This window comes from Acipenser ruthenus, chromosome 33 (genome assembly GCF_902713425.1).
Source record: "Acipenser ruthenus chromosome 33, fAciRut3.2 maternal haplotype, whole genome shotgun sequence".
Classification (NCBI taxonomy): domain Eukaryota; kingdom Metazoa; phylum Chordata; class Actinopteri; order Acipenseriformes; family Acipenseridae; genus Acipenser; species Acipenser ruthenus.
The window spans coordinates 11,768,416-11,840,504 of NC_081221.1; the positions used below are offsets into that span (position 1 = coordinate 11,768,416).

At 40.4% G+C, this 72,089-nt stretch overlaps 3 protein-coding genes across 4 annotated transcripts; all 3 read left to right on the forward strand.

Moving 5' to 3' along the window:
• The first annotated feature begins 5,580 nt into the window (after positions 1-5,580).
• Positions 5,581-23,258, forward strand: LOC117433231 (protein FAM117A-like). 2 transcript variants are annotated; one of them, XM_034055317.3, is made up of 8 exons: positions 5,581-6,195; positions 11,911-12,053; positions 16,748-16,843; positions 17,633-17,740; positions 21,133-21,264; positions 21,646-21,808; positions 22,546-22,666; positions 22,888-23,258. In XM_034055317.3, the coding sequence occupies exons 1-8, from the start codon at positions 6,072-6,074 to the stop codon at positions 23,105-23,107; spliced, it is 1,107 nt and encodes a 368-aa protein (XP_033911208.3). In that variant the 5' UTR covers positions 5,581-6,071; the 3' UTR covers positions 23,108-23,258. The 2 variants fall into 2 exon arrangements, with proteins under 2 accessions (XP_033911208.3, XP_033911207.3); XM_034055316.3 differs by having other exon boundaries at positions 11,908-12,053; positions 22,888-23,257.
• Positions 23,259-29,273: 6,015 nt separating this feature from the next.
• On the forward strand, positions 29,274-48,506 carry LOC117433501 (solute carrier family 35 member B1-like). The gene is made up of 9 exons (XM_059006622.1): positions 29,274-29,832; positions 36,943-37,046; positions 37,508-37,638; positions 38,402-38,432; positions 39,121-39,281; positions 41,620-41,746; positions 43,230-43,336; positions 46,643-46,796; positions 48,049-48,506. The coding sequence occupies exons 1-9, from the start codon at positions 29,651-29,653 to the stop codon at positions 48,099-48,101; spliced, it is 1,050 nt and encodes a 349-aa protein (XP_058862605.1). The 5' UTR covers positions 29,274-29,650; the 3' UTR covers positions 48,102-48,506.
• Positions 48,507-52,644: 4,138 nt separating this feature from the next.
• Positions 52,645-57,382, forward strand: LOC117433325 (cytochrome c oxidase subunit NDUFA4-like). Its single transcript, XM_034055468.3, has 4 exons — positions 52,645-52,811; positions 54,212-54,300; positions 56,076-56,136; positions 57,124-57,382. Exons 1-4 carry the CDS (start codon positions 52,770-52,772, stop codon positions 57,178-57,180), a joined length of 249 nt encoding a protein of 82 aa, XP_033911359.1. The 5' UTR covers positions 52,645-52,769; the 3' UTR covers positions 57,181-57,382.
• Positions 57,383-72,089: the final 14,707 nt, after the last annotated feature.

The following is a 72,089-nucleotide window of genomic DNA, read 5'->3' on the forward strand; positions in this document are numbered from 1 at the left end:
CCTGTGGAACTCGATACAGCTCTGACACCCAAGTATAGCAGAAATACATCAGTAAAAAATACCACGTAGCACAAGTTATTTTGTTGCATCTACCTAGGGTAACAGGATAGGTTAATGGTTCCAGGTTTTCCTTCGAGGTTAGACATGATTCTGAGAGCTCTGTTGAGGTGATTTATAGCTTTAAAGTTTTAAAGGCTGGTATAGAACTAGAACAGGTCCACAAAGAGAATTAAAAAAGCAGAATGCTTAGTAGTCAAAAGTGGAGAGAAAAACCAAAGACTATGATGCGGTTGCATACTGCACGCTTGGAATAATGTGTTCGGTTCTGATCACTTTACAAACAGGACATTGTGGCCTTGGGGTCCAAGGAAGAGCAAACAGACTAATCCCAGGGCTTGAAGGAAGGAGATATGAACATTGAGGGAACCTTAATCTATGTAGCTTTAAACAAAGAAGAATTAGAGGGGACTTGATTGAAGTCTTTAAAATATTCAAAGTAGTTGAAAAAGTGAACCCTGCCAAATAGTGCAGCAGAGAAACCAGGACCAGAACACACCATTGGAAATTAAGTAAAGGACAGAGACACTTCTTCACACAAAGAGGGGTGAGGGTATGGAATGGGTTACCTAGTCATGTTGATGCTGAATCACTGGGATCTGTCTAGCTACTAGGAACCGGACGAGCACTGATGGGCCGAATGGCCTCTCGTTTGTAAATGATTATTATTATTATTATTTATTTCTTAGCTGACGCGACTTATCCAGGGCGACTTACAGTTATTACAAGATATCACATTACAGTTGGGTTTTTACTGGAGCAATCTAGGTAAAGCACCTTGCTCAAGGGTACAGCAGCAGTGTCCCCACCAGGGATTGAACCCACAACCCTCCGGTCAAGAGTCCAGAGCCCTAACCACTACTCCACGCTGAACTCAGGAAGGCACCGTGGATCATTGCAGTGCAGAGAGTTTAGAGGGAGCAGCTAGCAGGATGTTATCTCAGGACCCAGGCTGACGTGGACTCCTCCCTGGAGTCTTTGAGAACTGTGCTTATCTGCTGACACTGGCGGTGACTCGGAGCAGCCTGAAGCAAGACAGGCGTGTAGCTCTGCAGGCAGACAGGCAGGTAGACAGGGCCACACACACAGGGTGACACTGTATGGTTTGAGTGAGATATGATAACACAGCTACTTTGCATGAAAACCACTCTGCTCAAAGCGAGACATAAAAATCCTTGTATATACCAACCCTTTACTGTCATTTCTGGGGTCTTCTGTAAAATGTTATCAAAGGTGCAATGCCTTCAAAGGTGTAACTTTGGAACCAAATTGATTTCATTTGATCAGCTATTTAATATTATTAGTTGCTGTTGCTCTTATTTGAACTTACAGCCATAGTGGTGTATGAAAGTCTTTATATTTAGAGAACTTTTAGAATCAATCCCTGTGCAGGATGTGCTCCTGTCTAAGAGTAGTGGATGGTCTGTTAGGTCTTATCTTAAAGGTGTGTTTGCTCATCCTGCCCTACGCAGTTTTTGGCGTCTTGCTCTATGCGAACATTCACGTAGTGGCTTACAGGAAACAGGCTGGGTTAGGTGTGGTCTGCATCTGAATCAAAGTGAAAAGAAAAGAGCAAAAACAATGTGGGTTTCATTTTTGAGGAATTAAAAAAAAAATAGTATTTTAAAAATCTAATTTTCTTAGGTTTTTTTTTTTAAAAACTGAACCAGTTCTAAAAAAATTTTTTATGATGTTTGCAACCACTTTGATTGGTTCTTACCGCTGTTACTCAAATTCAGTTTTTTTTCTCAGTGTTAAGGTCTGTCTCAGGAGTTGCTCCTCAATTAAATTGCCTGCCATAGACTGATGTAGCAAAGGCTTGGTCAGCCAAAGTGTCTTTTTAGAGGTAAAAGACAGCGCCATCTAGTGATCTGTCACTTTGGAGTTTCCTTTTGTTTTGCTGGCAATACACAGCTGTGCACTAGATGGCGCTGATGCTTACTAATATAAAGACACTTTGGCTAGTCTACACATATATCTATGGCAGACAACTAGAATAGAAGACAAGCTCTTGAACTCAAAACAGACATTAAAAACCCCACAGCACTTGATTCATTGCAATAAGAAGCACCCATTGCAAACATCACAAAGAGGTAAGGGGACAGTACAAAAAAGAAAGTTAACCACAGTCATCTGTACTTGTTGGCAGTTACTCTTGTTTTCTAACCTTTTTTCCGATATTCAGTGTGAAATAAAGAAAACCATAGTTTCCACCTTGCCTAGAAGCAACCCGACAGTAACGTGAGAGCCCTGTTGAACCTCTGCCTCTGAATTCATGTCTGTGTGGTGAGTCGTGTGACTAACTGTGGTTCCAATCCTCCAGATAAGTGTGCAGTTTGAAAGCAGAGAAATGAAACCTGGCCACTTCCTGCTAAGCTGCTGTCTCCCCCCAGCCTCTTGTGCCTGGGTGAATCTAGCTGCGAAACTGGAACAAGGAGCTCCAAACATTTACTGCAGATTCTGTTTATTTATTCATGTATCTAGAAAGTTATCTGAATAATAATGACTCTCTGAGACCGAGGTCTTGTCTCCAGTAAGTTGCTGCTATTTTACATTGTTCCATAGATATGAAAACCTCTTGTCCAATTGGGATGGAACTTAGAATTAACGTTCTTTAGCTCAGGTTATTGAGAGTATTGGATTCTGTCTGAAATACCACTTATCCAATTTTCATAACATACATACAGTTGATATATGATAGTTCATAAGGTCAAATTGCTGGCTCTGATTTTGAATTCATAGCTGATATACCTGCTCTGTATCCATGTGGTTTCACTGCACAGGCTGTGTGAATAATATCAGCACTTCAATGCACCCTGTGGGATCAGAAACTCAAATTCTTCATAACTTACTTTGCAATCTGTACACTACAAATGGTGCTGTATTCAGTACCATGAGAAGCTATTAAACTGATGCTGCATAGGAAAGATGAAAAGGTCCATGACACTGAGAAGAGGTGCCACAGGGTTCTTGCAACGGTCCTGTGGTGACACCATAACCAACCGACAAGACCAAAACTCCACCCACTCGGTGAATTAAACAGAACATCCAGGCTACTTGATCAGCGTGGTGTCTGCTGCTTGACCTTTGCTCTTTTCAAATAACGTCACCGTTCTTCATGCAAGCCCCAGTGCTATTGCCCACAGACGGAGTTCAGGTATCAAAGAAGCCCATTGACTCGACCCACATGCAGCTGTTTGAAGTTAAAATAGAGTTTCCTCTGGTAGCTTTCAAGCTGATCCGTGGAAATGTTTTGAGTGACGTGGGCCTGATCCAATCTGGCTGCGTGATCTGGAAGGAAGAGGAAAGAAAAAAACACCGGGTAGCTGTAGCATGGCTGGTTTGGGGTTTGTTATTTTGAAGAGTTTTTTAGTGTTTTGTTTAAAGTTTAAAATAAGAGGCTGTGTGGTTCGGTGGTTAAAGAAAAGAGCTTTTAACTAGGAGGTCCCCGGTTCAAATCCCAGCTCACTCACTGACTCACTGTGTGACCTGGGCTGGGTCCGGTGGGGTGATGTGTGGGCTGGGGTCGGGTTAGGTGGGTTGGGGTGATGGCTGGGCTGGGCTGGGCTGGGCTGGGCTGGGCTGGGGTGTGTGGGGGTGGGCTTTGAAATTGGGGGTGAAATTACAGGCATTATTGCAGAGGGAGTATTTTTAACATTAGGTAGATAGATTATGTTTACAATTAGGCATGCTTAAAATTCAAAGGTAGAGCACAGCACACAGTCACACTAAAGTATCAAGAAGCGCAGTTAACATATTTACTGACTGGTGAAATACAATTGAAAGCTGCTGCAGTATGGCCACTGTTTTGCCATTTCAAATCTTTTCACAAACATTACATTTTAAAGCTCCAGTGTCCAGTGCAGAACCACATCACGAAAAAACACATTTGTAGGTGAAAAACGCTAAAATCAAAAGTTGCTACATTTATATATATATATATATATATATATATATATATATATATATATATATATATATATATATATATATATATATATATATTAGTAAAAAAAGAAAGAAAAAGAAAAAATGGTGCCTGAGTTACAAGCTCTTGCAGTGTCTAAAAAACTAAAAATCAAAAATATGGTTGTAACAACAAGAAAGCGTAATCAATCAGACTGTGGAGTCTGTATCATCTGATCCCAAACCGTCGAACTCCACGTCTTCGTGTTCTGAACCGAAGATAAACCTAACCCTGAATCATTAATGCACACAACAACTCCTTCAGTCTCCGCGGTTTTTTTTTCTATTTTGATGTGAGCCGCGATATATCCCCTCGGGCATTATTTGCCCATGGTTATTAAAAACCGGAAATTAATGGTGACAATCTGATTTTCACTTAAAAGTTTCGGTGGGACTGTTGTTCAAACCGGGGCGTTGACTCGGCAAAATCCGATATATCGTTTTTACTTAAATTAACTAGCACAAGTACAGGTAGCAGATATTTAAACAGGAAAATGCTTGTTCTGGGCAGTCTCCAGTCTGCGTGAAGAGAGAGGTCCCGGTGAAGAGACCTGAATGGTTTGAACCTTTTTTGTTTGTGGTACATCGTGTATGTTTTGTAACTGGTAAACAACTTAGCTGTACAGTTGATTAGTTTAAGGACTGAAAAAAAGTGTAGTTAGTACTCCATGAGTGAGTTTTTCCCCCTATTATTTCTGTAATTAATACAATCCCACGTAAGTGCTTAAAAACTTTAATTTCTTGTGTTTGTGTCTAAAGGGAGACTACGAACCTTAACAATCAGTGAAATCTTTCACAATGTATATTAAATCAGTTTTTTAAAAATGGCTGTGTTAATTAAAACACAATAGCGACTTTCAAGACAAAAAGTTAAAATAGATTCTTTTAAAAAACAATTTTACTGTTTCTGACCGGTCATCTGGTAACCACTGCACAATAGCCATACAGTTAAGTAACTCAGAAATATGGATCTCTTAATAAGGTTAATTACTGAAGGAAACCAAGTATGACAGCTGAGCACTGCTGTCAAAGTAAAAGGTCTAGGTGCAAAGTAAAAACATGTTTTTAAAGCCTGTTACATCTTTGAACACCAGTTCTGTGCTGACAGCTCATTTGTGATGTGCACTGCAGAATCAAAACTAGAAAGGTAGGTTTATTCACGCCACCTAAAGGAATATGTGTGCATTGCATCTTATTGTGTTATATTGCTTTGACCCAATAAATTAATCCCATAATATTTATTCGTTTCTTTGATATACAAAATTATTGACTTAAAAGTTGCCCCCAAATTTCCTAATGTACCAGAACGTAATCAGTTATTTATCTGAGTGAAAAGTTAATCACCTGTTGCCATTTCCTTTAGACTGTTGGACAGAGAACGGCAACCTCTACGCCCAATTACTCAAAAGTGCTTATTAATATTAATAGCGGAGGCGGACCGTCCTTCTGGAGAGCGATGTTGTCTACACCAATAGCATTCAAGCAGTAATTTCCAGAAGCCAATAATGGGACAGAGTTTATCCGAGTTCCTCCCATTGTGGTTAAATTGGAGCACGAGCATATAGCTGTTGTTAGTTTTGTGAATATTGAGGAAGAGCGTAGTGGCGATGGAGAGTATAGTTATTAGTAGTGTGTGTATACAGGATTAATTAGTGAATTTATAAGTTAATATTTAAACTGACCGCACTGTACTCCGTCCGTGCGATTTTGAAAGTGTAAGCTGAACCCCGGGCCGGAATAAAATATTAAAATTACCATTATCTTCACAAAAGAATTACTTTGTTAAGCGTACTGTACTGAAGTGTGTGTGACGTATCGGTTAATCGACACTAACTACTTAGCTTTTTACAGTTTGAAGTTTGTTTTTTTTTTTACTTTTCAAACACTAGTTTCTCGAGAAGTTAGAGAAAAATCAAATGTCTTTTGGTTAGTTCCAAGGGACTTTTCTTTTGTTAGAATCTTTTTTTTTTTGTTTGTTTGTTTTATTTTTAAACCACCTACAAAGGTGGCTGAGGATAAAGTGTGTTTTGGCGACGCTAGTCGATTACATGTCGGGCCGAAGCGGTCTTGGGGTGGTCCGCGGTGGAGGTTCGGGGTTACAGCCGCTGAGGGCCACAGTCCCCTTCCAGCTCCACAAACAGACTAACAGGGAATCCAGCCGGGCAAGTACTGGTGAGTATTAACTGTGCGACTGTGCGTTCTGACTTGTTACTTATTCTATCGCATACTAATATATCACCAAGTTATTAAGAACTGTATTTAGAAGTCCCCCTCTCCTCAGTCTTCTAAAAAATGCCAACAATTTTATATTAAGTATGCATTGCTACAAAATCTGAATAATTTTTAGTCCCCTAAATTGTAAGAGGGGTTGTAGTTTCTTCATGCATAATTGCATACTATATATTTGTGTGCATGTTTTATTGCAATAAGTAGTGTACTGGTGTGTGATGCAGAGTGGATTGGGTGCCTTTCTTGTATGCATGATATTAGCTTTTAGCTTAGTGCTTAATTTTTAAAGTCCACAGTTTAAAAAAACAAACCAGGCAGGTCTTGGTTTCTAATCACTTCCTGTGAGGTAACTCAGGTGACCTATTTGCAGCTAGATCATTGGTGTGGAACTGAACTACACCACAGGAAGTCATTTTGTACCAGGAAGTAGCATCAACATTCACTTCTGTAGTGTTGTCTTTTGAAATGTGTGCATATTTCAATTTGAAGTATAAAATACAATCAAATGCAAAAACAGGCCTTCAGCAGAAGGAAATGGGGACCAGTGGTAAGGTAAGTGGATTTTGCATAGCAGTCCTTCAAAAGTGCAATTCTTTTTACTTAAAGGGTCCTAAATTAACTGTCTCGCACTTTTTTTTTTTTTTTCTACCCAGCTGGCATAAGCCACAGATGGTATATATTTATTCTTTCTCCATTTTACAGTACTGGAGAATCACCCTAGATTGCACGAACCATCAACCTGGCGAAACTAATTCAAGGTGTCCATATGCCACCCTTAAGAGTTTTTCGTATTGAATATGGTAAGGGTGCTGCACGATACAAGCTGATATCCACTCAGAGAGGGCAGGGCAGAGCATCTCCCCTTGAGTGAAAACCGGCTTGAATCTTACACAGCACCCTGTACTACAGTTAAATAGGAATAGTGAAGCAGTGTAGCTATTTTTAATGTGTCATTTTCATAGCTGTATCAAATCAGTATCCGGGTCTACGTTTTACTACTAGCTGAAGTACCCGGTGTTGCCTGGGGAACGTTCAATATTTCATGCATGACAAACGGGAACGGTAGCCTTATAGTTTCCTATAAGTTAACAATTTTGGGTGTCGCACAATGCGCTTGGACCCCTTTCCTTTTTTTTTCTAACTTTTGGGTTTTTGCCATTTTTAAATTTATTTTAAAATTTGTTTTTTTTTGGTTTTATGGGTTTTCTTTAATTTTGAGATACATGGCTACTGTAGTGATCCAGCAATGGGGTTAGTAAATAAAGTACCCCGGGGGTCAAAATTTTGGATCCAAACATAGCCCTCGACCTTCCCCTGGATGAAAGAGGAGGCCATGCAGAGTTTGGTTGCACTGGCTCCTGCGGGATCCGAATGCATAAAGGAACAGACCGACAAACTTTCTTCTTTATATATTAAGATGTCTAGAAAGCCTCTTGTTCAGTTCTGATGATGCCTTGTTCCAGACGCTGTTGATAGCGTCTGGATCTGAGGAAAACTGGAGTTTCATCTTGGTGTGTCTTTACATATGTCCAACTCAAGTGCAAAGAAAAGCATCAACTACTGTACGCACAACTGTATCCGTAACTTTAAGCATTCCACCATAATACATGTTGATGAAATCGTACAAAGGTTTCACTTTTGTGAACCAAGGTATTTTCCAGAGTGGCTAAACACAGCGTCCATAAATGTACGTTTCCTAAACCAGTCGCTGGAGAGAACCACTAAGGTTTATTGCATTTGTGCACGACTAGCACTGTTATTTTAAAGCTGGCTGTGGACAGATACAAAGATGTTCTGAACTAGGCCAATGTAATGTGAAGTGTAAAGAAGGAAGCGGAAGTTTTGTGTTACTAGTTTTGTAGTACTTTTTTTTTTTTTTTTTTTTTTTTTTTTTTTTTTCCCTCCCCCTCAGTTTGGTGTCGATTTGGTATTGGTTGCAAACTTGTAATATTACATTATGGTGAGCTTTCAAGTTGAATGTTGGGTGCATACATGTTGGGGGCAGCAGTGTGGAGTAGTGGTTAGGGCTCAGGACTCTTGACCGGAGGGTTGTGGGTTCAATCCCAGGTGGGGGACACTGCTGCTGTACCCTTGAGTAAAAACCCAACTGTATAAATGGGTAATTGTATGTAAAAATAATGTGATATCTTGTAACAATTGTAAGTCGCCCTGGATAAGGGCGTCTGCTAAGAAATAAATAATAATAATAATACATGTAATCCTCCTAGGTCTGTAGTCCTCCAGGTTTCAGAGGTATCCATAAATAGTTTGCTGAAGAAGGTTAAATTGGCACAATTAAGTAATTCAGGGTACAGATGATATAAAGACCAGGCGGGCAGCACAACAGAACTGTGCACCCCAATAGACCATTAACTAATATAATAGAGCATTGCCTGTACCTTTTCTCTTTGCCGTTCTATTTATTTATATATTTTCTTTTAAATTAAAAATCAAGTAAATATATGTAAGCAATCTTTTCAGTGGACAGCAGATTTGTTGGAATACTGCTGCATATAGCACTAATTTAGCTAGCGGTGGTTGGGTCGTCTTTTGGCCTTGATCAGCTGTTTGACACTTGTCTGTCTTGGCATGGAGCCTGTATATTCTTTCTTCTCAATTACGTTGCTGTACCTAAACAATCAAAGCCTCCTGGAGCTTTATCTTCCTATGCTAGGCAACTTTGTAACCGTTAACCATATTTAGGTCAGTGATTAAAACGTATGAATATTTTGTTGATACAGAAATATGACAAGAATGGTGATGGAACATTTATTTCTGGAGCTGTACATCTGTGTTGAAATAGCCTCTCCTGGCTTTTGTCTGTACAATTTGTGGAGGACAGGAAAAAGCTGCACATTTGGAATGCATTAACAAAAGCTACAGTATGTATCATTTAAGGTCTGTTAGAATCTCTCGGGGAGAACAAGAAGTTTACAGAGCTGGCATCAGGGTTATTCCTGACAAATCACTCAAAACATATTGGATTTGACACCCTCTGTGCTCAGGGTTATTGTGTGGGAATTGGTGATTCATCTCTGCCGATGTGGGGTGTGTGCAATTTCCTATAAAGACGCCTAACACAAGTCTTAAGTCAAATAATTTGAGTTAAAGGTGGGGGTTCAAAACTACCCACATTTTTACCCCTCTGCAACTGTTGACCCCTTGACCCAGTCAAGCTGAAAATGTAAATGCTTGCCTGGTGTAAGTCCGAGGGACAGGTTGTTACCTGTTGGTTGACTTGTAACGAAGATAGCACTTTTCAGTGGCTGTTCAATACACACCGCATAAAAGCATATTTTGTTCAACGCAGGAATATCCACTTAAAGTTGAACTGCCTTGTATAATTCTTAAGTGCAACACTTCCAGAAGAAATGTGCAGAGTTCCCTTCCAGAATGTGTGCCCTGTCCAGCACAGGCTGTACAGGGCTCTCCCTAGGCCTGATCCGCTCGTCTTGCAGATGCTACTGTGCCTTTAACAATAAGGATTGATTGTGCGTTCTAGCAGACTACATCATCACTTGCGTGTTTTTGGGTGGGGAAAAAAAAAACAAAACCCACATGACAGCTGTGTTGCGTCTTTACACAACATATATAACCAGTCAGAGTTGAAGGGGCGGGTTTTCTTTAAGCACTTTGAGAAACTAAAACGTTAAAATGTTTGCTAAAAAACATAACCGATTTATTTTCAAAGCAAAAATAGTGACAATGAATGCAGGGGGTCAAAATAAGCCGGCGATTGGCGCAATCCACCGCCTAATACTATATTTGCGCCGCTACTTTATTACAAAAATAGTAAGATTATCTTCGGGTATTCTCATTCAGTCCAATTTGTTGTATTGTACTGTAAGGTGATATATAGTACATAATAGCTATACATATGCACCAAAAAAAGTGTATTTCTTTTGTTGTGATTGTAACAATATGTACCCAGGTGCTTGTGAGAGAGATTGTGGGTTCATATATAGAAGCTGTATGCCTTTAAGAAGAAAGGCATGATGGGATATTAGCAAAACACTTGTCAGCTGACATACAAATGCTTAAATGCAGAGGTGCTGGATTATTACACTGCGGTTTCAAGCAACAGTTATGATGGTGACCAAACGTGTGTGAGTACTGTTGTGTAAAAAAAATAAATAAATAATGAACAGTTGCATTAAAAAAAAAAAAAAGAAATGTAGAACAGTGAAAAACAAAAAGACGTGCATTAACAATGCCCTGGAAACTTAACATAAAGAGAACAATTTTAAATGAAGCATAAGCTCAATAATTAAGCTAAAAAGGAAGTGAAAAGGTTAGCTTTTTCTTTTTTTTGGGAACTCCAATAAACCTACGTTATGTTTCTCCAGTCAAATCGTAGAGTGCCTAAATAAGCACGGTAATTTACCATAATAAACAGTAATGAAAAAGAAAATGTGGAACATAAAAAAAGCACAACCAGATTATTCAAATTCTTTGTCGTATTATATATTTAAGGTAAGGCAAGTTTATTTTTCTGTTTTAAAAGTGCTGCTGGCTATAATGTTCTGCCGCCCGGCTGTACAGAATTCCTGGGGAGAACCCTGCTGTAACTCTAGATGAAATCACCAGATGTATTTTTATAACGGCCTGTTCTGGCTGTAGTGTAGCTGCGGATTGAACAGAGCTCTGCTGTATCACTCGAATGGTGCGGTTTTGATGCCATCTCTGATGTAATGCACACACCTGCTAAGGATTATAAACTAAATATTTTTGAGGAAATCAATGTGGACACAGACAACACATTTAGTTTGCTTTTGAAGGTCATGAGGCCGTACCTCTTAGACGGTGCACATACAGAGGGTCCCAATAGTCACGGGATAATCTCGCAGTACCTGAAAGATTAAAAGTACTTGTCTAATTGTCGATGTTACCGGATTATAGCAGTCCAAAATGTCTATAGGAGGCTTGGAGTGTATAGTAAAACTTTGTTACCTTTGAGACTTCCCTGTAGAAAATCAGTAATTTACAAAGTAACATAAGCGGAAACACCATCCAACTGAGCACCTACCAACAGCCCAACTCGCGCTCCAGTGTTGTATCTGAAAAGACCTGACTGATCTGTCTGCTATTGGGATTTCTCAGAAATGTTAACTTTGCAGTGTTCTGTTCGAGTGATCATAGCTTTGAGGCGAGGATGTGGAAACATTTGTCCCTTTTTAACAAAGTGAAGGACACCAGCATTTACTTTTTTTTTCCTTCTTTTTTTAGGCAGTTTTGAAAAAAAAAATAAAAAAATCAATTATACCAGTAAGAAACCAGTTTGCAAAACATGCAAATAAACAATGTGGTTTCCTCCTTTTCACATGTGCTGGGGTTTAATTATAGCTGGAGAACAAGCTCTCAATGCACTGCACTTTAAACCATTTCATACTTTACTACTAAGTTTAGTCCACCCAAGCCGGCATGTCTTAAAGACAACAGGCATGGATGTAAAGACTAAAATTAGTAATGAAGGTTTGAAGTCATGTTTACCTCTTTGCACCAGCAGTGTTTATTATGTCTCCCTTTTGCTTTTTACTCTTGAAGTAAACAATATTTAGCATGTTATCTATTTCTCTGGTTCGAGAAATAAAATCTAAATAATAAAGTAGTGCCTTTAATGCTCTTTGACTGGTGACCCTTTTTTTTTTTTTTAAGCAGGTGAAAAGACCAAATCTTGCCCACCAAAGCCACGCATCAGACGCACCCTGTCTCTGGACACCATCGTGGGCCCCTACCTTCAGGGGCAGTGGCCGAGGGAGCTGGAAGGACATGACCTGTACTTGAATGACAAGGCTACTCAGGTACGCTCGGCTCAAACACACGCACAGCCCCTCTAACCCACTTCAACAATGACAAAATTAAAACATTTGTAGTTCCAAAATCTAACATGAAATGCTGTACTACTATTACGGTAGACTTTTGCAATATCATTTTGTAGTTTTTTTTGATTGCATGATGTTAAATAGAAGATCTACTTTTTTTTTTTTTCTCAATCCTGAAATTTTAGGTGATGCAAAACTTTATCCATAGCTGTATGTAGTTTGGAGTTTAAAATATTGTCAAGTGTTAAACATTTTAAGTTATCAGAAATTTGCTTGTGAAACATACAGTAGATTGTGGCCTATACAGTAGTATTACTACAGTGTAAGAATGTATTTATACATTCAGTATTTAATGTTAGCGATCAGAACCACACTGTTCTGTTCAGGCTTGTGCCCTGTTCCTATAATAATCAAATAATCAATTCCAATCACACATTTGCATGACATATTCATGTGAACCAAACGCAGAAAACAAATATTTCTATATTCATTGTGGTAGCAAGAAATAAAACAGAACAACGATTTGCTGCTTTTGTTTAATAAATGTGTATTTTTAGGTCGGGCGGGGGGGGGGGCGGGGGGGATAAACACAAACTAGAGAATAAGCAAGTCTATAGTCCACCACCATGCAAATTAGGCAATAACATACGCTTACCAACCAAAAGCACTCTGGACATGTAATTGCTCATAGCCTCCTTGATAAGTTACTCCTGCAAGAAGTGTTTTTATTTATTTTTACCTCAAGATTAACTTAGCATGGAATGTACATATTTAAACTGCCCTAACCTGCCGTACTACAGGACAGTTCCAACCGGCTCTGATGTTTTATATTCCACTGCCAAACAACTGCTGCTAAACGCTTCCCCAATCCCAAAGCTGTAATTCTCAGGCGGCCTCTGATTCATTTGGCTTTGAGAAGATTGTGTAAGACTTGTGTATTAACTGATAATACACACTAATTGGATTCAAAAGCCTTTATTGGGAGAGTACACAGTATTAGATGTACAGAGCAAAAGAGATGCTTACAAGTCGTGTTTCTCTCTCATTCTCACTTCCTGTATCTCCTGCATAACGATAAACCCCCAGTCAATATACGGGAAACCTAATTGTCCAAATGCAAACATGCATGAATTCAAACCTGTTATTTAAAGGTGTAGATACTCATTTCAAACATAGTTTAACCAATACAAATGACTTGTGTATACTATTGATTTCTGGGTGCTTCTCTGTTTTTCTGACTTTCACTGTTTTTAAAAGATTCAATGCTGGTCTCTCTTCTTCAGCAGGAATGGTTGTGTTTCTTGAAGCACTTCCAAGAGCTTGAATAAAAGAGCGGTTTGAACATAGCAGCGACAGCGTTGTCAACGGACTGACGTTTTAAAAATGTATGTTCAGTTGAGTCTTATTGGCAGACTCCCCTTAAAAACAGCGTCGTCACTCGTCGGTGTATTTGCTGTTTCCCACCCGGTGTCTGTATGGTGGAAAGTGCTGAGAAATGCAATCATATGCAGTAGCTAGAAAACAGTCCACAGAGGCGCTGAGAACCAGTGAGGCAGTGCGATGCACGAGATGCAGCAGGAATGTACTTGGGCATGAATAACATCGTATAAACAAATATTTCCAGCAGAAAGACAAGTGCAAAATCTATTTTCCCTGCACCCTGGTGTAGAGTAAGTTTTCAAGAAGGTAAAGTTTTATGTATGTATGAAAGGCTATAGATGGAATGAAATGACAACTTTAACTAGTTTTTATATCTCAACCTATTTGGAATTTAATATTTTTTTTGGCTAGAGGTAGGTAATGCAAGATTTGGGTTATCTGTGAAGTCTGTTCAGGCCAAACGCAAAAAAATAGTATTGTGTAACTACTAATAGTGTACATTATTGTGTTTTTGTGGATTGTGATTATTTTTTTTTATTTATTTATTTATTTTAATTTTCCCAAATTAATGATCTTAACTATTACAGATCAAAGCCACCATTTTGAAGTCCTAGCTGTTTGGTCTTCTCATCTGAACCTGACTTGAAAACTCTGTCCCTGACCCAGCTCAAATGTGGTCAGAACCACGGGCCTCAAATGCAGCTCTAATTCTGTCTGATGTGGCTTGACCAGGGTTTTTAAATCACTTTCAACCTGATCCTAATGGCAAATCGAACATTCCAAAACCACCACTGGTCTGTGGCCACTAGAGATGTGAAAAAAGTTTGTTTTGTAGTTTTTGCAGTTTAGTGAAGTCAATAAACACGTAGTCCATTGCTGAAACTAGTGCTGACTTTGTGTCTCAATAGACTGGCTGTCTTAGTGAAGTTGCTACTAGCTTTAAGAGGGGAAGAGGAGAATTGCTCTTCATGGATAAATATATTAAAATGCAGCTAGCAGTATCTAGTAAATGTCAAGATAAACTGCTGGCAGAATTCAAATCTGTGACCCCTTGTTAACCTTTAAATGGTTCCAGGAAGGGTGTCCGAGCCCAAGATCTGCCCCACATTCATGCAAAGTCTTGCAGCAGCGTTCACCTTTAGTCTTCCTGCAGCAGCAGTGGTTCATTTGCTGCTGGGTGTGCTGCCCTTCTGCAGTATTCTAATTGTGTCCCACGCACTGCTTGGAGTCTTTCGCATTAAAGCTCTATTTAACTTGGCTGCTAACCACTAAAGACGTGCAAGAAAAGGTGTTGAGACTGCAGATTAATACGTGCAGAGTGTAAAGGTAGGGGTGTCCAAACCCTGGCCTTTGAGCCAGTGTGTGGCCAGACCTGAGTTCTCAGCAGAGTTCAATTACATCATGCATGCACCCCCCACGCATTCCATATACCAAATGTGTATACAGTGTGCTTTTATTAAACACAATCAAATGTCCAAATTGGTTCCGGAATTGAGTGTTCATATTTGCTTAATGAATTAGTCATTTCCTTTTAAGGCAATTTGCTGTAAATACACGATATACTGTGTGTGTAAAACTATTCTTTGCCTTTTGTGCTTAAACCTTGTAAGACTGGCTTTCTACAGAAGATGTTTAGGTCTGTTGCTTGCTGTTTAACTGCTTATTGGCTGGCATCATAGACCCAAATATACTCCCCTTGTACTACCTAATGTTACCAAAGGTAAGGTAGTCCAAGATTGGTACTTATCAGGGTCTGAAACTAGCTGTAAATGATTGAAGTTATAACAAGATAATTAGTCTTTTGGGACTGTGTTTATTTGGAGTGATTTAGATTACAATAGGTACCTATCTTTCTAAAAGCAAGTAATGGCAGAGCGTTTGAAGCCAGTTCAGCTTGGTGCCGGAAGTCTTGGAAATGGTTAGACTAATTTGATGCAAGTGAAGTCTAATTTTACGGTAACATGAACATATTCTACTTCCAGTAGTGCCTGGACTCGGATGTGTGTTTTTAAAAGCATTGTAAGATTGGCTTCCTTTGTGGTTTTGTGTAGGGTCGGACGACTTTGAACATAAACCTGTGACCCTTCAGGTGCTGGCAAATTTTTCCAAATCCTGAACTTAACAGTGGCAAAAATGGATCTCCTTTTTAATTTGAACTTCTGTTAATGATTTTCTGTGGAAAGGTTGGAAAATTTAGATGGTTTTTAACTTGCAAAAAAAATGATGCAGAGTATAAAATAATAATCAATGGATTTGGGGGGGGGGGGGGGGCAGTATAATAATAATGTAGTATTGTTTGGTGGTTTTTTATTTTAATTTATTTTTACTTCTCCTAAATCTTAAATAAAAAATGATTAAACTGGAGTTGGCTGAATTACTTTATTCCAAGTCATGCAAGACTAATATGAGATTGCATGCTGTGGTTTTATAAGAAAGCATTGGAGAATAAAGACCCTGGTAAGGAATGTATGAATCGGTGTCAAACTGCTGCTTGAACCCATCAGCATGTGAGAGTGCACAATGTCAGCGCTGCACTCGGGCAGATCTGCAAAAGGCTTCTGATATCTGAGATGACAGCAACTTGCCCACATCCTTTTAACTCCGGCTTCTCAGATCACTGTAGGTGTTGCTAAAATGGATAGTTCTCTGTTCTGGTTTTTGATATGTGCAAGAATGTGAACGGAGGGTTTTATAACGGTACACAGCCAATGCATGCAAGTGAAAAGACTTTAGTCCTGATGTTAGTGATATACAGTACACTGGGAGGGGGGGGCGGTGGTGAGAAGATTATCAACACGTTAGCTAGTGTGCTTCCTGGTGATATATTTTTTAGTTTTCTGTGTATTTCTTCATACCGTTAACTCTGTTCGAGTCTAAGTTATCTTAACTGATGCATTGTTCTTGTTGCATAAAATCGCTTTGTATATCATTTTATCATAACTGTCCTGGTGACGTTTAAAAACTTTAGAAGTTAAAAGCACCACTTTGGCTTATACAGAGGTCTGAAACAACAGTGTAAGCAATAACCTGTCCCCCTGCAGCACTCTATCTCGGGCAATGAGCGTCACTTGAGGTTTTCTAATGCGCGGAGGGTGAGGGGCACCTGTTTTTCTAACTATCGTTGAGTGCTGGCACAGGACAAGCCATGTCATTCGTTTTACAGGCAGCTCAATTGGAGGGTGCTTTGCAACACTGGTTTAATAACTGAATTTATTGTCAGATTCCTTTCCATTGCTATACAAGTAAATCCATTGCTATGTAAAGTTGACCGTTCTTTCTCTTTCTTCTATCAGACCCCCAGCTTTTGGTTTGAGGATTCCCCTGGAAGGAAAGGCTCCAGCACCCACAAACGTTCTGCATCCTGGGGCAGTGCGGAGCACCTGCGGGAGGTAGGGAGGGTGCTGCAATAGCAGCTCCCTAATGGGCTGTTTAGTGTTGCGTGGGGTTGCTGCTTGGTTAATGTTAGATTGACAAGCTGTAGAATAGGTTTTTTGTCCTTCATGGCACCAAAAAGTATTTGGACACTGACACTAGTTTTGCATATTTATAGTTTCATACATTATACTTGGAACAGTTTTATTCTTTTTGTATATTTGCAAAGCACACAGAATAACTAGTACATAACACATTTTTATTGTAAGACGGAGGTTCTTCATTGAAACATCATGAAAAAAGTGCCTCCTATTTTCTGTTCTGAATGCCCCTTTTTTTATCTAATCTCACAAATGGAGATTAGATAAAGGGGCATTCAGAACAGAAAATGAGGCACTTTTTTTACACAGAGAATTGAGGGTCTGGAACCAACTCCCCAGTAATGTTGTTGAAGCCAACACCCTGGGATCCTTCAAGAAGCTGCGTGAGATTCTGGGATCAATAAGCTACTAACAACCAAACGAGCAAGATTGGCCGAATGGCCTCCTCCTCGTTTTATAAACTCTTAGGTTCTTAATGGTGCAATTCAGAGTAGAAAAGTTAGTGAGTTGTGAAGTACCTTCAGCGATTCAATTTGAGGCTCAGTTGTTGTTGTTGGATTAAATATATAATCCATGTCCTTTAAATTGATGTTGATGGTTGTGTATGGGGAATATATTACCGAAGAGTGATCTATGATCAGGAATCGATGTACAGGTTTTGTGTATCCCTGTGTCCTTGTTCTAACTCTGGTTTCTTCGCCACAGTTTGCCAAGCTGAAGCAGCAGCTGCAGCAGCGGGGCAAGCAGAGTATGCGGAACGGGTGGGAGAGAGAGCTCCACCCTCCTCTCCCTGGAGACCTCAGCACAGCGCAGGTACGCAAACAAACATTTGCCTCTGAGCTCAGCAGTCATTCAGTTTGCCCCTCTCTCTCTTTTTAAAGTTAGGCGCCTATGATTTGAGACTGGTACGCAGCACCGTACACACCCAGGGGACAGGCAGCACAGCGCAGGTACACAACACCACACACACCCAGCGATCAGCTTCAGCGCAGGTACGCAGCACCGTACACACCCAGCGATCGGCTTCAGCACAGCACAGGTACGCAGCACCACACACGCCAGGGGGACAGACAGCACAACGCAGGTACGCAGCACTGCACACACCTGGGGACAGGCAGCTCAGTGCTGTGCCAGCATTAACAGTCCTCTGTGAAGAAACGCCATCCTAGACTGTTCTGCAAGTTTGCAGAATGCACCTCAGGTTTTAGAAATGTTGATTTACCTTGCCAAGAAACTTAACTCTACAGAATAACAAATGAAAGTTTTTATTAACGTTCTGTTAGGCAGAGCTGTGAGCTCTGTCTGTCTGGCTCAACCTGCTCCGTCTAGTGAACAATGATTTGTATGTCTGCATGAACAACACTTCATACTTGCCGTCTCATCAAATCCAGGGCTAAACTAGATATACAAAGCAAGTCAGGGAGGGGGGAGGCGGGGCTTAGGTCAGCCAGGGTGTCCCCAGCTCACTGCACACCAGCGACCCCTGTGGTCTGGCCGGGCGCCTGCGGGCTTGCCTGTAAGCAGCCAAGAGCTGCGTTGTCCTCTGACGCTGTAGCTCTGAGGTGGCTGCATGGTGGGCCTGCCGTGTGTAAAAGAAGCGGTTGGCTGACAGCACACACACTTCGGAGGACCGCGTGTGTTCGTCCTCACTGCTCCTGAGTCAGCGTGGGGGGTGGTAGCGGTGAGCTGAGCCTAAAAATAATTGGCTATTCGAAATTGGGGCGAGAATGATAAACAATTGGCGACCTACTAAATTTTAAAAATAAATAAAATTAAAGGTAGCAGTGAGCCAAAAGGATTAATGCGTAATTTTCCGTCATCAATTAATTCTGGAGCATGACTGTCCAGAAAGACACAGACCGCCGATATATACAGTGCCGTGAAAGTATTTGCCCCCTGTCTGATTTTCTGCTTTTTTGCATATTTTTTAATCTGAATGTTATCAGATCTTCAACCAAAACCTAATATTAGATAAAAGGGACCCTGAGTGAACAAATAACACAAAAATTTGATACATATTTCATTTATTTATTAAAGAAAATTATGCAACACCCAATGTCCCCGTGTGAAAGTAATCGCTCCCTTAGACTCAATAACTGGTTACGCCACCTTTAGCAGCAATAACTGCAACCAAACACTTCCTGTAGTTATTGATTAGTCTCTCACAGTGCCGTGGAGGAATTTTGGCTCACTCCTCCATGCAGAACTGCTTCAACTCGGTGACATTTGTGGGTTTTTGAGCATGAACTGCTAGTTTCAGGTCCTGCCACAACATCTCTATGGGGTTTAGGTCTGGACTTTGATTAGGCCATTCTAAAACCTTTAAATTTTCTATTCTTCAACCATTCTGATGTAGACTTGCTTGTGTGTTTTGGATCATTGCTTGCTGCATGACCCAGCTGCGCTTCAGCTTCAGCTCACGGATGGATGGCCTGACATTCTCCTGTAGAATTCTCTGATACAGAGCAGAATTCATGGTTCCTTCAATGATGGCAAGGCGTCTAGGTCCTGATGCAGCAAAGCATCCCCAAACCATGATACTACCACCACCATGCTTGACCGTTGGTATGAGGTTCTTACTGTGGAATGGTGTTTGGTTTTCGCCAGACATAACGGGGCCCATGTCGGCCAAGAAGTTCCACTTTTGACTCGTCTGTCCATAGAACATTGTTCCAGAACTCTTGAGGATCATCCAGGTGCTTTTTGGCAAACTTGAGACGAGCATTCATGTTCTTAGTGAGCAATTGTTTCCGCCTTGCTACTCTGCCATGAATCCCATTTTTGCCCAGTGTCTTTCTAATGGTGGAGTCATGAACACTGACCTTAGTCGAGGCGAGAGGCCTGCAGATCCCTGGATGTTCTAGGGTTCTTTGTGACTTCCTGGACGATTGTACGCCTTGCTCTTGGAGAGATTTTGGCAGGACGGACACTCCTGGGAAGATTCACTACTGTCCCAAACTTTCTCCATTTGGACAATATGGCTCTGCCTATGGTTCGGTGGAGCCCCAGAGCCTTAGAAATGGCTTTGTAACCCTTTCCAGACTGATGGGCATCAACAACTTTTTTCCGGAGGTCTTCAGGAATTTCTTTTGTTCGTGGCATGATGTGCCACTAGATCCTGTGTGCTGACAACTTCACTCTGATGGTAAGGGCCAAAGTTAGTCAGATTTATATTGGGCGGGGGGGGGCAATAACTTTTTCACAGCTGAAGATTGCATGTTTTCATTACCTTGCACACCAAACAAATGAAAGCAGCACCAAACTTTGGTGTCATTTTTTTTCTCTGACTCCATCTATATACTACTACAACCACAAAAAATGTGCAAAAATGCAGAAAATCAGACAGGGGGCAAATACTTTTTCACGGCACTGTAGAGCTATCAATCGCAGAGGGAAACGTGTTTTGTATTTCCCAGCGATTTTCTCTGTCAGGTTTTGGTACAGTAAGTGTGAAGTTTTATATTTAACCTTGTCGATCTGTTAAACAAAACTCCTCACTAAAGATGTGTACAACTGGACATTACTCGAATAGCCTTCAACATTTACTAGGACTGATTTTTCAAGCTTCCTTCTGTTACAAACAGTCACCTAAGTAACTTTTAGGTCACAAATGCTTCAGATTTGTCTTCTGGCCAGAAAACTGGGGGCAAGTTTTTAAATGATCAGAAAAATGTGGAATAGATGTTGGTCTTGCTACACAGTGTCAGGTTGTTCAATGTGTTTTCATAGTCTCTTCCATATCCTCAAGTGGTATAGTAAATCATTTTAAAGTAGAGCTCTGGTCAAATGTTTTACATCACCTAGACTTGCAGGATTGAGACATTTTAAAGTTAGATTTTGAAATTTAACTTTTTGTGTTTTCAGTTTTTTATATGGGGAAAACCTACAGAGCGGTATGTAATTCAATCTGTTAACCTAACATTATATGGCAGGTTTCATTTGACTTTATGAAGCAAAATTAGTTAATTCTATAGGGTGGTGCAAAACCTTTGGCCAGAACTGTATATTGGAGTTCTTCTGGTTATCCTCATCCTTTTTAAATGTGTGTAAGTTTAAAGATGTTTAATCCTGGTGTCTTGCAATTTCGGAAATTGCACAGAATCTGCACTGACACCCCTAGACAAAATAGGCAGTTTATCAGGAGATAGCAGCAGCCCTGTGTGGTGTTCAGTAAGTGAGCTTCTCCCCTGACCTGTCCTGTGCAGGCGCCCTCCCCCCCGGACCCCCAGACCCCCATGTCTAGGCTGACCCCCCGTCTGCGTCGGAGTGTGGAGGGACTGAACCTGGAGCTGGAGGGAGTCTTTGTGAAACAGCAGGCTGAGAAGGAGATCAGCAGGGTGAGTCTGTCTCTGTATTCTGTACAATGCAGTTTTATGAACTGTACTAATTTTGTGGTGAGGATGTAGAAAGTGTTAACCGTACTTGACACCTAACAATGGACTTGACACCTGACCCCTACCCTGCTTCGTACTAAAGTCCATATTCGTGATAAGAATACAGGCACTCAAATCTATGGCCAAAAACCACATGTCCAATTGTGACAAAACTGCCAGGACGTTCTTTAACGCTGAGTGTCAGAATCTGGGGATATATGGAGGGCCGTCTGCTTCAGGATCCTGAGACCTCATACTGACTGAGGATGCATGTTACTACCCTGCTTGTTGGTTCATATTGTGGAACTTGTGTGCATCAAGTCTGTTTCTCTGTGTTCCTGTCAGATTCTGGATATCCCCGATGGTCACCGCGCTCCAGTCCCACCCCAGCGCTACAGCAGTGGCTGTCAGAGCGAGTCCTCCCCTGCACCCCTGTCCCTGTCCCTGTCCCGCTCCCCCTCGCCCGGCCTCGGCCCTGTTAGGGACACTGCTCCAGACCTGGACAGAGGTAAGCACAGCAGACTCGCTGCTAAAGGCTCCACCCATGAAGCCTTAAAATGTCTGCGGGTGTTCTGTAGTCCTATTTGCACTATAGTTAGTAGCTTTTACAACTTCATTTTGTGTTCTTTTCTTACTGCCGTTTAGTGCAATTGTACTTGAACGGAATCTTTTTTTATTTTTTCCTTTTAAATAAAGAAATCTATGCTTCATCTACCTAGTCCGTTTACTATTTTAGTATTGTGTAGCCAGAAGGTTTTCAGTTTGAGCAAGAAACACAAGCATTTGCAGACACCCAAGTTATTTTGTGCTAAGTTTTACTGCTGTTGCATTCAAAATTAAGTTCTTGGTTCATTTAAGTATCCCTGCTGTGGATATAGCGGTCCCTGTCACTTTTTTTTTTTTTTTTTTTTTTAAATATAAACATGTATGTAGAGAATCAATTGTAGAGAAACTTGGTAAGGAGTATCAGAATATGGGAGTATATGGAGGGGTTTGTCCAGCTGTATACCCCCAGATGTATTCCAGCATGTGCGTTTTAACATTAATCTAGAGAAACGGTTATTCAATACTGTGAATGTAGGTCATGTTGATTACCTCTTCTACTGGTGGCTAATTTTGAATTCAAATGAAGCAGGGGATATCCTATGTAGAGTAACAAACTAACTGCAGCTCCCTGTTGGACTAACAAATACTGGGATGTAATTGCCCCCGCTGCAAAGATTTGCGATTTGTTTTCTCCCCCAGACAGTGGCTGCCCCTCTCCTGTGCTTCTCTTATCCTCGTCCCCCGGACCCAACAACAGCTACAGCTTCAAGAGGGAGCCTCCTGAGGGGTGTGAGCGAGTGCGCGTCTGCGAGGAGACCGTGTAAGTAGAGGATGGAACAACCAGTAATGCTCTTCCTCATGTAGATCTGCATTTGTAATTGTAAGCTTATAACCAAATTGTCTTTGTGTACATTCCCAAAATGTACTTTTTAGCTGCAAAGTGGTGTTTTTGAGCATCCACCATTCAGATAAATTGAATACATCCTGCTTTCACTTGTGCTTTTCGAATCAGCCTTCCACTCTCTCTTGTGCTCTTGACAGACCGCACTGCCTCGGCCAGGCTTTCCTGCACTCCTCCTGTCCTGACAAAAACAAGGTGAACTTCATCCCCACGGGCTCCGCCTTCTGCCCCGTCAGCCTCCTCAAGCCCCTCCTCCCCTCCATGGACTTCCTGTTCCGCAGTCTCTCCGTTTCCCCGAGCGGGGGTGGTGCGTCCTGTCAGACGGGGGCTGCGGGCGGCTACCTGGGTCCGGCCATGTGAACCAGCTCCTCCAGCGCATGGGAGGGATCACAAGGAGCCTTCTGTCCAGCAAGGGGGCAGAGGATACTACACTACGGCCAGCTCTGTCTGAGCACAGAACTGGAGGCTACAGTGTCTAAATGCACTTTTAAAAAAAAAAATATATATATATAATATATATAATATATATATATATATATATATATATATATATATATATATTAATATTATACACACACACACATATACATATATATATATATATATATATATATATATAGTATGTATATGTGTGTGTGTGTGTTCCAGCAGGAGAGGGGGTAATCAGAGTCAATGCAGATACAGGTCTTTCCTTGATCAACATTTCGGATCTTTAAGGTACAGAATGATGCGGGGCAGGTTAAAAGGGGGGGTGGGGTGGGGTGGACCTACAAACATGATCTGATCTAACACACAGCTAGCAAGGGTAGCGTGGTCTGTCAGCAGTTGGGGTTATATTTAAAATTGTTTCTGATGCTTTTCTCCAAGTCCTCTTAAATGACGATACCATTTCAGATATGTTGTCAACATTTACCTGCTGAGAACTCGAAACTAAGTTCCAGACACCATTTCGTATAGCTATACTGAACGTGGTTATATACTGTACACAGCACATGTGTACATTTGTATATCTTTTATAAGCCAGTGTAAACAAACATTTGTATTCAGTCTGTTTTTGTGTTTTGAGTTTGGAGCACAAACAAACTGCAGGGATTTCTAATTCTTTTTTTTTTTTAAATGTATTTTTATCCAGTGTAAAGCTTTAAGAACCCTGTACTTGTTATGAAATACTCCTTACTGGCTTGCTGTTTTTTTTATATGGTTTGTTAGCATGGGAACTGAATCTCACCTGAAGAAAAGTGCATGTTTTAAATGTGCTGATCAGTAATTCAGTGTAAAATTCCCATTGTAACCAGGCTACCGATACCAAAGTAAAGTACTTTTGATGCCATGTCTTTGTGGCTACTGTTACTTGGTTCTAAACAAGCCTGTATTTGGGGAAATCTTATCAAATAACTGACTGTTACAAAATGTATCTTTTTTGTAAGGCTGCAAGAGATATGCATCGTCCACTGGCTAGGTATTGCTTGATGCTACCAGTGAAGAGAAATTTGTATAGATTCCTGTCATTTGCACTTGATAACAAGTTTATAGTTTTGCATGTGGTTGAAATAGGTGTGTTAATTCACTGTTCTCTGTCCTTTGAAAGCAGGGAGATTTTAAATACTCATTTTACATTAGATGAGAAAGTTGTCTTGGCAGAAACACATTTTTCCTGTGCCGTTTTTTAAATTGTTTGATTCCAATGCCAAATTTGATATACAGTATGCTTTTCCAATATAAACACAATCTGTTTCGTCAGCTAGCAATGTAATCCATTTTCATGCACAGTACCCTTAATTCTGTGTTCCCTTCTCGACTAGGTAATGTGCATTGCTTCTACTCTCTAACGGGGAACTCTCATTACCTTGATCTATGTTTGATATCCTGTTAAAGGACCAAGACGTGCAGCATGGCTGGGGAATGGGGTCTTTGTTTCCTGTGTACTATTCACTTTTTAAATGAGGTATACTAAACAGTTCCTCAAGCGAGTACAAGACTCCTCAAAGTAATCCTTATTTCAACATGGGACGCTGTCACACACTGACCCTTCTGTCAACATCGGATGAAAGCAATGCACGGATAGCATAAAACTGAGTACTTTCATTGGGCCTAGCAGGCAACATCAGTGTACTGATGGGGGCACGAGCTGAAACCTAGAATATTTTTTTTTTTTTTTTTTTTTTTTTTTTGTGCTTTTGAAATTTATCTATGACTGCCTCCCTTCAGATGTTCCATTTTTTGTTTTGAAAAACATTATCACATTTTTAGACTTGCAGAAAAAGTACTTGTGCACATATTGCCACAAGTAAAATTTAGAAATGAGTTTTTGTTTTTTAAAAGGTAAATGAGTTTGTTGATGGCACAGTTCCTTATTGTCACCCCTAGAGGGTGCTGTTTATGCATTCCAGCATATGAAGCATGGAGGTCATAGCGACAAATGTATTGGTTGGATAAAACCAGTGTTTGTTTAGCACAAATACGTTGCATTTCGGAGAACAAAGATTTGGGTGTATCAGTTGACTGTTTGTTTCTACAGTCAGACTCCATGGAGGCCACATCCCATTATATTCTTGTAAATTTAACGGGAATTGCAAGCCTAGGTGATTTTGTATAATACTTGTTAAGGCTGTAGTAATGTAAACTTTTGAAAAATTGCCAAAGGTGTCTGTTTAACCAGACTTCATCAGATTTTAAATGAGTTGTATCACGGAGAACCAAACCCTAACACTTACACTCAAGCTATTTTACAAGAACTAGTTAACGTGTTTATTTTTTAACCCTTTCATATAACTTTGTTTTTGTTTAGTAGTAGTGACATGGGAGATGTATAGCTTTAAAAGATAGTGTTGGTCTGAAAATAGCGTTTGTTAATATAAGGTTAAAGGGGGGGGCGGCTAATGTTCACAGCCTAACTTGTCGAGTTAAAAACAATGAACCTGCCTGTGTTCTGCAGCGCTCTCTCTCTGTAAATACTGTAGTTATACAGAACAGAAACATTTATGTTCAGACAGCAGATTTTAAAAGCAGCTAAAGATATTTTATTTATTTTCTTTCCTAATCATTAGTCAGTTTGTTCAAGTATTATGTTTGCACAAAGACATGGGTTGAGTTTTGCAGGATGTTTGTGTGGTGTTTTTTTTGTTTTGTTTTTGGTCTGCATATTTTAGTCAGAAATTGAGATGGCATGTAGTTCAGTATGTGTTGAATGTGTTTGTTTATGCCATTTCCTTTGAGATCTGCATAGGTGTAACTTTACTTACACAAAAGATTGTCTTGTAAAGGAAATGTAACCTTCAATTTCCATTGCCTATATCGGGCAAGTTTTAAGGTTATCTTTCTGTGACAGAGGAGAGAAATATTGCCTTCTGATTTTTGACTATAAACCGTTCTCATTCCAAGTACAAGAGTTACTAAAAAAGTCATTTTTGGTTATGTTTATTTAGTTTTTTTTTTTTTATATGACCATTATTGGACATAAATGTTTGAAAATAAATAAGAAACAAATATGTACAGGTACTGTTTTGAGGTTCAGATTAATTGTTTAGCTAAGGCTCAGTTGAATTGTGTGGCTTTGTATTTCTTTAAACAATAAATATTGTTGGATAATTTTGTTCTTGAAAGCAGCAGAACAATGCTGTTTAGGTTTTCTTGTCTGAAACCAAGGTGCCCATAGCAGTCAGTATTTTGCAGTGTGGACTGTACTAGCTACAATCAAGCCATGCATGGCAGCATCTGTTATTTCATTAGAAACTATCTATTTTGTGTTGGACACTGCAGTACAAAAAACTGAAAAAGCAGATGTGGTTGTTCAGTGCTGTGGCATTTAATAAAAAAATAGAAAAATGTATATAGCCTTTTTTCTTTGGGGGGGATATGGGTCTCTCTCTCTCTCTCTCTCTCTCTCTCTCTCTCTCTCTCTCTCTCTCTCTCTCTCTCTCTCTCTCTCTCTCGATTACATGACTAGTTAACTTACTGGTCTCCTGGTAATTTTGTGTGTTTCTATCAATGTTTTCCCCTTTTGCTGCATCTGCTGTATGTTCAGCATTGGAATAACCTTTTGTAATGAGTTTGTGAATTACAGGAGCACAACCCAAAGCATTAAACCGGAATGCCCATTTGGTGTTGCACGTATGATACAATAATGTGCCTCACTATGTAGCACATTGTGTTTACAATGCAGCCTCAGAGACCCCAGTTAGCACACATCTAATGTAACGTTAGGAAGTCCAAGTAAGTGATTGAGGGTCTATGAAACCAGTAATGTGTTACCAACCAGATCCTCAGTTTTGTGTATGGTTATGTAAATTATATTTATGTAGAAAAGCCAACATGGTCAACATTTAAAGTTAAATGTATATATCTTTAACACAAGGAACAGAGAGGAGGAGGAGGTGGTGATAATGTTGCTTTATTTAATAAAAGGCAAGAAAATGGATTGTAACAGAAAAGTGCTACTCCTTTAAGTGCAACATTCCCCTGTGTTCAAGGTCTTGTGCAGCACCTCATTGTAGATAGGGAAGGACTGAAATCTTACAAATGTCTTGCTGTGATTGGAATTGCATCTGTCAGAGTGTTAGTTTTGTGAATTTTTGGGTAAACTGACCCACATCAGCTGCTGCTCTTGTGGCTCTGCCTGTCCTGGGCCTCTCAAGCAGAAACTGCCCACTGCTCAATTACATTCTGTCCTGGGCCTCTCAAACTGACCACTGCTCAATTACATCCTGTCCTGGGCCTCTCAAACTGACCACTGCTCAATTACATCCTGTCCTGGGCCTCTCAAACTGCCCACTGCTCAATTACATTCTGTCCTGGGCCTCTCAAACTCACCACTGCTCAATTACATCCTGCCCTGGGCCTCTCACCACTGCTCAATTACATCCTGTCCTGGGCCTCTCAAACTGACCACTGCTCAATTACATGGTGGTTGAGAAGAAAGAAATTAGTCTTGCTGAAAATTATCTACACCACAAAACAAATTTTTTGTGCAGACAGTGTGTGTTTTTTATTTTTTTTTATTTTTTTTTTATATAGCCAAGAAACTTTGTATGAAAGTATTTGGGCATTATTTAATTGTATAGACGAACATACAGCAGCTTGTGCATAATTCACCATTGCTATTTTTTTTTTTTTGCACTGTGTATGTAAGAACATAATTTATCACAAACTATACCATCACCACAAATGCTGTCTAAATATTTCAAATAACATTTTGTTATTAATTAAAACCTTTACTGGGTTTCTGATATCCACAACCAATGTTCTAATAAAAGCTGTTACGATCAAAACAATTCCTTCTATATCAAAAATTGAATTTTTTTTTTTTTTTTACTTCTACATTCACGGATGATTACATATTCGTGCATTTATATTGTGTCTTCCATGGCCGACACAGTTACCTCAGTTGTATATAGCGCTAACACCACGGCTTTCCTTCTAACAATAACAGTTTCTCAAGTACACGTGTAGCTTTGCCATAAACCCCGCCCATGTCCAACCCATTACCCCGCCTCTGGCAGCAAGCCCCACCCATCTGTAACAACACACCGCCCACTTATTTGTAGATTGATTCTGTCCAATCAGCAGCATCCACATCTGGAGACGTAGCGAAGCTATATATCTGGTATATATATAAAATATATCTTTATATTTATTTGTGGGTAAATGGTTGGTAAACCGCCAATATGTATTCACGCTTTTTGTTATGGCTTATTTGAAATCGTTCTTATCCATGTACCGTACTTACCACTTACTTACTGGACTTTACTCGTATACGCAAATGTTTTTACTATACGTTAACTGCTCTTAGTCGAACTCGCTCTTAAATGTAATTATTTACCGTGTTCTTTATTTTGCTGTTATTTGAATTAACAGCTTTATTTTTGCTGTTATTTTATTTACTGATTTTTATTGTACTTTATAACCGTTCTTATCTGGCATGTGATATTTTGCGATGTGATACTTCATTGTGATATTTATACAGTAAGTCGCCCTGGATAAGTACCAATACATAAATATATCCTACATACTGTAATTAGTTTGAGTACTGTGAAATTTCATTCGTAGGAAGTCCAGACTCAAAACAAATACAAACTTTAACATGTCACACAACATGTATACAAAAAAAACAACCTTATTATAAAAGCTATTGGGAGGTAAATAAATTAGATTAACACAAGTGATGTAGGAATCATTAAAAACAGGCTACATTACTGTCTATGCTTATATTCATGACAGTCCAATGTCGATTTTTGTTTGAAATAATCATTTAAAAAAAATAATGTGTACTCAGGGTTACAGAAGTTTGATTTCAAACCACCCAAGTCACCCACATTTCGTGGTTCAGACCCGCAAATTGACGTTAAATACTATGTGTTTTTGTGTGTATAACAATAACACCGGTGGTGAGACAGTTCTACAGTCTATATTTAAACTACCCACGTTCTTAATTACAGGCATCCTTGGTGTGTACAAAAAGCGCAAGGTCTGAATTAAAGGTCTCATTTCTCTGGCGGTGCCAGGCAGCCTGCGAAGACTCGTAAACATGCAGGCGTGTTATGAGCCGCCCCCGCAACGGGGTCCTAGCACTGGTGCTGTCCCCAGGAAGCGGAGAGACACAGTCTTTGACAGCGTGGCGGGACAGAAGACGAGGGACCGGGGAGAAGAAGCGAGCGTCTCGATCCAGTACGTGGACAGACCCCCCGAGTCGAGAAAAGAGCCACTCAGAAAGCCCCTTCAAAGGAGATCTATCCGGTATCGGGGGCTGTTGCTTCGCAGGAAGAGTTAGAGCGTGTCTGAGTTAAGGGTGGTCGCGGTCAGGTGTGTAGGCAGCGGGATCCGAGCTACGAGGCACCCCGGCTTAACCGGGGATACAGCGCCACCATTCAGGGACCAGCAGCAGGGAGATTGGAGCGGGAGCCCGGGATGAAGATAGCGGGGAGAGGGGATCCAGGGAGCGGAACTCTTACGGTCTCGCTACCGGGGCTCGTAGAGAGCATGGCTGCCGGGAAGACGTCCGAACTGCAGAGTGAGCGACTCCGACTACTCGTCTGCTTTTTAGGGGTTTTTGTCTGTTATTTTTACTACGGCATCCTGCAGGAGACAATGTAAGTAGCAGGCTCACAGTACACTTGAACATGACATTGTGGGTTAAGTAATTGATCAGTTATTTATAGATTTTTGTATACTGGTAAAAACAACACACGGAGCGCCATCTTCCCAATAACGTTGGTTTGAACAGTCTAGGGTAATATAGTTTTCACTATAAAGTTTAATCATTAACACATGTTTATTATACGCGCATATGTGATATTGTATTGATTATATATATATCTAGAGAGAGAGAGAGAGAGAGATTATTCATAGGATTCACAGTGAAAGGAAAGGTTATGAACATATTCACAATTGGCCCGCTTCACAATAAAGTTGGTTTGGAGTATAGGTCATATGGTTGGGAATTTCGAATTTCAAACCTGCTTTACCACGGAACAGAGCACCACGCCTAAACTGACACCTCATCCTCCTCTTTTGTGTTATTAAGCGCTGGACCGTGAATTCCCATGAACCGTCTGCTACCTGTAGTGCTTACACCCGCTGCTTACTTGTAGCGTGTGTGTTTGGCTACGCCACTCATCCACGAGCAAAGCGCTGCAGAACATCAGGGGGTTCGTGTTTGGAGTGAAAGGCTTTGACTCCTAACCTGTCTTCTAGTTTAGAGACGGCCCCTCTTTCTGAGCTCTTTGAGCGGCAGTGTGGTGAGTGCCACTTTAACTGCACTGTATCAAATGAAAGGGTGCATCAGATAGTACAATGTCTCGTACAGTTGTATTTCATTTCCTTAAACTTTCAATTGTTATTATTTTTTAAATAAAAAGAATAGTGTAGTTCTTGAAGGCTATAAAAGTCTGAAATCATTCACGTTGCTGTCAGTACAAGTCATGTTTGTATACACATAAAGCAGTAACATAAAACACTTCTGTGGGGATGATCAGGAATCTGTAGTACAAATTGTTTATGTGCTGTACTGACTCTAGAACATCTAGAACACTCTAGAACAACTGCTCAAAAGCAGACCCCAGGCAGGCTGTAGCTGGTCACATGGTCAGGCAGTGCCACTGAGGTTTCTGTCTCTGCACATTTGGCCCCTCAGACCCTTTCTCGTGTTACCAGTGTCAGCACGACTCAGTTCATTGTGTTAATCCTTCAGCTTGAGCAGTTTACATGTCAGCCTTTTGAGTGTGTTGATTTTTCCTATTCAGGTTAAAATCAAGTTTTGAGCTGATGGAGTACCGCTCTTCAGAGACTCCACACCTTTTAAATGAATCCTCAGAAAGCCAGTCCATAAAGACTTGGTTTCGCTGTGAGGAGGTGAAGCTGCAGTCTGCCCCATGGGTATCCCTAAGGGATCTCTCATTGACACATTCAATGTAATTATTAACAGGTGTTCAGTAATGTAGGATGCAATGCAAAATAGGTTAGTTATTGGTTTTATTTAGGATGCCAGCAATGCAATATTTCCTATGGAAGTTATTTCACCTTTAAATGGAACTACCATAGGGTGCATAAATGTACTTTCTTATTTTTCATGTGTCAAATTCTAGTGCAATTTTGCTCATTTTAAGGTAATTTTTCCAATTTTGCACCCATTTTGTAATGTCAGCCCCATCTCTAAACAGCTTCAGTATGGTGTTTGGCAGTGTGAGATGCATGTTAAAAGAAGATATTATTTAAAGATGACACTCATATTAAAAGATAAATGCAAAGAAGGAAGGATTAGCACAAGAGGCGCCTACACCAGCCTGCATTTAAATTCTCTGCACACAGCTCCATAGTCAGTATTTCATTTTCAGAAGTCCCTTATGGAACCTTGTCCTTCGCAGATACCCACAGTGGTTATGGTTACAGCTTGCAAACTGGTCTGATTATATAGGGATTGAACTGTGAGCAGGCAATATTACAGGAAGGGTGAGAAATATTCCTGTGTGATATCCTGAAGCAGACCCCCATGCACAACAGTTCTTCTAGAAACGGAAACATACAAAGCCTTGCACCATTTGCAAGTACTTTAGAAACGTTTATGATACTTACAAGTGGTTTTCTTTCAGGTTTAAAAAAATATTTACTGTAACTAACTTGAATATGTTTGGATTGCCGTTATCCCCTTGTTTTAATTTATTTTATTTTATAAACGCTACCTGTAGGGATTCAGTGCAAGCGTTAGCGTGAAGCCCTTCATTATATACGCAAACAAGTGCAATTATAAAATCGCTTGGATAAGTGACACGCCGTGATCACATGAAGCAGGGCTAGAGGCAAATCACCTCTGAAGATCAGTCAACTTAGTGGATTTGTGTTCTTTAAAATCTCAAAATCTCTGTCTTTTTGGCCACGGCGATGTTCCTATAAAAGTCCCAGACTGCCGAATCTAAAACCGGAGCGGGGATCAGTTGCGTTTGGATCTTAACAACGAAGGGAAAGTGTATGTCAGAAAAAAAAAACCCGTGTCATATTTTAAAGAATGTGGTGTAAAAAGTGAACTGCATTACACTAACTGCAGACGCCAGTGTGCAGTATGTAATGCAGTGAGCAGTTTTTTTTTCATGTTGAGTGATAGGAGTGACATTCTGCATGACTGCCTCCCTGACCGTCTGGGAGGTTCTTGAGACGTTAAACTAGGATTCAGAAGAGACGCAGGCAGCGCGTTTGAAGGAATTAAAAATAAAGGTGCAGAGCGTGTTACCCAAGGTGTAGAAAACTTGTAAATAAGCAGTTACTTTTTTTAGTTTTTAAAACTGCACTTAATAATAATAATAATTACTCAGCAGTAATATATTTTACCAGCAAATCTGTAGCGTTTATAGACTATGTATAGGACATATGTTGCACTGGCTAAATGATACACTACATAAAGCTTAATTTAAGTTGAAATATTATTGTTATTTTTTATTAATACTCATTGGCACTTTTTTCATTGAAAGTCATTGCTGCAAAACCTTTTTTTTTTTCTCTTTGCAGATTTCCGTGGGGACTAATTAAAATTGAACAAAAACGGTCTCATGGATTAGCGATAAAGACAATGGCTGGCTTCAGTAGGGATCAAAACTTTATGTGGCCAATAATTCGCTTTATCTAAATCCTCAGCAAAATTACACAACGTCCTACACTTTAACCCTGTGAGTGAGTGTGTCTGCTCGTGTAAATCGCTTCGAAAATGTAGAGATGTGGGACTCGGTTCCTGCTTTGGTACCGACGAACCGGATACAAATATCAGGGATCCGGTTCCAGTGAGTAATATATTCAGTTTTTAGTAAAACTGATATTTAAGACATTAATTTCTGTCAAAAATAGATTTGATAACTATAATTGACACGTTCACACGAAAAAAAAGGTCTGCAAAATATTTATTACAGCAATAACTGTTTTTTTTAAAGCTTTTTTTTTAAATATATATATTTATTTCCCTGGAGAATAATTAAATCTCACTTTCACATGAAGTGATGAAAACGCTTTGGGTAAAGTGAATCTTCTGCACCTCAAGGGGATCATTTGCAAGACAACCCCAAGCCGAACAAGACACGATTTCAGCTAGCTAAAGTAATTTAAACCCAAGCTGATGAGGTCGTATTTCAGCTTGGGATCCTAACATACACTGACCTGTCTGCACATACCATGTGGTTAAAGATTTTTTCCTAATTGTCTGCTTTGTGAAATTTGCAATTAACAAGGTTCATATACAAGAACACAATGGCTTTCGCTGTTGTAATAAACTGTTACTGTGCAAATTGGATATTACTGATTATTTTGTTAACTTTTATTATACAGGGCGATTTCATAGATTGCACAATAGCCTATTGTCGGAGCATCGCAAAAGATGCATTATTTATGGCTCATATCTTATATCTACAGTGTCAAGTAGTTTTGCAAAACCTCTTTTGGAGCGGGTGCGGTGCCAGAGGCTTTTCGCGCTCGCTCTCGGCTCAGGCATTGAACCCACTCCACTCCACGTTCCGCTCCGCTCACATGCTCGTGTGTGTGTGTGTGTGTGTGTGTGTGTGTGTGTGTGTGTGTGTCAGTTTTAGAGACTACACTCTTTTTAATAAATAGGTGCAGATAGCACTTTAGGATACAGCTTTAAATTAACTTCAGGAACATGTTTACTGCCCCCCTCCCCTCTTCCATAGTTTTGTTACACTATGCAGTGCGTTTCTTCTTTCTCTCGGTGAGGTGCAGTTATTAGGCATGTTTCTTTTGTTGTATTTAAAAGTTTTTATTTTCTTACTGTCTTCAGTGTAACTGTTTCATGTGTTTTTCACCAGAGTGAACAGGTTAAATGTTTCAAATCTACACATTTTATCATTATGGGATGTTAGAAATGTTAAGATGATATTCATTAAAGATGGCACTCGCATTAAGTATAATGGATACTGTGATGGTGCAAAATTAAAACGACAGCCTTGCTTGAGCCTATGTGGACATTACAATTTGACTCTTTATTTTTTAAACTGATGCTATAGCCAGTTGTGGATACAAATTGTGATTTTAACCAATGGAAATCCCTGGTATAAACACAAGAGAAATGTACTTACCTGTAAATGTGGAGGGCAGGTGCAGCGAGCTGAAATATATAAGAGAAAAAAAAATACATGGTTAGTAATTTTAAAAAGAACTGAATGCAGAAAGCGGTTCTCTTTGAAAAGGTGCACATTTTCATAGCGATGCGCCAACAGTAATTTGGTACCGGAAGTGGATATACAGAAAACAAGCGGAGAATTACAACATATTTAAAGAAGAAAATAAAACGACTTCCCTTTTGTTTGTAAGAGTTTGTTAATGGTGGCGTAGTGGTTAGCGCTGCTGCCTCACATGTTCTCCCCGTGTTCGCGTGGGTTTTCTCCGGGTACTCCGGTTTCCTCCCACAGTCCAAAGACATGCTGTCCAGGTTGAGTGGTCACTCTAAATTGCCTTCTGTGTGTGAGGTGCCCTCCGATGGACTGGCATCCCGTCCAGGGTGTAGTCTCGCCTTGCGTCCTGTGTATGCTGGGTTAGGCTCGGGCTCGCCGCGACCCTGTAAAGGAGTAAGCGGTTAATGATAATGGATGGATGGATGGATGGATGGATGGATAACACCAGCACTGTAAGCCATCCGGGGCCAGTGCTGCAGCTGCAGAGAGACGTCATTTTGGCAGAGGGTTTGGAAGACAGCTGTGAGTCCTGTAGAGGGAGCAGGAGAAAACATTTGACCGTATGTAGTGTTATAGAAGGCAGACGGGTTACCTAACTAAGGTAGGAAGGTTTATGGTGGGTTTTTTTTTTGTTTTTTTTAAAGTCTAAGTTTTAGATTTTTGATTTATTTTTGTTTTGCATTATAATTAGTGTTTCTGTTTTTATTTATTCAAATTTTCCTTGCGTATTTCTAGCTATTTTCGAGTTTTATGTAATTTTTTTTTATTTATTTTATTTATTTTTCTCGGGGCTTTCGCATTTGATATACATCTGTATGAAATTATTGTTTTCGTTTACTTTCCAAAATGCTTGGCCGTTTTTCTGTCAAGGTATGTTCGACAGTACTTGCACACTTGTACCTTCTTTCCTTTGCTGTCTTCCACAATCCTTATGGTCACGGGCACATTCTTCTGGGTTTGTGTGTAGGCATCTTTTTACATTTCACCACAATCTGCAGTTCTGTTTTAAATCCTCCGTTTTTTTTTTTAACTGTAATACATATTTAAATCCAGCGAACAAGCCTCCATACCTAATTGTAACTCATTTTAAATCTCGCAAGCGGAGTCTCCAATAGAAATGTAGGAATGTGCTGTCACTCAGTAGTTGGGGCGGTTTTAAAGTATTCAGAACAAATCAATGATAGATGCAAGGCAGGAAGGCGGGACATTGCCCAGCAGCACTGGGAAAGTTAGTAGGTTTATTTTTTTTAAAGGTGTAGTCAATGTGAACTGAGTAACCATTTCCACTGTTTTTTCCAGTGTTTTCGGGTGTTTATGGCAATACACAGATTTAATTTTTTTCTGTCGGGTGTTTTATAAGTTTTTATCAGTTGAACCCACAAATCAGAAGCCCTAATTATAATTTAGAGTTGTTTATATTAGTGCTTACTATTATTTGAGTAGTAGGTATTTCAAATGTTATTTTCTCTATTCTTGGTTGGTTCCAGGGGGAGGAGTTACCTGAGCTCAGGTATAAAGGGGGAGACTGGAGGGAAGAGGGGCTCATTTTTGTAGCGCGAGGCTACAGTGTGTTCTTGCCCTGACTAAGCCTACATGCTGGCTTTATTTAATGATCCTGCACTCAGAATGTTCCATAAAAATTCTCTTTTCATGCACATCCATTTATTTAATAGGTCTCAAATGTGGAATTTTGAAAGAAACATATTTTAGCAAGCAAGCATTTTCATTTTAAAACTTGACGACTTGATGTCCGTTACTAAAATAAGGTTAAAACAGGCTTCCTGGAGAACTTAGTGTAGTTCCAGATGTCTGTTTTAAAACGAAAATACATGTTAGCTGTGACATTTGAGACCTATGACTGGTTATGCTTTGCCTCGACTCTCCGTCCTCCCATGCCCGTTCCTTCTCTTCCCTAGCCCCTCTGTGGTGGAACCGGCTCCTGTAGAACTGTTTAGACTGCACTTGTAGATCCCTTGATCTACCCCTCCTACCATGCAACGGACTTGCCTGACCTCAACACTACAGGCCAGCAGTGTGGAGTAGTGGTTAGGGCTCTGGACTCTTGACCGGAGGGTCGTGGGTTCAGTCCCAGGTGGGGGACACTGCTGCTGTACCGTTGAGCAAGGTACTTGCTCCAGTAAAAACCCAACTGGATAAGGGCGTCTGCTAAGAAATAAATAATAATAACCCTCACCCAATGCACTATCCTTTACACTACTATTATGTCACTGTAGATATAACTTGTTGTAATCCTAACTTGTTGCATCCTAGTTCATATTGTATTTGTTATACTGTTGCACTTACTGTATACTACACTGTATTTAAATATTGAGCTTGCATTGTAACCCTGTACTGCCCTGTAACACCTGTAAGTTGCCTTGGATAAAGCCATCTGCCAAATAATAATAATAATAATAATAATAATAATAATAATAATAATAATAATAATAATAATGTAGCTAATGGAAGTAAGATTTATGGGTTTTATTTTTAACTACAGTTACTTTAAATACAATCTGTTCCCTTCATTGCCAGAACCCGAGGGGATTATGGGACTGGAGAGACGAAGGAGAAATTCAAGTACGCCACCACCCTGGTGTTAATTCAGTGTGTCATCAACGCGCTGTTTGCTAAACTGCGTGAGTATGGGGGCCATGCCAGGCTGCTTCATTACTGCATGCTGAGGAAACCAATAGCCAAAACATCGAGGGTTATATTCATGCATTAATGTTCTACTACCGATGGCTCTAGTTTCTTACCGCATGCACCGGATAGTCGACTGGACTGGTCAGAAACTGTTTCTGGATCATTTCAAGGTAGTTATTTGTTGATCTGATGAAATGGCTAAGCAATTCCACTGCTTTTCTTAATTAGATTGTGTATTTTTTTTTTTTGGAGATGACGGCATGCTTAATTGTCCTTTTTAATTGTGAAATAAAGAAACACAACAACTGTTGCGACGTGATTCTGCATGGCATTCTTTACTGCACGCTTTGAAATGACAAATGCATTGTGAGGGTTTCTGCACAGATTCATTTCGGATAGGGTGCCTCGTTTTCTTTTCCTTGCGGGTGATGTAACCGCGCTGCCTGTCCCGCAGTTATCCAGTTCTTTGAGAAGCCCAAGCCGGACCGCACTCGAAGCTGGCTCTATGGAGTGTGTTCACTGTCCTACCTGGGGGCCATGGTCTCCAGCAACTCTGCCCTTCAGTTTGTCAATTACCCCACACAGGTGAGTGTCCTGGGGCAGCACGGGCGGTCAGCTACACCACACAGGTGAGTGTCCCGGGGCAGCACGGGCAGTCAGCTACCCCATACAGGTGAGTGTCCCGGGGCAGCACGGACGGTCAGCTACCCCACACAGGTGAGTTTGTCCCAGGGCAGTACGGGCGGACAGCTACCCCACACAGGTGAGCGTGTGCCGGGGCAGCACGGGCTGTGGAGGAAGGTCCGTCATCCACAACTACTAAACGCTCAGTAGCGACTACAAGAAACATTGAAAAATTGATTGCGTTTTTTTTTTTAGTACTTTTGTCATTTAATTTATTGCTTCCAATCCAAACGCTTGTCATTGATTTATTATGTTTGTTTTATTATTTCAAAACCTGTAAGATGATCAAGTACACAGAGCTTATGAAACAATACCATTAATACCAGGATACCACGATATTTAGTGAGCGAGGAGTCAGAGTGAATTTATCCGGCAACAAACTCCCCATCCCCAGTTGTACTGCTTTCCTAGAACAAGGAGAACATTTCGGGGGACCGTTCTGCTTGTGAGATGTCTTGCTCATTAGTATATTTGCCATCTTTTTAAAGAGGAGATGATTATCTATTCAGAGATACTCAGGTATTTAGTAAGTAAAGGGGCAATACAATCCCCACCCCTAGGCTTGCTGTAAATGATGTTTTCTGGTGCTGTGCGTGTGCGTGTGCGTGCGTGTGCGTGATTGTTAGTGGGCTGCTTGTTGCTCATGTTGTTTGTCCTCTTGCAGGTCCTGGGAAAGTCCTGTAAACCGATCCCAGGTAAGGGGCGGACCTGCACAGCTCTGTACAGCCAGGAGAGGCACCCTTCACTGCCACCCACTTCTAAACTCACTGATGTAAAAAAAACAGCTTCATAAAGTTAATACAAATCCCACTGACTGCACATTTATACAATGAGTTACAAGTCTACACAACACATGCTTGGTGTACCTAATATTTTGTCCAACCCCTGTACATTGCTTTAGGGTTTTATTCACTACTTCTGTCTCTCTTCAGATCCTTGTTCTTTGTAATGCACACTTCATACACATGCATGTAGAACGATGGGGTGGGGCCCATTGCCCCCAACCCCCCCCCCCCCCCCCCCCCCAACTTGGACCTCTTGTTATCCTCTTGTACTGTTCTGTAACCCCAAAGCGAGCCACTTCAAGACAGATATAAAGAGAAATAATGAGAACTCAAGCATCGAAACCTGGAAGTGTGTGGTTGCAAGCAAATTAAAAGGCATTTATTAAAAAGATCATTTGAGCAATCTTCATTTACTTTTAAAAATAGTATTTCTAACATCCTTACAGGCAAAAATAACATAGTTTATGTGGTAAGCTGTGTACTTGCAGGCATTTGTATTTGTGTAGTGCGGGCACGTTCACATTAAGGGGGGGGGGGGGGGGGTTGGTTCACTGAAACACTGGAAATCTCTCTCTCCTCTCCTCTCCCCTCCTTGCAGTGATGATTCTGGGGGTTACGATCCTGCGTAAGAAGTACCCCATGTCTAAGTACCTGTGTGTGTTGCTGATCGTCGGTGGTGTGGCTCTGTTCATGTACAAGCCCAAGAAAGGGATGCCCGGGGCGGACGAATATGCCTTCGGCTTCGGGGAGATGCTGCTGGTAATCCAATCAATCCGTCCATCCATCAAACTTATTTACAACATATTCAAGGGGCAAAACTGTATCAATTGAACTACTCATTCCTGTATAACCTGTTAAACTGTTTTCATGTGATACTAATTAAGATGACAGCGCTATTGTAGAAAAAAGAAACAAGGACCAGGGGTCACAAATGGAGATTAGATAAAGGGGCATTCAGAACAGAAAATAGGAGGCACTTTTTTACACAGAGAATTGTGAGGGTCTAGAACCAACTCCCCAGTAATGTTGTTGAAGCTGACACCCTGGGATCCTTCAAGAAGCTGCTTGATGAGATTCTTGGATCAATAAGCTACTAACAACCAAACGAGCAAGATGGGCTGAATGGCCTCCTCTCGTTTTTAAACTTTCTTATGTTCTTATATAAATAACAAATGGCTAAACGTATACTTTTAGATTAGTATTTTATCAAACGCACAGCAATCGCTATTGACAGTGACAGTCACAGGAACAAACAGAAGTACTGCTCTCCCACATTCGCTTCACAATTTAAAATGCAGATGTTTTACACAATAGTTCTTGGCATAATTTAATAGTGCATGTGTTGAGAATCATTTTGCATATATAGTACTTTGATCTCCATGTTTCCTGGCAGCGAATTGGAACACTGCATTGAAAAGATAAGAGGCTGCCAGTCAGTTCTGTTGGGCAATACTTGTACAAATGTTACAGGAAAACAGCAGTATGGAGATAAAAAAAATGGGTCCAGCCAGGAATCCGCAATTACAGAACTAACCACAAGATGTCACTGTGTACTACTTTAAAAATCCCAGAAAACCCTGGCATGAAACCACAAACTTGCAGTAAACAGCTTGAAATGTCATTTTAAATGTCATAGTGGTTTATTGCTTTCTACCAAACTGTTGAAATAGCTGCTGTATGGTGTTGTTTTTTTTTTGGTTTTTTTGGTCTGTCTCTGTTTAAGGTGCAGTTGATTATATGGGTATTCAAACTGGTATATATTCTTCTAATGGCTTGTGCCATTCCGTTGACATTGTCTCTAAATGAAAACCTGGTGTCGAATGCTGCAGCCCGAGTTATTACAACCTATTCCCATCCACATGTCCTCCGTTCATAGATTTCTCTGGTCAGGGGCGTTCCTTAGTTCATCAGGATCTGTATCTAATATTGTGATGGGTCACCGTTTGCCCTGATCACAGCCTTGAGGCGGCGTGGCATTGCCCACGAGGTGCTGGAAGGGTAGCAGCGGTCAGACATCTCTAGTGTTAGTGTTAGTAGAAATATTTTGTAATACATCTTCGTTGTTAAAATTAGGGTTGTATTGCTTTGAGCCCAGGCCTTCGGAGGTGAAAGTAACCAAAAGCAAATGTCTTTGCCTCTGCGCTGCCTCGCCCAAGATCTGGGTTTTAATTACAATTGGGGATTTCGCAGTTGCAAACCACACCTTTCTCTCTCCCTTGATGGTTTCACAAAGGGAGACTGAAACACTGGTATATATTAATCTACCGAACCTTAACTGGGAAACCGCCTGCTTACTTGCATAGTTTACTGGATCGCGCGTCTTCATTGTGCAAATTAAGATCCAGTGATTTTTATTAAACTGCTTGTTCCTGTGCAGGGTAGCGACAGCTTGTGGTCGTCGCTCATTTCAGTTTGCAGCAGCCAATGACTGGAATGAGTTTCAACACAAGTTCAAATTAGAACGGTTCATATCCGTGGTGGTTTTTAGTCGTAGGGTCGACTCACTGCTGACTGACATCTGTGTCTGTTGAGTTGTTGCTGTTTTATGATTGTGGTTTTTTTTAACCTTATTTATTGTGTTTTATGTTGGTTGCTGTGATGCAGCTGGATAAATAAAGGTTTTGAATGATTGAAAATGTAATTTCAAGCTGGGCAGCTCCTGAAATTACTTCATAACCCTACAGAGCCCTGCCGCACAGAGGGCATTATGGTCTATAAAACGACTGTCTGTGAAGCTTATAACAGGCGCTGCAATATCATACCGGAGTATAGTTTATTAAGAATATGTATTTATGGAATCCCTGCAACAACAAGCCATATATAAACATCAGAGGCATCTTTAGTCATAAAAGAGGCTAGAGGAAAGCTAAAATGTGGAAAGCATTCATTTAAATGGAAAGTTAAATACATGCATCTAACTGGGGGGGAAGGGGTTAATCATCTTACCAGTGTTGTTATTCACAATCTGTTATTTAACATTTGTACATTAACTGAATATTTGAATAGAACAATGGAACTGTAAGGTGCTCTTCTGTGAATGGTGGTCTGTGAGGCTGGTGCCATGCTGTTAAGTGGTGTGGTGTTGCCTTGGTTACAGCTGCTGTCCCTCACTCTGGATGGGCTGACAGGTGTGGCTCAGGACCACATGAGGGCGCACTTCCAAACCGGGTCCAATCAGATGATGCTGAACATTAACCTGTGGTCCACGCTGATGCTGGGAGTTGGTGAGTGATAAAAGCAAGGCTTGAGGCCAGAGCAAGGAGCTTCATGTTGAAGTTTCTCACATTTTCACTGTCCCCTTACCTTTTTATGGTGCTTGTAACCAGTGTGTTTGGGGGGAGGGGGGTGCTTTAAGCAGAGATCAGGAGCTGCTTTGGTTCTGGTTGATTGCTGTAGATATATACAGGCCATGCTAGGTCAGTCACTGTTTATTTTTAGAAGTAAGAGCCAATGCCATCAAAGTTCCTTTAGTCTTCTGTATCCCCTACTCAATACGCACATTTCAAAAAAGCTTCTCTTCATACCTTTCATTACAGTCTTGCAGTATCTTAGGTGTTGCAGTATCTTAGGCACTAGCTGATCATTGGGGCTGTTCTGTGAAAGAGTGGCCACTGTGAAGAAAAACAATTCAAACTGTTCAGAAGGATGCCATCCACCAAAGCATTTTTAACTGGCATCTACCTGCTATTGTAATATACTCTTTACCTCTATTGTTCTGATAAGTTGCTCTAATTTTATTAACAAGAAAAGTTAAGTCTAAATGTGATGTATCAAATTACATAAATACAGCTTGCGTTCTGATTTTATTTTATTTTTTTTAAAGGTACATGTGCTTATGTAATGGGAGTGTGTTTATACATGTGTGCAACATCTATTAGAAATCTACTAGAATGCTTTTAATTTTATCAGTGTTACAGTTCCAGACTATCACAATGGTCTGTAGCAGGTGAAAGTAAGCCGGTACAGCTCGGTACAGACTACCGGCAAAACATTTTGTCAAGGTCATTTTGTAATTCGACTTATCAAAACAATTGTTTAGGCTTCATCATTTTTTCTTTGTATTTAAGCAAAAGAACTTGCAGTACCTTGTGTCCCGTTCATGTGACTTAGATGACAAAGGGTATGATCGCCATGGCAACCGTCACAGGGTAGATCGGAGACATTTAGCTACATTCAATGCATGAAGAAGCATTCCTCAAACGCTGCTCCTTTTTAAAAAGGAAAAATATAAACAGAAAAATAACCACGAGATGCTTCGCAATCAAAACAAGCTATACAAGGTAACACCGCTCGGAAGTAAACATTTCAGCCGTAGTTTGGTTCATATTGTGAGGAAAACAAGCAGAACAAAAGCAACCTTCATTTTTTGTCCCGGTCAGAAACAGTAAAAATGTTCAGTCATCCCTGTTTTGCGATTTGTATCACTGAACTGAACAATAATAAGAAATGCAAGTTACTTTCACCTCTGATAATACACATGTACACACATCTCAGCTGTGGGGGTACCTATAGTCAGAGAGAGGATCACGGGCTTATATATGAAAGCGGTGGAGGGTTCCGTTTTCTCAGATACCAGCGTGTACCCAAGTAGAAGCTGATTCACCTGTTTGTCCAATCATAAGGTAACCGTAAACAGAATAGCTTTGAGGCCTTCCTATTCTCGTTGTCTGAAGAGTCCTGTGTTATTTCTGTCTCTGCGTCGCTCAGGTGTGCTCTGGACCGGAGAGGTGTGGGAATTCCTGAGTTTCACCGACCGCTATCCCAGCATCCTCTACAACATCGTGCTCTTTGGGCTAACGAGCGCGCTCGGACAGGTGGGTCAATGGGGTGCTGTTGCCTAGCAGCAGAGCAATCTTGCACTCCCAGGGTGCCTTGTCAGTATGTAAAGTGGGAGTGCTTTTCTGTGTTGTACCCCCAGGGCCCACCTCCAAAGGGAATCTGGTTCCTTGGTTATTCATCAAGGGGATATTAAGACATTGATCTGTGAAAGAAAAACACCCTGTCAACAGTACCAGACTAGTACAAAACAAGCTTTCATGGACACGCTTAGCAAAGAGGGACCACTTTGCTTTTTCCCCAACACTGTTTAAAAATGATCCCCCTAGGGTACCGGCAATGGTGTTTTTTTTTTTTTTTAAAGTAGCCGTCAATCAGATTAATCTTTCTATGAAATGAAATGCACATGTTAAAAAGTGGCTTTAGGTCAGCCAGGGTGTCCTCAGGTCACCGCTCCCCAGCGACCCCTGCAGGCTTGCCTGTAAGCTGCCCGAGAGCTGCGTTGTCCTCTTGGGTGGCTGCACGGTGAGTCTGCAGTGTGAAAAAAAACAATCGGCTGACGGCACAAGCTTCGGAGGACAGCGTGCGTTTGTCTTCGCAGCTCCCGAGTCAGTGCAGGCGTGGTAGCGGTGAGCTGAGCCTAAAAATAATTGGACATATCAGATTGGGAGGAAATAATAAAAATAATTGGCAACGACTACATTTTTTTAAAAAAAAAAGTACTGAGCTTCAAGTTTCATTTGTCATTGACCCTAATCCATTATAATGTTTGCAATTTGCAATGTTTTTTTTCCACAATTTTTAACCCTACAAAACCTACAGTAGCTGACTAGAACTGAAGAGCAGCTTCCGAACTCCATCAACGTTCTTTAACACAGACTGAAGAGCAGCTTTAACACAAAGTCATCAAACAAAAACAAATACAGTATGAACCGCATAATGATGGCAAACATCATGAAAAGCACAATTAAAATAACAACAACTGTAATTTAAATCTCCTTGAGGGGGGTTTAATTGGCTTATTTTCTGTTCCCACGGTAGCCACTCTTTCTTCTGCTGAACGCTCCCGGGTAAAAGTTTCGGACTGAAAAATATATCTCTGCAATATGGAGTACGTGGGATACAACCAAGTTAAAGTGATGCGTTTTCCTGTGAACACTGCAGGGGGTTCTGGAGCTGGGAATCGGAACCATACATTCACCAGCTATCTTAGAATTCCAGCTCTACCATTGGTTAATGTGCACGACAATGCAGCAGTCCCAGTCCTGCCCTTTCCCAGTGCAGGAGATGTGAGGCAGGCTCTGGCTGTTCACCACCTGGACTGTGCTTCCCATTCCTGCCTTGTTAGCATGAGAATTGTTCCTCTTTACACTGCGTGGAATAATTCATTGTGTTCCGCTCTGTAATTAGCTCTGCCGGATTCAAGGGAAAGCCACGCACACAACTCTGTCTCCGGCTGCTAATTACAGGAGCTGTGCTACGGGACTAATCCCTGTCCAGCAGCTCCACGGTGTGCTGTCCTCTGAGAGCTTCACTTGCATGTGTTCCTGTGTGTGCAGAGAGTACACATACTGATCCAATTGGTTCTTCTTAAAGAGATATACTTTTTTTGTGAGCCTGGATTTTAGTAATTGTTCAATCGCCATGGTGCTCAAAGCATAGCCTCACGTTTATATTGTTTTACTAGCATTACTATGTTTCTTGGATTTGAAGGCTTTTGGAGTCCAAGTAAGAGCAACCAGACTATTCCATGGTCCTAAAGGAATGAGATATTAAGATGGGTTGAAGGGACTGACTATCTGGAACAAAGAAGAATCAGGGAGGAATGTTTCTCTCCTTTCTTTAGCGAGTCATTTGATGGGGTGCTGGGTGTATTTGCCTCCAGAGAGTACTGTACTATGGTATGAATTCCAGCTCATTCGGAATTCAAGAATATTCGTTTCATTGTTTATTCTAATATGAGACACACTTTACCATTACCTCGTTTCCATGAGAACGGATTGACCGCCAGTCCGAGCTCTCCGGCATTCCTCCTGAACCCAGTTGATAGTCTACCAGAGTTGTGTGAAAAGAGTGCGTGTTCTTGCCAGATGTTGTTGGTGGTTCTTTCCCAGCAAGCCTTGCGGTTAAGGTCGCATTCATTTATTTACAAAACCGAAAGGATGGATGCTTTGCTTTCTGACAATCCTAACAATTCTTGTGAGCTTTTTGTTACTAAAAAAAAAAATAGCGGTAAGAGAATATTAAACCACAGAGAAACCTGCTCACCCTGGATTTGGATTAAATATTTTTGCCTACTTGTCACTTGATTGTCACAATACTGGCCATACTTCCACTAATCCCGCTTTAGGAAAGAGTCAGAAAAAAATCAGGGGCAGCTCTGATTGACAGCCAATGTGGGTCGGCTAAATGAACATGGAAGCGCAGTATCAGGGCCGCGAGGTTTTTAACCTGAGTTGAGTGCTGCAATGAAATGGTGCTGGTTCTTCCAGGCCTTTCCACCAGATGCAATGAGCCCTGCTTGTTCTCCTCGGTGCACCTAGTTCTCCTGTGAGCCCTGCTTGTTCTCCTCGGTGCACCTAGCTCTCCTGTGAGCCCTGCTTGTTCTCTGCAGTGCACCTAGCTCTCCTGTGAGCCCTGCTTGTTCTCTGCAGTGCACCTAGCTCTCCTGTGAGCCCTGCTTGTTCTCTGCAGTGCACCTAGCTCTCCTGTGAGCCCTGCTTGTTCTCCTTGGTGCACCTAGCTTTCCCGTGAGCCCTGCTTGTTCTCTGCAGTGCACCTAGCTCTCCTGTGAGTCCTGCTTGTTCTCCTCGGTGCACCTAGCTCTCCAGTGAGCCCTGCTTGTTCTCTGCAGTGCACCTAGCTCTCCTGTGAGTCCTGCTTGTTCTCCTCGGTGCACCTAGCTCTCCTGTGAGCCCTGCTTGTTCTCTGTAGTGCACCTAGCTCTCCTGTGAGTCCTGCTTATTCTCCTCTGTACACCTAGCTCTCCTGTGAGCTCTGCTTGTTCTCTGCAGTACACCTAGCTGTCCTGTGAGCCCTGCTTGTTATCTGCAGTGCACCTAGCTCTCCTGTGAGCCCTGCTTGTTCTCTGTAGTGCACCTAGCTCTCCTGTGAGTCCTGCTTATTCTCCTCTGTACACCTAGCTGTCCTGTGAGCCCTGCTTGTTATCTGCAGTGCACCTAGCTCTCCTGTGAGCCCTGCTTGTTCTTTGCAGTGCACCTAGCTCTCCTGTGAGCCCTGCTTGTTCTTTGCAGTGCACCTCCCTCTCCTGTGAGCCCTGCTTGTTCTCCTCTGTGCACCTAGCTTGGCGCTGACCCCTGTGTCTCGTTCCCTTGTTCCTGCAGAGCTTCATCTTCATGACAGTGGTGAGCTTTGGACCCCTCACCTGCTCCATCATCACCACGACCCGCAAGTTCTTCACCATCCTGGGCTCTGTCCTGATCTTCGGAAACACCATCAGCAGCATGCAGTGGGTGGGCACGATGCTCGTGTTCCTGGGTGAGTCTATGAGGACACTGCCCAGATACAGGGCAGGATCAGCTAGTCATTCCACATAGTTGTTATCCCAAAGGAACATACACATTACAATTCTAAAATGAATACAGGGTTGGAAATAAGACTCCCATTGCATTGCAGTTTGCTCCATTCCTGGTTTCACTATGAGTTTAGTTACACACCTGAGCTTGTTACCTGGACACTGCTTATTCAAGCTCATAGTAAAACCTGTAATGGGTGACACTGTTCTGCAACAGGAGTCTTATTTCCATTCCTGGAATACAAAACTACTTGTAAGCCCCAAAATGGTAACTTGTCTGCATTTGTCTCCCTGAAACAATGAGCTAAATAATAATTTGGAACAAACAGCTTTGGAAAATTATTTTGATAGTATTAAATATGTACAAATGTTTTGTTTTTCAGTTGTTTTTTTTAATTTTACAATTTTATTTTGTAGTGCATATTGAACTCTCCAATACCTCCCACTTTTAAAAACTTCAGAAGAATCTTTTAATAAAAACAGTGTTGAATGGTATTTCAAATACTGAGGAAATTGATTTTATGTCCATATTACCCCAAAGCAATAATACACATCAATAACAATGAATAAACAATTGGATTATGGGCCTCTAGTTCATATTGTAAAGTTTTACATAAGATCAAATTCATCTGTTGCAGTTCTGCACTGTCTTCCGAATAATGAATTAACAGACACAACAGTGATCAATCATTCTCCTTCAAGGTGATAAATAACATCACGGTAATCTGTTGTCATGGCAACAACAGCATCGGTACAGCAAACTTCAGCTATAAGGATACAGTTGGATGTCTCCCAGTTTTATGTTTTTAAATAAGCAAAAGTGTGTGTGTGTGTGTGTGTATGTATGTATGTGTTTTTTTTATAACAAAACTACATAATAGAAACATTTAGGTTTGGATAAGGTTTCATAGCCTTGTTTAGGTATGTTATTAAAATGACCAGGTGCCAGGAGTCGAGTCCACAATAAAAGCCCTGCTAAATCTATACTGCAACTATAAGGGTGGAACATTTTACTATCAAACTGCAGGCTCCCAATATAGTTAATTGAAAGTAATCCTGCAGCCCAGGACTGGTTGCAAGGCTAGTGCGAGTTTCAAGCCATGCACTTAAACCTCGCTCCCCTGATAGAGACTTGATTTAGAACCTACCTGTGTGTGCCCAGGTCTTGTGAGTAAGACTAGCATGCTTTATTTTTGTTGTTTGTTTTTTTTACAGGTCTGGGATTAGATGCCAAGTTTGGGAAAGGACCTAAGAAAACGACTCAATAGAATGTAGAATCAGTTTTATAAAAGCAAGGTTTCCTCCTTCAACCCTTCCTCTGTCATCATGTCTGTAACTTAACTGAACTAGTTTTAGTTAAATCGTGTCTTCTTTTTTTAAACAAGAGTATGTGTGTGTGTGTGTGTGTATATGTGTGTGTATGTGTGTGTATATATATATATATGTATGTGTGTATATATATGTATATATATATGTGTGTGTTCTGTACATCATTGTTAGACCTTAAATAACTCCAGTATTAGGTTTGCCATCTCATCTGTATATGTCAGCCTGTGACTTCAGGGCACAAACCATTAAATGAATTTGTGAAAAACATTCGGATTCTTGTGTGAATTTGCTTGACACCCGCTGTGAAATAAATTCACTCTAAAGCTTATTAAGCTGTTGGACAAGCTGTGTTTTTCTTTTCTTTTTTTTTTAATATTTCCCTTCCTATTTTATATTGTTTGCAGTCCTTCTGAGTCTTCTAGTTTCTGCTGCTTCAATAGTTAGCACTGGTACAGAATGAGCGATGCGAGGGGGGGGGGGGGTCTGTGAACCTCTCTGTGTGTGATTAATAATAGTAATGATGAGTCATTTTGCACATGCTTTTATCCAAAGTGACTTACAGGGAGTAGGGCGTGAACGATGCATCAACAACAATAGGACCTTGGTTTTACGTCTCACCCGAAGGACGGCGCACAAAGAGGTTCAGAGACAGAGCGTGTGTGTGTGTTCCGAAGTGCTTGTTCTAAGAATTTGCTGTCCACAAACAAATAGCTGCCAGTTATTTAGTCAAAAAACCAGAGGAAGAAAAAAGGAAAGCCTTTTCTCTAATCTGTAACTGAGATCCAGCTCATTTGCATAGCGGTCTCTTTCTTGTTTGAAAGGCAACCCTGAAAAGATCATACTTTGCACATTAAAGCATATTTAGTGCAGCTGTTCTCCAGTTTCCCATCTGTTCACGTGGCGGTGAAGCGGCGGAACACAGACTGGTCTGCCCCCTCGAATTCCTCCTTTCCGTTCTTCCCCGGGACATTACGAGGGATAAAGACATCCCAGCATTCCCACTATCCACAGCACGCGTCTTCCTTTTAAAGGAGTTATAGGTCATTATATGCCATGTGCAATCTTTGCTATTTGCTTTCATTGGGTCTCCTGCGATTAACACATCGCACCCCAGTCCAGGTACATCAGAGTCCGTTGACGGCACAGCACCAGCAGCCTGTCACAGAGCTTTATGACTGATTAGCTAAAACGTTTTCATAAATCTTACCTGTTTTGCACTTTCATTAGCCAAATAACTCACAGATTTGTATTCCCATTTCAAACACAGTATCTGGTATTACCTCAAGGAAACTCAGTTTCCATGTCTGTTTGCACTTGCTGGGTCGTTCCCTTAGCAGTGTCTTCTGGGTCAGGTTACTGGCTAAATGCATTGTCAGTCAACAGGGTAAGCAGCTGGTTGGTTAATGACAAGAAAAAAGCTATTGAAGGGGTGGGGACAATTTCACCCTGCAGACGAAATGACCAAGCAAGTGCAACACTAACTGAAAGCATGACTAACAAACAGATTTCTTTAACCAAGTGTAGTACCATATATAATATATGTATTTTAAAAATTCCCTGGTAACTGTTCTATCTACAGGGCGTACTGTATACAGTGTACATGAAGACTCTCACCAGTGTAACATCCTTGACTCTGTTTAGATTGTAACCACTCGACAGACTGCTATCTCTTTGTACACTGGACAAACCCTATAGTCGCATAATTCAATTTTTAAAAAAATAAAATGATCACACTGCAGCATATGTCATTACCGGCTGATATGACACAGCATGACAAGTGTTTTCTGTTTCCCATGCACAGGAACAAATATGTCAGTGCCTGTACTATGTACAAGTTAGTACTATTACTTTACAACACTGAATATGATTTTACATTTACATACTCTGACTTTCTTTAACAGGTTTTTTTTTTGTCTGCAGGTGCTAAATGAAACCCAAACAAACTTTTTAAATAATGTGTTAATTTCACAAAAGTGTCCTTTCCCTCGTCTATACAACTGAATACCAATAAAAGGTAAAAGGAAAGATTTTTTTCTTCCACCTGGAGCTCTGACATTCTGCACTGCTGTGTTAGCTGAGACAAAATATACTGCACAACTCCTTTAAGAGCCTGCGGTGTCGCTGGGAGGTATGTTTGTTTGTTGAGTGTAATCAAACACACTGTGCTCTGTGTGGCATTCCTATTATACCCGTGTGATTTGCACACAGGTGCTTCTGCCAACTGCAAATGCTGCACGATTTCCAGCTGAGCCTAATGAAAAGTAATCTCCTTTTTTTGGTCCTGAAAAGAATTCTGATTAATAGTCAATATTAAAGTTATCTGATTGCAAAAAACTCATTACTATAATGCATTACTTTAACACCCCTGCCTGCCATTCAGTCCTTGGTTTTACTCAAGCATACAGTTTGTGCTGAATCATGCCAAACCGTGTGGTCAGCAGGAAAATACGGGGTCTCCCTCAGCTCTGGAGCCAGATTGGAGCTGGAGCTGAGATACTGCAGCCAGCCACTCCAGAGCCAGCCACTCCAGAGTCAGCCACACAGGAGCCAGCCGCTCCAGAGCCAGCCACTCTGTAGCCAGCCGCTCCAGAGTCAGCCACAGAGGAGCCAGCCGCTCCAGAGTCAGTCACACAGGAGCCAGCCGCTCCAGAGCCAGCCACACCGGAGCCAGCCGCTCCAGAGTCAGCCACAGAGGAGCCAGCCGCTCCAGAGCCAGCCACACCAGAGCCAGCCACTCCGTAGCCAGCAACACCACCTAGGGGTCAATATGATCAGTCTGTACCCCTCAGGGAATAAAACTCAACATGGATTTTATTAGAGCTTTTTACAGCACTGCAGAACCCTCATGGATTGCACCACCACCTAATCCCGGGATAACCACAGAAAGGTGCAATCCAGGTTGACCCCCAGTGCTGCAAACATTCAGATATAATCCAGCTGTGGTTTACCTGCCCCACTCCAGAGTTTCATTCAGTTAGAGCATAGGCATGGGAATCGTCATATAATTGTATGTAAAAATAATATGATATCTTGTAACAATTGTAAGTCACCCTGGATAAGGGTGTCTCCTAAGAAATAAATCATAATAATAATAATAATAATAGGAGCCAGATTATCTTTTGACCCCCCTCCCCCCCTCCCCCCCCTCCCCCCCTCCATAATCCCAGGAGACGAAATCCGTTGGGCGCCACATAAATTGGCGTCACAATTATTATTTTTTTAACATTTTGCTAGTCCCAGGGAAATAACGGTAATTTAAGAACAACCAATGAGAGCGGTGTAACGAGACCGGAGGTCACAACATGCTTTTTTTCACTTGCAAGAAAGTCTTCTTGAAGATGTATTTTACTATTTTTCTTAAGAGGAGAATATTTAGACTACTAATGCGCATTAGCCTACATGTAAGCCCCTTGCAGACGAACAGTAAATAGCTCTGAGAATGTTCCATTTTAAATGGCCGCAATATAATATATATTTTTCTTTTTGAGTGATATTTCAGAAGATGTTATGAGCCTAATTTATTAATCAAGTTACTGTCTCTGCAGATAAGACAGAGTCCAGAACCCTAACCACTACTCCACACTGCTGCCCCATAAGCATATTTTTCTTCTTTTTCATTCTATGTTTTCTGTACTAATTTCAATATTAAATGCCTGAAACAAATTTTAAAAAATGAAATGAGGGTTGATCATTGCATTTTATAAATTGTGGGTTTCATTTCATACATGACATGTTGTTACAGATAACTGAAATATGGCCCAACAGCTTTGGCATTAAACGCACTAGACGCATCACGACCTGCTTGAGGACCACCATGACTCAACAACGCCTGAACCACTGTATGCGGTTGCATATATTTAAACAGAGAACTGACAATTTGTGCCTGACAGATATTGCCAGTATGTTTGTCAGTGTAAATGAACGGAGACGCAACAATACCCCTGTAATGCATTACATACATATTATTTAACAATATGGTCTGTTGAAAATATATTGTATTGCCAGAATACACTACAGTACATATACCATTATTAAAACACTTTACTTGATACAGGGTCTGAATAATATAAACTTTTCAGTTCTGTGTTTAGCAGGCAACATGTAAAGACCCAAACTCCAGTATGGCCATTGAAGATACAGGTCCGTCAGAATGCAAATGCACAAATTATGGGATAGTATTAACTTTAAAACCACAATATAATAGCTGCCAACAGCTCGAACCTAAACGAAAAAACATTTTTGGATGTTTTTTTTTTTTTTTTTTTTTTAAAGCATGCAGGCATTTAGCTGCCCTTGTTTTTGCCTGTCGTAATTCTCCGGGAATTAAACGAAATAAAAATGCCCATTTCGAACCACATCAGTCAACCAGTATTTTTATTCAAAAATAAACAAATTCATAAAAATCATTCTAACTCTAACATTTCAGTAATCTGTCGTCGGTTTCACTACAGGAATGTGGATAGCCTGTTTTTTTAAGGCGCAGGCCCCCTTGTTGAAGTCCCATTTATCACAAGCAGAGAGCAAGTCGACACCTAAGAGACCGCGGGCCTTCGTTTTATCCTGTTTTTTTCTCGTTTTTGGGAGAGAGAAAATACAAGAGCGTCAAAATGTTGCGGACTATGATTAGTCAGTCTAAGAAGCACCCCAGTGTAAGTATACGAAGCAGGAGCTGTGTTTTAAAAGGACGTGACATTGGGCGTTTGGCGGTCAAACGCTGGTTTTGGGACCTGGCCAGACAGGCACAAACAAAACACATGAAAAGCAAAGCTGTTTCGCACACTACTGTGTATAAATCTACCGTAACTGGGGAAACGGCGTTAACTGGTGGTAGATTTGGTCTCCCTAATTGGAGTGAAGCGAAGCGTATGACATAGATATCGTGTATGATATTAAATGGTGTACGTAGTGGATTTGCCTAACTAATGTAACATGTTGTAATGCTACTGGTTTATCTGCATCACGTTGACGCATTGTGACCCTGGTGAAAATAATCATTATAATAATTTATTTTATGAAGCGCCTAAATGCACGCATCGCAAAGCGTTGTACAAACAAAAAACAGAGAACCATATATATATATATATACAGCATATTATTAAGAGTAAAACTAAATAATCATAAAAATGTCTGAACGTAAAAGTGTGTGTCTTTAACTGTTTAAGAGCAACAACGGTCTTAGCATCCCCGATAGATTGGGGAAGGTAGCTTAGTTTTGGGTATTGCCGATAAACACGAGGATGAAGAACGTAGATTACGTACGGGTGTGTAACGTGTAAGCAATTCAGCAATGTAACATAACCGTTCAGAGCTTTAGGAGTTAGGATTAGAAAATTACCAGCATTATATCGCAAGTATAAATACATATTAGGAGGTACAGAGAGTCGCTTCACTTGCCTCAAATTAAGTCTGTTATTTTTTTCTGGTGTCCAAATCAAATGAGACAATTGAAATATCATTCCCGACTCCATTATTAACGTTTCTGATTTTGGGTGTGACCTTGGCCGGTACAAACACTCCTCTCACCTCCGAGTAGAATTCTACAGCACTACAAACTGACATCACTCATTTAGTCTTGGCGTTTGCGTCATTTCCTGCCACAGAACTTGAGTAGAACAGCAACTGAATGAAGTGGAAAATTCGCCTTGCATTTCATACTTAGGAAGTATTAGGGTATGGATATTGCAATATGTTATACTTTTTTTTCTATAATAGTAATACTTGTCTTGTGCGGCTTTATTAATTACTTGTATACCTGGTCATCTGTAACTGTTAAACACCTCTGAAGACATTGAAAACACTTCTAGGCGAAACGTTTGTCATTTAATTTATTACATTTAATTTTATTTCTAAACCTATAGCACTGACCTGCACAAAGTAAAATGAATGAATATATTTTTAGAATTTCCATCTAGAGCTGATCAATAAAGCAGAGAGCTCACCAACAGCGTCAGGGTGCAACAGTAAAAACGTTCCCTTCCATTAACTTTGATTCCCTAAATCAACTTTAAAGTATGAGACTAAGTGTTTATTTTCCCCTGCTCTGTTTCAGTTGATCCCCCTGTTCATTTTCATTGGCACTGGAGCTCTAGGTGCAGGCATGTACCTCGCTCGCCTGGCACTGCGTAACCCTGACGTCAGGTAAGTGAGGGGCGGGGCATTCGCTGCTGTGGGAGTGGTTTAGCACTATGCTACAGCGTCTCGTCACTGGCTTCTCGGACCCATGCACATCTTTGCAGGAGAGAGTTGGACGCTCCGTCTGGAATTTGCTACCTGCTGTGTTTGGTTGCGGGGAAAAGCAGCTGGCGGTTGACCAGCTGCGGATCCCTAACCAGCAGGTGGGCGTGTCCCGGCGGAGCGGCCGACTATAAAAAGAACCGCTGACACCCCCAGCCTGTCAAGAGCCAGAACAACACTCTGTGCCACGGAGAAAAACCTAATGGCTTATTTCACAACTGACCCCTACGTGTGGAACCGGCGTCAGTGTTTCATTTCTCTGTAAAGGACTAGATTTTGTTAGATCCCAACAAACACATAGGAGTTGTCCTCCTTTTAGGGTAAGCACTCTGCCCCGTCCCACCTTGTTCACTGCGTCTTGTTTTCAGTTTCTTTTTCCATTACTTTTAGCATTTTTTGTATTTCTGTTTTTGTACACGGTAGTGTATTGTGGGCCCGGCTTATACCATTGTTGGTAGCAGCCTGTGGCTTTTCCTTTGTGCTGCTAAAAATAAATCCTGGGTGCCTGTGTGACATCAACTTCAGTTCCTGTGTCTTCCCCTCTTTCAATGGTTGCACCCACAACCCTTATCGCATCACATACTCTATGTGCTGCGCGGTATGTTTGCCTGGGAGGGGGCACAATAGAAAGTGACTTGTATATAGTCCCATATAGATGTATTTAAATTTGCTGTGCTGCTGGTATGAAGACACCAACTCAGTGAGTTCGGGATGCTTGCGAGTCTTTCTGCCACTGCAGAAAAAGTGATTTTATTTATAGTACTGTGGCAGAATAAATGGGCATCACCCGAGTGGAAAGGTGGAAAAAATTAGGGACTTGCCAATGCTTTACATGAATGCGTTTATTTTTCTGCATGACCACTGGTCTGCTTATTGGAAACCTTGCTGGACCTTGTCAAATGCAGCAATTTACAGTAATTTTGCTTAAAAAAAAACCCCAAAAATTCTGTGTTCTACCATGAAATAGCTGTTACAGTACTATAGCTGTTACAGTACTTTAGACAGTTGTATTCTAGTTTAGTTTTAGCATGGTGTGAGTAAGTTTTGCGGTTCTGTAGCAATTACAAGGACAGAGGCTGAGATTTCATTAGTCAATACCAATCGGATCTTTGCAAACCACTGCTGCTGTGCATCTTCAGTTTAAACTGGACTAAAATTGTATATTAAATGGCACAAGGAATTAGGAAAGTACTACATTAACCAAGTAGTTGCCAGTTTTTATGGAGCTCTCTACCAGTAAATATATGCGGTGTCTATTATCCATTACCTCTGACAAAACGGCCAGTTAGAAAGTCAGACAGAACGAAGGTCCAGAACTCTATTGAAAAGCAATTGGTATCGCCAAATGTGGTCTGCATGTAAACATTGTGTTTGTAACTGCTTCATACAACAGGTTAGACAAGAAGTTTTTGTGAGACATCATCTTGATGAAATATTGCCTGTTGCATAATACATAGTATTACCGTATGTGAGTGTGTGTCAGTGTGTGTGTTTTGCAGCAGTTTGAAATTGCTGTGATGGTTGAACTGTAAGGAGTATAGCAGGTGGTATTGTGAAACTGAATGTTAGAATTGAAATAGTGAATGTTAAATGTGAGGTTTGTTTTGTTTGAATGGAGACACCCAGCAGGTGCACTGAAACTGGAGGTGCCTCACGTTTTGTTCTCCTATCTGTCCTAGCTGGGACCGCAAGAACAACCCTGAGCCCTGGAACAAGATGAACCCCACTTCCCAGTACAAGGTATGGGTAGGAGTGCTTTGAATAGATCGCTCTTAACTTTTTATTAATGCAACTGTTCTCCGTTATGTTGCTGAATTCTTACTAGCTGCCTGAATATTGCCTAATTTCCCTAAAATCCTATGATGCTGCTGTGCCATTTCTTCTCTGTGGAGTTGAAATGCAGGTGGAGCCCAAAGAGGAAGCTTGGCACGAGTGTTCTGTAACATACGTTTCTGATGGTAACAGAGTCCAGGTCAGGATTATGTAACTCCAGCCCTGGAGGGCTATTCCAGTCCAGGTTTTATATGTATAAATGCATTGTTCAGTGCTTTAGGGCAGTGGCCCACAAAGTGTGGGGCGGAGAGTCACTAAGGGAGGCGCGACTTTGACTAAAGAGACAGCTCTGTAAAAATATTCATTTTTAGAACATTTTTTATAAATATATATTACAGGTAATTAGTCCAAGTTATTACCTTACAAATGAGCCGTTGACGATCACTCTAGGACTTGTAGAACCGGAGAAGTAACGTTTGAAGTGGCAGCAGTGTGGGGTAGTGGTTAGGGCTCTGGACTCTTGTCTGGAGGGTCATGGGTTCAATCCCAGGTGGGGGACACTGCTGCTGTACCCTTGAGCAAGGTACTTTACTTAGATTGCTCCAGTAAAAACCCAACTGTATAAATGGGTAACTGTATGTAAAATAATGTGATATCTTGTAACAATTGTAAGTCGCCCTGGATAAGGGCGTCTGCTAAGAAATAAATAATAATAAAGTGGCGAGTGTGAGTAAAACGGGGGGGGGGGGGGGGGCTTCTAAATCCTTTTATGTTCAGTGCTCAACTGGTTATCAAATTGACGTACATGCCATGGCATTTGTTTCAAGTTATTTCACTTAATTTGTACGAGGCATTTCATCTCTTATTCATTATTGTTAAGTTTTATTGGTCAAAAAAAGATGCTAGCCCTGTAACCGTGCTCCTGACTTTACCTGTTGTTCTCTTCATTTCTAGTTTTATGCTGTGAACATGGATTACAGCAAACTGAAGAAGAACGGGCCTGACTTTTAAACACACCTGACCTGCCAGTCACCGCACCAGAGCAAATCCGCACATTGACAGAAACCACGAAGCGACTCGCACAAAGAATTACTCGGTGTTTATACTGTCTCTGTCTCAGCCACGCTGGCCCACACAGGACCCAGCGTCTTCCTGTCCTCGTATTTATGGCTTGTCTGCAACAATGAAATAAAGCAGATGCCTCTTGTAGAAATCTGTGTATTCTTTTCAGGAGGGGGTATATACAGTATGCAGGTTGTCTACTCCACTGTGCAAAAACAAAACAAAAAAAGCATTGCGCCACAGAGTAACGAAACCTGACTTCTGGGATACCAGACAATTCTTACAGTGGACTGCAGTGTTCAGTAACAGCCATTGCTGGTCATCCTCAGTTACTGTGATGATTATCCAAACATCTAGTACTTGCCATGCTCTGTGGTGAATGTGTTGTATTGTTTTAATCAATCCATCCCTTTGCGTGGGCTGAGTTATTTTATAGTCCCGTTTGTACGTACATATACAGTTCTACAAAGAAAGTAAACATTTTATCCTAAATATATGTGCTTGTACAATCAAAACCTTTTAATGTGACCATGGAGTGTGCATTACTTTTAGAATACTGTAGAAATTGCTGGACTAACTTAGTTACGTGGTTTAGTATCCTCTGGGCAACAGCAGTTACTTTGAGTTTGTTGCAAACATAATTTATTTACATATCAACACGCTGAACAGTTCACGTGACACTACCAGCAATGGGTGCGCACGGAGCACATACAACACACTGTATAAAAACTTTGGGTGGATCTACAATCTGTGAACTAATCTTCACTTTTCAATAATAAACTAACGTAGCTGAAGAGATTGATCATGGTGGATAAACGGTTTGGATGGCTGTGTTGACAGGTGGCTATGCGACGGATTCTCTGTATTTTTCCATTTGCTTAAACCAAACTTGCTTGTAATCATATTTTTCTAAAACATCACCAAAATTAACAAAGCAGTGTTCGAGAATAAACAAAACTTAGATTAGACCTCATTATTTAATTCATGCACAACACATGCATTGTTTACAGGACCAGAGGTGTATTGTAGACCAGGGGTAGGCAACCCTGGTCCTGGACTACCACAGACACTTCTGATTTTTGTTTTACCCTTAATAAATGAATTGATTTAATGATTGGCTTAATTGGTTAGAACTACAATGTGATCCAAGTATTTAGCAATTGATGATTAAGAGATACCTACAAAACCTGCAGGATTGTGGCACTCCAGGACCAGGGTTGCCTTCCCCTGTTGTAGACTAAAGGTGTAAATTGAATCAGAAATGCTAATTACATATTTCAGGTATAGCCTAGAAAAGCTTAATTTCTCACTACAGCCATGCGAAGGCAATCATGGCCAGTAGTCGTGTGCAAAATTATATTTCAAAGAGTGTATAAAAGATTTTACTTAAGTTGTGGAGGTCGAAAGGATCTGAAAGCAGGATTTGAAAGCAGGTTTAATGCTGCCTTCCCTGAGAAGTGCCCACGCACACACAAAATTTCAAATCATTTTACATAATCTTTGGTTATGAATAGTTCGGTTTCATAAAAGTTGGCAATACATTTCGGGATTTTTCATATCTTTTCCATTTAGTACAATACCACAAGTACCCAGAGCAGTGGTTCCAGCCCTGGTCTGGGGGACCCCTGTGTGCTGGTTTTCGCTCTGAGCTCTCAATTACTTAACTAGAACCTTAATTGAACGGATAATTTGCTTAATTAGACCCTTTTTAATTGTTTTCAGATCTTAAATAGTTGCAGAGTTCGAGTTACTTATAAAATGTTATAACAGCAGTTACTTTGGGTTAGTTGCAATTGAGACACATTTTAATGCACAGCTGGGATCTATCTTGAGCTGCTTAGTTCATTGCAATCGGTATTAACTTGCATAGTAGTTGTGTACCGTCCTCCGTACTAACCACAGGATCATCCCCGGTTAGTACGCTCCTTTCAGTTCGTTGCAGTTGAACTCTTGTGATTAATTTATGTCAAAAGAGGAATGCCAGTGAAATTGTCCCCACCCCTTCAATGTCTTCTTCCCTGTCATTAACCAATCAGCTTTTTTTCTAATGTGATATCTTGTAACAATTGTAAGTCGCCCTTGATAAGAGCGTCTGCTAAGAAATAAATAATAACAATAATAATAACAACAACTGACATACGTTGCAGTCAGTGACTTACTTGAAAATGAAACTAGGAAGTGAACCAGACTACCTGAAAGTAAGTCACTGAGATTGTCAGAACACACCCCAATATTATGATGGTCCAAGCTTTCAAAAACAAATCTCATTATTATTATTATTATTATTATTATTATTATTATTATTATTATTATTATTATTATTATTATTATTATTATAAAAGTAAACAGGCTAGTTGAGGTTTACAGTCATACCTCTAATTCTGGGCTGATTTGACCAGCACCCAGCTAAGTACAGGGCTAGTCGGTAAGCCAAGGTAAATGGGTTACCTTTCATTATGCAGGGAAAGCGGTCCAAACTGTAGCGCTGATTACACCCCTATAGACGTACATGTTTTCTATAACGTGTTACTTTAGAAACTACACAGAGACCTGCATTGCAAATGGCAGTGCACAACAGGTGTACCTCATTTGCTGGAACCACTTGAATAATGTGAATCAGGCATTAGGCTCTCACACAACTGACAATACACCAACAAGAAGACCCCACTGGCTCTCACTATGGGCTAGAGTAGAGGAGCACTGACTAGTCAACTAGGACAGTGACAGTCTGCACAGTTCTAGTAACATATAAATGGCATTTTAGAACATTATTAAATATTATTAAGATACAGTGTTACAAAACTGTACATACACAAATAGAGCACCAGACATTATCAAATACATGATTTATTCATATGTATTTTATAAGTGGCGTCTAGTCAATTATTTTTCCCTTGACTATTCGAGTCTGGCAAATAAGGTGTTGTTCCAGCTCTACTACAGTACGTGCACGGCCTCTGCTTTTTTATTAGAAAGCTCTGAATCTCAGTGGTGAAGAGTGTGAACAGCTCAGCCCGCCTGATTAAATTGAGCAGGCAAAGTAATAGCTGCTCTATTTAAGCTCTCCCTGACCGCAGGCCCTTTCTCTGCTTCATGGACGCCAGCCAGGTTTATGACACGTCAAATGAACAGTCACCGAAAAACACTCCCTCAGTGTCACTCCGTTTTTAAATGCAGTTTTTTTGCTTATTTTTCTGTATGGAGACATAAACAGATCCCCTTTGTATCACTTGCTTACGTGTTTCAGGATAAAGTCGATGACATTTATAACCACCTGCTGCTGCAGGTTTAGAAGCTTGAGCATTTAGTTCAAAGAGAAACTGTTTAAAGTAGACTAAAGCTGAGGGAACATGAAGCCACTTTGTGGTTTGGAACTTGGTTTCAGTAGACTGCATGGAACACCAGAGGAGACTTGGGGTTTGATACAGCAACAGACTAGGTCTCCTGGAATCAGGTTTCAAGCCACTGTTCCTAAGAAAGTGCCTTTGTGATCCCTAAACTTAACATTACTAATACACTGATGAATACACTTGCCGTTAGCGTTTGACTACCTGGTTTACCAGTTTAAAATGTGAAGAAATTCCTGATTAAATCAAGTGCAGTTAAAAACGTGGATGAATGTTGTGAAGTGTTGTTGTTGCCGCAATGTCTGCTTGAGACCTGCATAGGATATAGTTAATACACTGAATACAATAAAACTGGAGAATGGAAGTAAAAGACCCCCCAAGTATGCAATGTATGCAAATGGTTAGGGGTTAGATTACATTTAACTTCCCAATCTTCACTATTAAAACTGTTCAAATATTAACATATTGGGAATGTAAACAATCAGAAAAGCCATAGCTGGAATTGTGTACCCTGTATATAACTATGTGTACTGCATTTAATTATACTGAAAATGTGTAAATTATGAAAAAAATTTGCCTACATTGTACATTGTCACATTGTCACTGTAATAATAAACTGCTATGTAAACACTAAGGGCACCTGTATTTGGCCTGCCTTTTTTGTGACAATGGTTAAAAGTTTAGGCAAAATTCGAAATTTTTACCACTTCTTTAAGATATCAATGATCAACACCCTTAAACTGTGTATGTTCCATTGGACCTATAAAAGCTGTGAGAGAGTTGTGTGCAACTATTCAGCAACAGTATCAGGAAAGCATAAGGTTGCGCAACACAGAGGTTGCATTGACCACCATGTCCACCAGGGGAGGCTCTCGGACCAGTAGGGAATACTGAAGCACCAGACTGTCCCTAGACATTTACCATCACTAACCCACAGGAGAACAAAGACCAATGCAGCACTGCAAACATCAGAGACGTAAGACTTGTGGTACCGTGCTAACTGGAACAAATATGAAAAATCCCAAAATGTACGAACAACTTTTATGAAACTGAACTATTCACAGCCAAATATGATATAAATTGATTTGAAATCTGGAAAAAAAACGTGTGAAAACGTTTGCAACAAAACCAGTTTCATCCTTATTTAACTTATTCAATTTAATGCAGGTCTATTTTATAAATAATAATAATAATAATAATAATAATAATAATAATAATAATAATAATAATAATAATAATAATAATAATAATAATAATAAATCATTTCAGTACGACTTTAAAGTATCTCTACTTTCAGCCTCTTCCACAGATGTGTTTTAATTTGCTGCTGTAGCCTACCTGGCCGCCTCTATGTAACAGGGTTAAGCTTTCCTTGCACTTTATTTTGTATTTATAATGGTTATGGATGTGTCTGGTTTTTTTTATTGCACTGTGATTATTATATATTGATATGTTTTTAAAGCATGTGTGAATGTGTGCAAGGTAATCGCTGTGTAATTAATCAATTAATCCAATTGTTTGTAGTTGAATACTTTATAAAGTTTGATTAAGAAGAACAAGGAGAGAGGTGGGAAGACATTCAGGATAACAAGCAGTTCTTATGAGCATGGATGCTGGGCTGGGAAGTAGGAGCGGCGGTAGGGTTTTTGAGAAACTGCTACTTTGTGTGTGCAGTTTATAAACTGTAGCGTATACTGGCAGTGGTGTGTATCCGCATATAGCAATTGTAGCTCATGTGTTTCTGCTGCTGCTGCATTCTTAGCCTGGCACCGGCTCTGGCTGTAGTGAGAGGGGTAAGGGAGATCTAGAATGACTCCTATGTGATTGTTTAGCCTGCAAATGGAAAATCCAGTTGCTTTCTTTGATCGCTGTGAGAATGGGATTATTTAACCAATATACATGCCCGATGCTCGGTATCTGAACTCCACTGAAGGTGAGACTGAGGACTCGCTAGGTTTTGTTATTGGTTTGTTGGAGCGCCGATTTATTTTGATTTGAATACATTTCGTCAAAAAAAAAAAAAAAACATTTTCTTAATAGTTTAATTTCTAATTAAGAAACAAAACACAAGTTCTGCTGTTGCCGAAGGAAGAAATGGGGTTAGTTGCAGCAGGACTGATCTGCATTTTGTTTTTTTGTACCCTTGGAATGTTGAGCAAGGCTGCATCCTGTGAACTAAGGGGCTGACTAAGGACATATGGGACAGGAAGCCAATGGAAGTCTGCTAAAACAGGGGTGATATGTTCATATCTCTTGGTTCTTGTAAGAACTCTGACAGCAGCATTTTGTACATGTTTTAGTTGAATTACAAAGTGAAGTTTTCTCATCAACTGATTGAATTACAGATTGCATCAACCGATTGAACTGATTGAATTACAGATTGAATTGATTGAATTACGGATTGCATCGACCGATCAAACTGATTGATTTACAGATTGCATTGACCGATCAAACTGATTGAATTACAGATTGCATTGACCGATCAAACTGATTGAATTACAGATTGCATTGACCGATCAAACTGATTGAATAACAGATTGCATTGACCGATCAAACTGATTGAATTACAGATTGCATTGACCGATCAAACTGATTGAATTACAGATTGCATTGACCGATCAAACTGATTGAATTACAGATTGCATTGACCGATCAAACTGAATGAATTACAGATTGCATTGACCGATCAAACTGATTGAATTACAGATTGCATTGACCGATCAAACTGATTGAATTACAGATTGCATTGACCGATCAAACTGATTGAATTACAGATTGCATTGACCGATCAAACTGATTGAATTACAGATTGCATTGACCGATCAAACTGAATGAATTACAGATTGCATCGACCGATCAAACTGATTGAATTACAGATTGCATCGATCGATAGAACTGATTAAATTGCAGATTTAACTGATTGAATTACAGATTGCATCGATCAATCAAAATGATTGAATTACAGACTGAATTGATTGAATTACAGATTGCATTGACTGATTGAATTACAGATTGAATTGATTGAATTACAGATTGAACCGATTGAATTAGATTGAACTGATTGAATTACAGATTCAATTTTGTTTACATGCACAGAGAACTGTAGACTCTTTTTAGAGTTACTGGTATATGTTGTATGTCAAACTTCATTGTTTTTCTTAACCCCATTGGATATTCAATGCCAAATACATAATACAATGAAAAAAACTGCACTCAGGGCAAAGGAGATGTCCATGCTTGGGTCCTCATTCAGTGCCTGCATGTTATCCATATGCAGTGAAATTCTTTTCGCCTGCAGAGGATTTTCTTCATTGCAATTATGTAGGTTGATTACAGGTGTCGGAACCTCTGGCACCTAAGAAACACAAACTATTGTTTTAGCGTTTTTTCAAAATACCTTTGAGATTTACTGGTAATTCAGAAGAATGTAGTGATTTAAATCATGCAGATTATCTGTTATTGCTAATTTGAGTTTAATACCTACTTCTTCAACCATAAACAACAGTGATTCATCTTCTCTGAAGAGGGATGGCAGCAGGAAAATTGCAGCCCCCAACTGTAGTCCTGCAAAATAATGAACACAAAATATTTAATACAATCTTAAATTTGAGTTCTCTATTCTAATGTAAAAGAAAAACTCCAAATTGGGATGTCAGTTTCATTCTGCATATTTTGGTATTTGACAACTTTATTCCATCATCAGCACATACTAGCAGGTTTGTTTTTAAAATATGAGTTACAAACGAAAACATAAAGTACCCTAAAACAGTCTTACACAGTTACTAAAATTTTAAAAGCGACTCAGCATCCAGAAGTAACTGGTAGTATGGAATAGGTCAAAGGCAAACTAGGTGATGCAATTCAGAAAGTCTGACACCAATGAAAACGGTTTGCTATGAGAAACATTTACCTGTCTTCTCATGTTCATCCATGCACTCATTAACTACCTGTAGAAACTGGTCTTTCAGTTTCAATTTAATTCAATTACCCATTTATACAGTTGAGTTTTTACTGCTGTGTAATTTGAACTTTTCTTACATTTGAACAAAATACGTACCAACAGAAGTGTTTTTTTTGTAACAGCTTTTTTAAACAATTTATTGATGCAAGTAGTTCTTTTGAACCTTGACAAAGTCTATCAGTCTTTTCAGTGAGGCAAATTATGTTTGCTGGGATTCACAAAGTCACTGCCTCAGGAGAACTAATTTTACAGAATCGGCATCCTTCTGCTGTTCATACCAAGACATGAATCCTTGCATCTGTAGCCATTGTTGCCATGTCTCACGAGAAAAAAAAAAAAAAGAAGCAGCAGTGCCTTTCAAAACATCCAACACATTTCAATGGGAGGGGAGTGGGTTGTTTATACAAATTCAGTATTTTTTTCTAATGACGTGCATGACACCAGTCAATCACCAAAACCACTCTTACAATCATTTGTAACTGTTGGTCACGTCACCTATTTAAAAAATAATAATCATTAAAAAAAAACAGCGAATATCAAAAAATTAAAGCGACTCTCAATAAAAACAAGCCCGATGCCGCGTATTATAAGCGGACTAAGCAACTGTGTCTGTGGCGCTGCTGTCTTGACGTCTGTGCCACAGGTTGGAGACTGACGCATGCGTCGGTGTGTGTGTGTACTACGGACGGTAAGTCTACATTGTCAATAATGTACTGTATTTCAGAGATAAAACTTGTCAGGGAGCCGCGGACGAATGGGGTGCAGATAAATGAGGTTCTGCTGTATTAAGTTACAAAGAATTGTCTTTGACATGTCTTCATATTCCAAATTGAAGTATGGAAAAACAAACAGATCCTTAACACAAGAACATTAAGAAATGATATAATAAATGAATATATATATATATATATATATATATATATATATATATATATATATATATATATATATATATATATATATATATATATATAACTAAATTAAGAACATCCTAAAGGGAACACATTTTAAGTCTCCGTGTAAAAATGTTTTTTTTTGTTTTTTTTTGCATTAACAAACCTGTATACCAAAAACAGGAGATGAATTAAAAAAAAAAAAAAAAAACGGGGTCAGAATTTAAATAGCTGAAAATAGAACAGCTGGCTCACCGCTTAATGAAATATGCAAATAGCCTCTTCGAAGTGAGAGGCTTATTACAGAAACTCGGTCCCCAGCTAACGTCAAAACCCGCCCACAGACTTCCTAACTTCCTGCTGCCCAAAAACACAGCCCTACAGCGCTCATTAAATGAACAGGAGCTCACCGCGGGAGGGGAGCGGGAGGGGGCCGGGGATCACACACCAGCTCTCGCCCCCCCTGTCCATTTGCATTGTCTGCTGCCTCTTGACTCGATGTTTGATTACAAACAGAGTGACTAACAAGCACACGATTGCACCTCAAAACCACCTGATTGCAATTACTCTAACTTTGTTAATGGAGATAGAAGAGGAGATTACAAGCAGATGCTTCAGTCTATTGATCTGGCAGAGTGTCAATGTTGGGATGTGAGGCTGTGGTCCTGGCGGTACATTTAAAGCAGTGGTCCTTCTAATAAGGACTGTAGGACCACATATTGGCTGTGTGTCTGTTCTACAGCTGCCAACCATCCACTGAATCTCAAGCATTCATGTGAGACCTACATGGCTATTTTCAGAATAGATTCAATGATTTCTATTAAAAAAAAGTATGAAAAACTGTGACTACAGAGTTTCCCTGTGGTCCCAATTCTGTAGATGTAGCAATAACCTGTTTGTTCCTAATACATTCACAGAAACACATCTGCAATCACATACAAAGACACAACCGTTTTTTATTTTATTTTAGATTTTAGAATTTACTGCAGAACACTACAGAAAACTGCACTAATGGAGAATTTGTACTCATGATGTCCTGAGACAGCACCAGAGCTGCGTGTAGAGACGCCTGAGTGAGGGGAAAATGCAGGAAAATGTTCTTCCTCTTTTTAGTTTTAAAAAATGTTGCTGCAGATTTATGTGGGGACTGTCTAATCAAGTGGGACTATGATGTACTTGCACAGATAGGTCCAGTATAAATCCATGCTGCCTTTGCGAGTCCAGGCTATCTGTGTGGCTTTACCCCCATGTTGACAGTACTAGCAGGAGTGTCTATATTTTTGTCCAAGTATAGCTTAACATGTAACATCAAATTTGCAATATAGTTCTGGTGAAAGTTTTCCTCAGTGTGTGAGGCCTGCAGTCGCTCCTGCCAAGTGGAATTGAGGGCTGTTCTGCTGCACGCAGGGCTTTGAAACTCTGCCAGTTTGAGAAAATTCACTGGCAAGAGCATTGTGAGCAAGAGACAGGCGTCCGCTCCCAGACAGATGCTTCTTTGAGTTGCTGAACTCCTGCAAGATGAAAGAGTCTTTTACAATCCAAGACCCATTTTGTGGTCTCCGAGCTGCTCCCCGGCTGTGTGGTGTGCAGGGTGAGTCATACAGCATGCAAAATCAACGGGGATTGTTTGGTTATAGAGGTAATATCGTGTGCGACTGTCACAGCAGTACACCGGACCCTACAGGCACACAGTGAGCTCAGAGCTGACACCTGTAGAGCCTGCTTTGTCCTCCAGGGGCCGGTAGTTCGCAGATATGTGCTCTGCAGCTCCTGCGTGTAAAGAGGTGATTGGCTTGGCGGTGGGATCGGACACTCTTGCAAATCCAAACCCCACTACTGTGAACTGCCCTTTGAAACGAACCCTGCTGTCATAATGAAATGCAAGCTGATAGCAACTGTAGAAACTCAACTTTATTGTCATCATTTATGTGTAATCTCACAGTTGTTTAATTGAATGATTTCTTGCTATTGTTTGATGAAATTTAAGTATCAAAAACATAAAGACTAGAATCTTTAATATGGTACAGATTACAATGTGTTTCAAGAAAAGGCTAATCTGAGCAACCCACACACCTTCAGTCTCAGGTTTCACAGTAATTATTTGCAATCTAATCTACTTTTTATATAATATTATAAATATACAGTCAGCACTCGGATATACTACACTCAGATAAACGTCAGTCACGTTTTACCGTCCTTGTATTAAGAAACACATCATGGATGTTACAAATGAATGCACTTACCCATCACACACGATTTCCGACTCTGTCCCCAGTTTTCTGATACAAAGCCCATCTCTACAATGTTACAATGTACTTGATTATCCTTTATTTTAGTTTTTTAGTTTTTTTTTTTTTTTTTTTTTTTTTTAAATCTGTCATCTTTAGTTGCTTTTGTGCATTTTCATTTGCAAGTGAACTGTGACATTAGGGCATTATCGAGCACTATATTCTGCAATTTTGAATACTGACTTTGGATACGGTTTTAATTCTGGAAACTGTTTTTTTTTTTTTTTTTTTTTTGCTAATTGCATTTACTTTTACGTTGTATGCAGTTCTGTGCATGGGTAACATTTTGATTTCATTTTGGTGTTGGGTCGTCAGCAGGTCATTTTACATACTGGTACAATACCTACCGGATTTAAAAGTATGTACTGTATTACAGTCCATGTGTCCACACTCGTCTCTTTTGGCAACTGATATTTTCAGAATCATATCGCTCTGAATTAAAATACTTGTTGAAAATATAGTACTGTACCAACAAGACCACCTACAGTACATCTAAATGGAAGCCCACTTATTTTAAAACAGTCCTTTCAGCTGTGTATTTTTAACATTTGTATATTTTTTGTGTTCTCTGAAAAACGGACAAGGGTTGGAACGGGCCAAAATGAAATAATCAGATATGCGTCACACGCGTTTAATCGTCACTGGAGTCAAAATTTTATTGGCTCTGATATGTGAGTGCTGACTGTATGAAAGAAAGATTCTCCAAACACTAACATGGTGATTAAAACGTCACTGTCACTGTTTTCTGATTTAACAATGTAAACAAATATGACGGCCGGGGATGTAAACTAGATTATGCAGCAGCCAGCAACCGCACAGAGAGCTGGACAAAAAAACAAACAAACAAAAAAAAAACTTGTATAACTACTGTATGAACTTCAAAAAAATGTTCTGTTATTTATTTACGCATTATTATTTTTTTATGTAGCAGACACCTTTATCCAAGGCGACTTACAGATATATGCATCAGCTGCAGAGTCACTTACAACAGCGTCTCACCCGAAAGACGGAGCGGAAGGAGGTTAAGTGACTTGCTCAGGGTCATACAGTGAGTCAGTGGATGAGCCGGGAACCTGCTGGTTACAAGCCCTTTTTTTAACCACTGGACCACACAGCCTCCTATACTGTATCAGCTGCTCGATATTTATTTACGTGTGCTGTATCAGCTATATTTAAACAAAATGTATAAAGTCGCATTTACTATCCAACCTTCACATATTGAATATGAGCTGCAGCCATAGTGGAAAATGAAATGCCTGTCGGGAAGACTATTGTTACCTACTGCGGCTTTGAGCATTATAGCCCCCTGTTGGTAACAATAATCTTCCCTCGGGTCAATAATTTTCCACTATAGCCCTCCTCTCCAGTCCATATTTACTATATATATATACTGTACATATTTAAATAACGATGACTACCAGCAGATGGCAGCAAAGCACACAAACCAAAAAACCCAATTCTGAGTGGACAGTACTATACACTGTGCTTGAGAAGTTACTTTTGAAAAGTAACGTGTTACTTGAACATAATGTAACTTGTCAGGCACAGTTTGCATTTTACAGAAGTATTGTTTTCGGTTTGGTCAGGCTGCAGCTGAAAATATCCTTTGAAGATCCAGCTATTGAACTCATTCCCTCCTCTGACTCCATGTTCTAGCAGGATGATTTGAAAAGCGTTCATGTGACCTGTAAGGTTTGACTTGCACCGTAGAAGCGCTTTCTGATTTTCATGTTATGCATTAGCCATCGTCCTTTTTTTTCAATGTAACTATGTTACTTTTTTTAGATAAAATGTAATGCGTTAGCACATTTCGTTACCTGTCTGAAAAAGGAACCGGTCCAGTTACAAGTTACTGAAAAATGTAATCAGATTACAGTAATGAGTTACTCCCCAACCCTGTGTGTACTGTGATGATCTCCAGGAGGGTGGGGGCTCCTCAGGGGTTAACTTGTGTGAGTGGGTGAGTGGTTGAGGGGTAGGGGAAACACGGTTGGGGGTGACTGATAGTGAGTGCGTGCTAGGAGCTGGAGGCGAGGTGTAGGGAGGAACGGATGCAAGTGATTGGGGGGGAACAGGGGTCGAGCGAGGGGCATAAATAGGGGGTGCATGGCCTTGACCCCTGCTCTCTGCGCGAACAGTAGAAGCGACAGGTTAGAGAGTGTGGAAGTAAAAGAGTAAAGGGGAAAAGAAAAAAGGAAAGAAAGAAAAAGAAATTTCGAATCACCACTTTATTTTCTGTTTACTCCCAGTACCCTTCCCTTGCTTATGTTTACTGTGTGTTAAATAAATATGGGCTCAAGCCTTAAAAGTACCTACCTTGTCTGACTCCATTCATCCTGGAACCACCAACGTTACAATTCCTGTGACCTACAGCACAGGAAGTGGAGTGGCAGTGGGGATCATTTGATCTGTAACCCGGAAGTCTCAAGTTAAAGGGGGTGGATAAAAAAGAACCAGCAGATGTTCCTGGCAGTGAAGAGGGGAACAGAGAGGAGGCAGCACACTCTCATGAGAAGCAAGGAATGGATTTCAGAGCTTTGGTTATCACTGAAGAATATACTGTTGGAAACACTCAATCGAAAATATTGAAACTCGCTTGACTTAATATGCTGTTGGACCATTCCTATAATTATAAAAGTTTCCCACAGTAATTTTGCAGTTTTCCCATATGCTTGTCTGTACTATAGATTTACAATAGTTTACCATAGTTTGCCATGTTTATGCTTGACCATACCACTCTGGGCTTGACAATGCTTAACTATGCAATAGTCGAAATATTCATCATTGAATTTATGCATTTTTTTAAAATTCAGCACTATTGAGTGGACCGGTTGTTAATCAGGCAGGGAAGACCCCCACACTCGTACGTGTGTCTAGGCACCCTCTTTCTGACCTGTGATTAGCGCACAGGAGCCCCAGCACTATGGTGTCAGCTGAGAAGTAATTGATCAGTCGAGAGGAATGAGAAATATTCATTTTCTACTTCATCTGGCTGGGGTGTCCCTAGAGACCGGGGTAAACACAGAAAAACACTTGGCAATCAGAACAGAGAAAAAATTGCAAGAAAGGCTATTATCACACATCTCAGCAGCAAGACTATCTAGAATACAGGCTGCTGTCTGCAGCATCGACAATGCGCCAGTACAATTGTACTACACTGCCTGCTGTGTAAAATCAATTGAGCTGGATTGATTTTCATTCTCCAGAACAGGCATTGACTAATACCTAACATTGGCAGAATCATCTGTAAATAACACAGTGCTTGGCTTTAATATTACCCTTTTTCAACCATGGGGCCTGATTCTAATCCCATTGCTTTATAACACGTCTAATCGTATTGCTAGTTATTGCTAGTTATTGCTTTTCGCCAAAAAAAAACAAAACAAAAAAAAAATGACTTGAGGCAGTTTTAGAAATGACCACTAGGGTGTACTATAAACTGTTACAAAGGCGGAAGAAATGCCAGCAGACATAACAATGTACTAACATGTGTTTCTTTCAAAACTGCACATTTGAGACCAGTATAACGAATGGAAGCACACGACAGGTAAGATTTATGGAACTATTTTGTCCTTTGTCCAATGTCCTATGGTAAGTGACTCTGCATATATAATGCACAGTTCACAGCCTACCTCTATTAAGCGCTTTGTGATGGTGGACCACTATGAACAGTGCTATATACAAATAAAGATGTTATTATTTTGTTATCTGCGATCTCTTTACCGGTCCTGGCTAGCTGTACCTTCCCAAGTGCAATGAAGTCTTGTGGAAGCACTGCACATTCCCTCATTGCCTAAGCAGAATAACACACAAGCTTCATTCCTTGTAATGGAGGGCCGATCCCATAGCAGCCCTCTGTTTTGTGCATGCTATTCAGGCAGGTGCTGCACAGATTCTGTATATTGCTGTCTGGGGCCAGGTTTCTGATACAGCTGCCCTGCTCTGACAATATTGCTATTGCAAGAACACTTATCATTGTCAGGTATCCCGATTTATAACACTTCTAATCCCATTGCTAGTTATTGCTTTTCACAAATATATATAGTCATATGTGTGTGTCACGTATTATGCATAGTCAATCATGTAATGGTATTACCCTACACTACGCTTTTAGAAAAGACAAGATATCCCTGTGTGCTATGGTATAGATTCTTACTACATACTGAATAATGGGGCAGTCCATGTAATGGGTTCAATATTAAACCAATCATAGAGGTGCTTTAATGCAATGATTCTGGTGTAGGGTTCTAGTGGACACAATGGTTCTGTTTAGAAACCATGGAAAGGACCCTCTGAGTAATTTGAGAGTGGTTCTAACACCTGGGAAGTGGGCTGTGTCAGTGCCGCCCACGCCTTCAAGTGTGCAATT

Coding starts and splice junctions, on each gene's coding strand:
- LOC117433501 (XM_059006622.1), top strand. CDS start 29,651: ATGAAGATAGCGGGGAGAGGGGATCCAGGGAGCGGAACTCTTACGGTC. Junction 37,047..37,507: donor CGCGCTGTTTGCTAAACTGC/GTGAGTATGGGG, acceptor CCTGTCCCGCAG/TTATCCAGTTCTTTGAGAAG. Junction 41,747..43,229: donor CACGCTGATGCTGGGAGTTG/GTGAGTGATAAA, acceptor TGCGTCGCTCAG/GTGTGCTCTGGACCGGAGAG.
- LOC117433231 (XM_034055316.3), top strand. CDS start 6,072: ATGTCGGGCCGAAGCGGTCTTGGGGTGGTCCGCGGTGGAGGTTCGGGG. Junction 16,844..17,632: donor GTGCGGAGCACCTGCGGGAG/GTAGGGAGGGTG, acceptor TCTTCGCCACAG/TTTGCCAAGCTGAAGCAGCA. Junction 17,741..21,132: donor GAGACCTCAGCACAGCGCAG/GTACGCAAACAA, acceptor TGTCCTGTGCAG/GCGCCCTCCCCCCCGGACCC.
- LOC117433325 (XM_034055468.3), top strand. CDS start 52,770: ATGTTGCGGACTATGATTAGTCAGTCTAAGAAGCACCCCAGT. Junction 52,812..54,211: donor AGTCTAAGAAGCACCCCAGT/GTAAGTATACGA, acceptor GCTCTGTTTCAG/TTGATCCCCCTGTTCATTTT. Junction 54,301..56,075: donor CTGCGTAACCCTGACGTCAG/GTAAGTGAGGGG, acceptor TATCTGTCCTAG/CTGGGACCGCAAGAACAACC.